Source organism: Neodiprion virginianus, chromosome 7 (assembly GCF_021901495.1).
Source record: "Neodiprion virginianus isolate iyNeoVirg1 chromosome 7, iyNeoVirg1.1, whole genome shotgun sequence".
NCBI classification, from domain to species: domain Eukaryota; kingdom Metazoa; phylum Arthropoda; class Insecta; order Hymenoptera; family Diprionidae; genus Neodiprion; species Neodiprion virginianus.
This window is the reverse complement of record NC_060883.1, coordinates 23951983-24021797: the sequence shown is the minus strand read 5'-3', so window position 1 is coordinate 24021797 and position 69815 is coordinate 23951983. Positions and strand designations below refer to the sequence as shown.

The 69815-nt window shown below is 41.7% G+C and overlaps 6 protein-coding genes across 19 annotated transcripts in view; 4 read left to right on the top strand and 2 right to left on the bottom strand.

Annotated features, from left to right (window-relative positions):
• Positions 1-11526, bottom strand: part of LOC124309045 (protein tipE) — an 18007-nt gene extending 6481 nt beyond the window's left edge. The window contains exons 1-2 of the mRNA XM_046772276.1: positions 9290-11526; positions 7834-8170 (exon numbers count right to left, since the gene is read on the bottom strand). Coding sequence (XP_046628232.1) covers positions 7834-8170; positions 9290-9785 — 833 coding nt within the window. The 5' untranslated portion in view covers positions 9786-11526. The remainder of the gene's footprint in view (positions 1-7833; positions 8171-9289) is intronic.
• Positions 11527-14412: 2886 nt separating this feature from the next.
• LOC124309039 (protein no-on-transient A-like) lies at positions 14413-27404 on the top strand. 3 transcript variants are annotated; one of them, XM_046772255.1, is made up of 14 exons: positions 14413-14779; positions 15562-15699; positions 15985-16203; positions 16419-16720; positions 16810-17105; positions 17312-17502; positions 17627-17759; positions 18163-18182; positions 21046-24605; positions 26189-26237; positions 26456-26543; positions 26722-26796; positions 26993-27040; positions 27269-27404. In XM_046772255.1, exons 1-9 carry the CDS (start codon positions 14549-14551, stop codon positions 21319-21321), a joined length of 1806 nt encoding a protein of 601 aa, XP_046628211.1. In that variant the 5' UTR covers positions 14413-14548; the 3' UTR covers positions 21322-24605; positions 26189-26237; positions 26456-26543; positions 26722-26796; positions 26993-27040; positions 27269-27404. The 3 variants fall into 3 exon arrangements, with proteins under 3 accessions (XP_046628211.1, XP_046628214.1, XP_046628213.1); XM_046772258.1 differs by lacking the exon at positions 21046-24605; XM_046772257.1 differs by lacking the exons at positions 18163-18182; positions 21046-24605.
• An 800-nt stretch (positions 27405-28204) lies between these two features.
• On the bottom strand, positions 28205-68181 carry LOC124309044 (cilia- and flagella-associated protein 298). Of its 7 annotated transcripts, none has more exons than XM_046772275.1 (6): positions 67977-68181; positions 67702-67851; positions 67560-67645; positions 67316-67486; positions 66982-67197; positions 28205-31528 (listed from the first exon to the last, which is right to left on the bottom strand). In XM_046772275.1, the coding sequence occupies exons 1-6, from the start codon at positions 68113-68115 to the stop codon at positions 31418-31420; spliced, it is 873 nt and encodes a 290-aa protein (XP_046628231.1). In that variant the 5' UTR covers positions 68116-68181; the 3' UTR covers positions 28205-31417. The 7 variants fall into 7 exon arrangements, with proteins under 7 accessions (XP_046628231.1, XP_046628224.1, XP_046628230.1 ...); XM_046772268.1 differs by lacking the exons at positions 66982-67197; positions 67316-67486; positions 67560-67645; positions 67702-67851; positions 67977-68181 and adding exons at positions 34810-35129; positions 35222-35415; positions 35518-35808; positions 36918-37266; positions 37375-38199 and having other exon boundaries at positions 28205-31547; XM_046772274.1 differs by lacking the exons at positions 66982-67197; positions 67316-67486; positions 67560-67645; positions 67702-67851; positions 67977-68181 and adding exons at positions 34810-35129; positions 35222-35415; positions 35518-35808; positions 36918-37266; positions 37375-38199.
• LOC124309046 (protein tipE) lies at positions 43347-50565 on the top strand. 4 transcript variants are annotated; one of them, XM_046772278.1, is made up of 5 exons: positions 43347-43584; positions 47477-48005; positions 48535-48793; positions 48877-49044; positions 49634-50565. In XM_046772278.1, exons 2-5 carry the CDS (start codon positions 47717-47719, stop codon positions 49677-49679), a joined length of 762 nt encoding a protein of 253 aa, XP_046628234.1. In that variant the 5' UTR covers positions 43347-43584; positions 47477-47716; the 3' UTR covers positions 49680-50565. The 4 variants fall into 4 exon arrangements, with proteins under 4 accessions (XP_046628234.1, XP_046628233.1, XP_046628235.1 ...); XM_046772277.1 differs by lacking the exon at positions 43347-43584 and having other exon boundaries at positions 46771-48005; XM_046772279.1 differs by lacking the exon at positions 43347-43584 and having other exon boundaries at positions 46771-48005; positions 48877-49055.
• Positions 43593-48663, top strand: LOC124309042 (uncharacterized). 3 transcript variants are annotated; one of them, XM_046772267.1, is made up of 2 exons: positions 43593-46112; positions 48535-48663. In XM_046772267.1, exon 1 carries the CDS (start codon positions 44759-44761, stop codon positions 46100-46102), a length of 1344 nt encoding a protein of 447 aa, XP_046628223.1. In that variant the 5' UTR covers positions 43593-44758; the 3' UTR covers positions 46103-46112; positions 48535-48663. The 3 variants fall into 3 exon arrangements, with proteins under 3 accessions (XP_046628223.1, XP_046628222.1, XP_046628221.1); XM_046772266.1 differs by lacking the exon at positions 48535-48663 and adding an exon at positions 46380-46617 and having other exon boundaries at positions 43593-46108; XM_046772265.1 differs by lacking the exon at positions 48535-48663 and adding an exon at positions 46380-46617.
• LOC124309041 (uncharacterized) lies at positions 53871-63322 on the top strand. Its single transcript, XM_046772264.1, has 5 exons — positions 53871-55322; positions 55951-56161; positions 58815-59269; positions 59433-59730; positions 61914-63322. The coding sequence occupies exons 1-5, from the start codon at positions 55180-55182 to the stop codon at positions 62190-62192; spliced, it is 1386 nt and encodes a 461-aa protein (XP_046628220.1). The 5' UTR covers positions 53871-55179; the 3' UTR covers positions 62193-63322.
• Positions 68182-69815: the final 1634 nt, after the last annotated feature.

Genomic DNA, 69815 nt, shown 5'->3' with positions numbered 1-69815 from the left:
AATTTAAAGCCACGCTACCCTCGTCGTGATGTGTGTGTCTCTGCGAGAGACAAGGTATGCAGGTACATACATTCTACAGCAATTACATTTCCGCCGTGCAGCGCGCTGGGCGAAGCGTTTTAAACCCAACAGACCCAATTATAATTTACACGATGGTCCCTCGTACGTACGCCACTTTACATGCGGGATTTATAGTAGGTCGTATTTGGTATGCAGGGGGGAGAAAAAAAAACAAAAACAAAAAGGAACCACTCATGCTAGTTAGGACAGCTAAAAAGGGGACCGAACCCACTCGTGATCCTAAATCCTTCCACGATCGGACTCTTTCACGTGAATCTTATAATACGTGCGCTGTTATATCGCGTTTAATAAAAATCAGATTATATATTAGGAGAAATGGTAGTTATATTCCTTTCAATGCACACCTTTACGGTCGAACGAAGCAGACCGACGAAAAATATGGCACTCGTTCTCCTCCTTGCAAAATGTTTGCGGGAAGTATCAGTCAGGGTGAATTCCGGATATCGTCTGTGAGGGCTTGCAAATCGTTATCATCTAGTCTAGTACGCGGCCTTTAACGCCTTCGTCCAAATTAAAACCCAATCTTGATCCGGGCGCCCGTGTGTTCGACCGAACGACGGAGTGATCATAGATTCTGAATCTGAAGGCAGCGCCTAAATTGATCGGCAGTTATAATTGATTAGCGGATTCCGAAGCGGCTTGAATTCCCTGAAACCTGGTGGTATTGACACCAGGCACCGTTTACCGTCCTCCGGCTCTGAATCACCCCGAAGATGACCCGCGTCGCGAGCAAGGCTTGACCCTTGACCGAAGTCCGCGGGGTCACGCAACCTCGTTTCGGTCACGCTGCGGGCGAAACGCGTCCGAACCGCGGCATGCGGGGGAACGGCCGAAAGTCACGAAACCGGGGGGGGGGGTGAATTGATCGATACGGAGGGGGTGTCGTGTATTTTCGCCCGCCTGCATAGACGCGTTCATCGATTCCAGCCACCCCCTTCGGTCATCATGCGGAATAATAATTGCATTCGCGAAGCGAGGCGACGCGCATTCAGCAACGCTTCCCGAATTTCCGAACAAAAGCTGATCCGCGTGTCTGGAATATAATATACGCAACGGTGATTGGCTATTCTGCGGGTACGGTAGCTCAGTTTTTCTTTATTTTTCTTTTTTTTTTCCATTTTCTTTCTCCACTTCGCAATAAAGTCGCCGCTTGAAGGAGGCTGAATTAGTCGAACGTACAATGAAAATCCCTAGACAATCATTTTTCGAACAAACGCCAAGGAGAAGGTCTACTTCGGCACGGACGGAGTCTCGACTTGAACGCGACGACAAAGGAAAACTCTGTCAACGACACTCGACGCTTGTGAATACAAATTTTGCCACCCTTGCAGCTAAGGGCGCTCCAGGTGGAATTTTTTTTTCAATCAATTCCTCCCTGTTTTCCTCTCTCGCCTATTTCCATTCCGATTATACAGCTGCAATAGCCGCTTCAAAGCTTCGTGTACGCTGCAAAGCGTCAAAAGCAGTGAAACAAAAGCACCGCACATTGCAGCTGTGAAGTCGGGGGTGTCGGACGGATTGAAGCCGCGTCTATCGCAACGGAAGTGTGGCGAAAGGGCTGCGATTCACAGAAACAAAGGCGCTCGCAAAGTGGAAAATATTCTCACCATTTTCCCCCGTTCAGATGTAATTTTTCCACTTTACCTGCTCAACGCGGCTGGTGGAAATGGAAAGAGAGAGATATACATATATATAAAGATTGAGCGAGAATTACGAAAATTTACGAATGCACTTTCATCTTTCGCTTATTCTCGAGAGCTTGTCTACTTTGCATAACGTTGAAACTTTGATCGGAGGCGCACGTAGGAGAAGGTGGAGCTAACATCGTTAAACTGTACTTTGGAAGACTGCGGACTACGGGCATAACAAGAACTTTTCCGAAACTGGTTTCAGCGGATGGCGCCATGCGCTTGCGGAACGGATTGCGGCACTTGAGGTGGCCGCGCGTAAAGCTAGAGAGGACCGAGTGAAACTTTCAAGGAATTACCATAATTTCGTATCGCTTTTTACATTTATTCTCGCAAACGGCTCTCGCCACTTCATGCAAATTAGCCTACCTTCACCTCGATCGGTGTCGGCCTGTGAGTCACGTGTTCGAGGATCCGGAGGGTCCACGAGAAAATTGACATTTAATCCTCTCTTGTATCAAATAGTATGCGTATATAAATCATATACTTTACGATATACGATATAAAATGATACCGATGACGAAATGTCTTTTCTCTTTGCTCAACGGTTCGAATTCCATTTTCAACCAGATTAGATAGGAAGCGTCGGTAAAGCGTCGGTAAGGGAATCTGTCTTCGGAACCGGCGTTGCCTCTCTTGTGTGGAACTGACGACACTGAGAGCAAATAAAGTGAACAGCGAAAGTACGCCAAAGTCTATTTTCTCTTCTCTCGACAAGCCTAATTTCATTTTAATCGGATCAGATAGAAAGCGTCGGTAAAGCATCGGTAAGGGAATCTGTGTTCAGAACCGGCGTTGCTTATCCGCTAACCACCCCTCACGATTCCGTACCCCTAGGGAGAACTTGCGCATCAAGTACCTTAGATACGTATTAATTCGATTCAATCCAGTTGCGTGGAGCAATGTTGCCGTTTCCGTTTCCGCTTACGCTCACGCTCCTTGAATTTCGTTTCAACGGACCGCAGCCGAGGCGCGAACGGATACAAGGAGCGACTATTAATTACAAGCTCATACAGAAGCGTCGATAATGTCGAGTAAGGAATTCAGGTCACGTATTGATCGGAAACCCTGTATACACCAGACGCATACCCCTCCCGTTATAAGTGCTTCTCTAATCGTCAGATCTGGATCAACAGATAGACCTGCGGGATATAAGAAGGATTTCGCGGCATCGAAGCGAACCTACCGAAGCTCTATGCGGATTACGGCAGACTTGAGCGCGTTTTCCACCGATCCCAGTGTATTTTTGCGGCCCGTTATGCAGCCCGTAATGCACCGGCCCACGATGAAATTGCAGTATTTCTTTCGGTCGGTAAGTGGAAGGGAGGGTGGGAGGGAGGGAGGGAGGGAGGGAGGGAGTGATGGCAAGCCGCCAGCTGAGCTTAGCGAAGCTCTAGCCTTTAGGATGAAGAGCTTTCGACCGATATATCGATTCGCTGCTGACACGCGACACGCGACAGGGCGAGCTTTTCTCTATTTTTATACCTGTTTCTTTCTTTTCTTCGCCGCTCTCACCCCCGTTTCTCTCTCGTCTCACTCGGTGTTGCGGAAGACCTCGGGAACGGTTTGCGAGTTGCCGGGAGCGCAAACAGACACCGGGGTCAAATAACTGTGACAGCTAACAAGTGCGCGCCACCCTTGGTTAATCGGTAATGGAATTACATGGAAGCCGGCGCGTGTCAATCACGTGGTTAATTGAATGGAAAATGTTAAGTCGACGAATCTCGTTACGGGACGTACGATAGTGGCTGCAGCTGTTTCTTCCCTCCCCGCTTCTTCGACATTTTTGTTCCCTTTTTTTTTTTTTTTATCAGCCACTACCACCACGGCGGCGCGGGCACCGCGCTTCGTTATAAACGTCATTCGTTCTCACGTCCGTCGTCTAGCCAAGGGGGATATTCAAATTTTTACCATCCATCGACGCCATTAGCGAACCAGCCCGCGACACCGGCTTCGTGCGACGAAATCGGAGTCGTTAAAAGCTCAACGTTCTTCTGTTTCGTCTCCACTTTTTATCGTTCTCTTTCTTTTTTAATAAAAAAAAATTACAAAAAACAAACCATCGTAACTCCGTGGCTGCAGGCGTCTTCTCGAGAAGCGAACATCCCCCTCCAACCCTATTTTCACCAACGTATCCGCAGTCGTAAATTCGCAGCTATACGTAACGAAGTTGAAGTAACAGATATTATTCGAGTAATAACGAACATAAAATTGAACGACTGAATAATTGAATTCAATTTATTCACTTTTCGCAAAACTTCTTTTTCGTCGAAATTACCCTCGAGACGACGACGACGAATGGATTGGATGGTCGAAAGTTTCCACGCATGCGGTTTTTGGCGACTTTGTAATAATTATACCGATCCGAAGAGAAAGTTTGTAAATTTATTAACGGCTGGATGTGGAGAAACTTTTCATCGTCATCGTCATCGTCGGGTCTTCGTCGTGTTCAATACGGGCAATTCAAAGCGAAGCGAAAGGGTCTCGAGATCTTGAACGAGTACGAAGGGATTGCGTAAGAAGACACGAACCGGGGTGAGTTGTGTGATATAATTGAATTATGCATGTCGAACTTTTTACCGAAGCGAGGCAGCGGCGCTCCCGGTATATGTAATAACAACGGATCGTTACAACGTTAACCGATGTCGAGCCTGCTCGCAGCGTTATGTCACAACGACGCGATGTGTTGCGCGGCTAGAAAAGCCCGGCTTTATGGTAATATCTATGTACGAGGGGGATGGTTTTCACCACATCAGCTGTTCTCGCAGCCGTATTACACCACCTTTCTTCGGCACTTTGCGATATTAATTTCCAACCTCCTCGACCGGCATTCGGCCCCCTTTTCACCCCTATTCCAATACGCTTCGAGTCCTTTCAATATAATATTGACGTACCCAGGTATCCGCTGCAGCACCGTCGAATGCCAAGATATTAAACCGCTCTAAAATACAACGAGAAACGTATCGACGCGGCGACGTGCCAATTTTTGCACACGTGTGCAAATCCGGGCTTTGGAGGTTGTACGGTGAAATGGGTACATCGATATTGCAACCGAGGAAAAGGGTGAAAAACATGTTTACAGAGGAAAGTACGCACGCGGAGGACTCAAATTTCGCATATTTATTTCTTTCCACCGTTCCATCGGTGTTCCGAAAAATCACGTACGAGTAAAAACAGGGTTGTTTTTCCTTTCCCATCCCCTTTGCGTCCAAATATCCTTGATATATTTTTTGTTTGTTATTCGTTTTAGCCCGCAGCCGGAATGATTTCGGTCAACCTTGGTTCTCTGGAACCTCGGTTAACCTTGGCTGACTGAGCGCGGTGCCAATGTTTGTAAAATCGTGCACGATACCACGCACGATTCTAGTGGCTGGCTGGTCGGCTGGCTCCAACAAGTTTCGAGAAGAACGATAACTCATCGAGTTCCCGGGATGGGCGAAGAGCGAGAGAGAAAGGTGAAAACTTTCCGCACTAGCCTTGCCCGCACGTCAGAAGTAATTAAACTACAATCGCGGGGTTTCATAGACGCCCTCTGCAAAGATCTCCGACCACCCCTCGTATCGCTCCGAATCATTCAGTGAAACCCGATTCTCGTCGTGCTGCTGCACGGGAGTGGAAAGAAATTAATGATACGCAAGTACACCGCAGTTTTTTACGAATCGAGTCCGATTTACTTTATTTTATTTCATTCCCCCGCATCGCGAACACGATTTTTTTCACCCTTCCGACGGAATTTAATTCCGTTAATGTTCAACCGACGCGGTGTTGGTCCTTCGTAGATCAAAAGGTGAACCCGATTTCTGGCTGCATTTGAAAATGATCTTAGAAAAGTTGATCTCGATAATGAAAATTACAGTTTTCTTCCGACTTTTCAGCCGACTCGCGTTTCACGTACCAACCTCCCCATCCTCGAGTTCATGTGGCTGCTCCGTTAGGAATTTAGAATTCCAAGATTCCGCGGGTAGATTATAAACGGGGTTGGTTGAAACGGCTCGTGCAATAATTCTTGATTCCGCTCCTGGGTGTGCGCCGTATAAATGCATAATACGCGGACCCGCGCCGGCGTTATATTATCTACCTACGTATTAGGGACATCCGTCTCTTTGTGTATTATTATGCTCTTGCGGTGCAGTAATTATAACCAAAGCACGCCTCGGGTAACCCCTTTCCCATTTAAATCGTGCCAACTTCACCAGCCCCCGCCTATTATTCTCAATGGGACAAATAAAACGCCCGCGATTTATATACGACGCGCGGAAATTAATAAGCGGTCTGTGTGCGCCGCGTAATAATAATAATCGCAACATTTCTCGATCGCGTAAGATGTAGATTTTTTTTTTTCTTTCTCTATACGCGTCAATTTTTCTTACGAAATAACTCTCAACTTACGTATGTATTACGGTGATCCAAAAAAATGGACCGATTGTTTGTTTTTTTTTTCAAAGTCCCTCGTGAAGAATTTTAGGGAGAGGAAACGAGAGGCCTGTTACAATTTGTGAGTTTAATTTTAACATTTAATGGGTTTACTGAACGCAATTTTATACGCGACAATAATTTTGGTTATTTTGGAATTTTGTAGTAATAAAACAATCTACATAAATGTCGGTTATATATTTTTGTGGAGAATTTGACGCTCTACGAGAAAGATCTCTTACAATTTTTTCACAACTCACGTCTTTCAAAAGTTATTCGAGTTTAAAGTTGGAATCACGTTAAAATTCGCTCGTTATTTTTTTTTTTTAAGCAAAAAATATGATTTATAATGCAACGAGGAATTTTCGCCGATGTAAAAGCGCGCTTCTCAACGCTCCTTATCGTATCCCTTATTTCCCTCTGATTCCTAAAATTTAACACTTCGTATATTTCGATCTTGAATAGTTTCGGGGCTTGTTCCACGACTTGTGAAAATCTTGCATAGGCGGTGAGGATATCCGAGCGGAAAGCTTTCCCGTCCGAATTTACGGACAGCGTAGGTATAATCCCACCTTCCAGACACACCGACGTGCACGTACGCGACTCCCACACAATTTGAGGAAATTTACCACGTGCAGAGGAATAAAAGCCCCGAGTTTTGCAGCTTAATACCTGCTGATATACGGCGGTGGTATTTCCGAGCCGAAAGAGAGCTCGTACCTACCTACCTACCTACCTACTCTAATGCCAGACACGGTAAAGATGATAAACTGCCCGGTTCGTGCGGAAAAATAACAACCTCTCCTTATTGAGGGAAATTCCTTATCCCGCGGCATCATGGTCGGCAGGTCGAAGTCATTAAGGGTGTCGAGGAGGGGGCGAAGCGAACCCTTCAAAGTCACCGACGATCTCGGTCGTGCTCGATTTCGTGCGGATAACCTTACTTTGACGTCGGGAATTAGTCGAACCCTGAATTGGGGATAAATTGATTCGATTTCTCGCTACTTTTCCTTTTCCAACCTGTTAAAAAACAGGCGGCGCGCGGTCACTTGGTCGGAATTGCGTATGTGTCGCGTAGGTACTGCAGGGTGGTTCGTTTTTGAATTTTTTCGTGTTTTGTTGTTTTTTTTCTTCCAAGGTGCTACTCGATAAATTTGTGACGAATACTGAAAAAAATATCGTCGTACAATCTGGAGGAAGTAAGAAACTATTTAGAGGTCGCCGGGAATTATTTTTATATTTTTTATTCAATTTTATGTCCGCACCTTACGGACTTGTATATGTATTAATTTATTATTGTCATTAATTAATCATTGTTCATAAAAATCAGTACCGAAAACGAAACAGGGACATCAACGTGACGCTATAGTCCTATTTCGGTGACAAAAACTGTCATCCAAATTTCTCCGAGACTGTTAGTCTTTTGGACGAAAGACGAGAAAAGCCAACTGCGGAATTGTTAGACGCGGTTTGCCGGCGATCGGTGAACGATTGATTGGACCGCGATACGAATAAAAAAAAAAATAATAGAAAATTCAAGTCTGTAAGGTGTACGCAAAAAATATTACAACAATTGGTAGCGACCTCTACTGACAAACAAAAAAGAAAGGTTAAAAAATGAGTCAGGCAATTCGACGCGAGTGTTTCTCACCTGAGATCGTCGATCCTGGGCCTCCGCATGGTTCTCTGAGGGTGTCTCGGAGGAGCGGCACATCTGCAGTCACAATGCATAACACAAAGAGCAACACTGGTGGCCAAAGTCACTACGAATGGTGCGGCAAAGAAGTGCATAATCGTCGCGATTTGGGCCTCACGATTGTAGTCGGCCATCACTATACTCCCGTTAACGCGACTGTAGTGGCAGGGGAACTTGGATCCCTCGAAGCCGAGCTCCTTGGTGAAGTTTTCGCAGTCGACTATCGGCGGGTAGCCGCATCCCTTTATGTTAACCATCAGTATCGCCTCAACCTCGCCGACGAGATCCGTGGCTGAAGAAAATCAATAAGTCATAACTTGGAGGATAGAATTTCTCGCGTTATTAATTTCTTTCGCAAAGCGTCGCAGTGGCGCTGGCTGATTAGAGAGGTCAACGAAACGGAATATTGTTTTTTTTTTTTTTTCATCTTCCATTGGGATAAACAAATGTCCGTTTCGAAGATCGAATAATAGCCAGACGCTTTATTTGTTACTTGTAAGGTTTGCTGGAGAAGGAAAGCGTTTTTACCGAGATGCGACGGACTTTATCGTTATTAACGTTATCAGCGGCCGTATAACGAGAGCACGATGGGAGATTAAGTTTAGGGTTTGATACGAGAAAGTCCGTACGAAAATCGAACAAGTACCGAAAAATATTCGTTTACCAAACTCTGTTCATCGATTCTTTTGCATTTAAAGTATATTATTAATTATTATTTGCGAATAGATGTGATTTAGATGCAAAATCGGAGTTTCTTCGACTGCTATTTACAACAATTGTTTGAGAAAATGGATAATTTTTCTCCAACTACGAAATATCGTTCCGATTTATACAAAAAGAGACTTCATCCGATAAAGCTAAATTTTCTTCCATTGATCAATTAAGATCAATGAAGAAGAGAAAATTTCACTTCTGACCGGTATTGTCGGGACGTACCGGAACCGTAAGGTACGTACAAGGATAGAGTGCGAGAAAGATACTCGTAAGTATAGTCTTAGACTTTCGAACACCATCAGAAGCGTCTTCCGAACTCTATCCTCATACCAGCACGATCCCAACACCGCGAATCTCGGCAACCTTGACTCTCGGTTTCGGACTTGGCTCACATCCAGGATCGGCTGCACAGCCCACTCTCGCTAATTGAATCAGACCGTTTTATAAAGTGTGCGGTGTATGATATTATCCCCCCTCCCTCTTTTTACTCTCGCCAACCGCCAAGCTACGTCCGTTAAACCTCGAGGGAGAAAAACTATCCAACGTTCAGAGACTCGGCCGGCACCTTTCGCCCCTAATTTTTTAATCCTCTCACCCTGCGGCCTTGTTCGGCCAGCCGAGAGACAAATCCCAGGCAATTTTTCTCTCTTTTTCTTCTTTCCCCTCTCTCCCTCTCTCTCTCTCTCTCTCGACTCACCTGGCGTTCCGAGGTCGACCGGGGGCGACGTTCCCGCGTCGATCTCCTCGCCGGAATAATTCCCGGACGACGAATTGTTCCAGGGTGCGTAGGTGACGTAGATGTGGGTGCACCTGTAGACGTCGCTGGTGCATCCCTCGCGGCAAGAGCTCCAGGAACAGTTGAAAAGACCGGCGAGGTCCTCGCGTCGGGAGGTCGTGCAGGTTACAGGATGGGGTGAAAAGTCCGCGGCCAGGGTGCTGATTGCCGGGTCGACGTAGAGGGGCACGAGGAAGAGGAGGGCCGCTCCCCCGGATGTCGCCACGAGGGCCAGAGCCGACGTCGCGTAGAAGTTGAACCGCTGACGGCAGGTTCGCCGAGGCGGTCGGCGCCGCGACGCCCCGAAACCGAGCTCGAACAGCTTGCGACGTCGTAGTTCTTGCTGCTGAATCTCGTACTTTTCACTCTCGCGAGCCGCACTCGAGTCAAGCAAAAGCTCCGAGCTGCTGCCACGCATAACACCGCAGCCTTTCTTTCCCGTCGACGCGTCGTTACGTGGTTTGGCTCGACGCCGATCCTTTCGCCGATGTCGGAGGACTCATTTGAATCAAGGGACTCCGATTTCGGTCGCTTCTCTTTTGGGCGGGAACTCGGTTGTTTTACCTTATTTTTTATCTCTCGCCTTCAAACTCTTATCGCCTTGTAAATTTTCCTACTTCTTCTTCTTCTCGTTTCTTAGGTCGACGTGTTCTTACGATAGTCCGATACCGCAATTAGGTCGTCGGGCATAATTAGGCCTTTCGGTTTCGATTGTTCGTCCCTCGATCAAGGATATCGCGCGTCGTGTTTTGAAAGAAAGCGATCCTTTTCACCCGCTCATTTCGATAAGTTTAACGATGCTTGATCGAGATCCGCGAGGATCGTATACTCGTATACGTGTATACACAGGTACGTTATATTCCGACGGGATGAAAAATTATTATCGAGGGCATGATTCGATATAGCGCCAATCAACGAGGTGGGCGGTTCGGCGATTTGATTTATGATTTTTTAATCAACGTTAAGAGGATTTCAAGATGCTCCAAGATCTTGTATGCATACATACACGTATACGTTGCGTACCTAAGTATTGGCTTGAACGTGAACGGGGGCGGCTTGATTAAAAAATAATTCACACGGATGGCTTCCGCTGCCTCGTCATCCTCTCGATTTTTTCCACCTCCTTTTTTCGCTCCTCGTAACTTCGTACACAACCGCGGCTGTTCGAAAGCGGTTACACAGCTTCGTTAAGGGTTTTTTTCGGCCCTTTCCTTGAATCCTTCTTCTCCATCTCGTTCATCTCGATTGAGAAGGTTAATATTTTCTTTTTCTGAGTAAAAGCTTTCGTTAACTCGTCGGGTATTTGAAATATCGATTCACCGACGGCGGCATGCTTGCGAATTTCTTTAAACCGTCACCCCCTGATTTTCCCTAAACTTCGCTACGGTTGAATTATATCGAAGGAGGTTATTCGACGCAGTTTTTTCTCCTTTCAAATTACGTTTCTCGTTTTGTTTTTTTCCCGTTTCATCTACGTTGCTCAAATTTAAAAAATATATCGTCTATACTTTAAAGCTACGTACAGTTGGCAGGATACGACGTGGATTATTGTTTTATTTTGTTTTATTTTATTTTTTCCGCTCTTCTCAACGTACAGAAGCGTTTTCATCGGTCAGACACGCGATCATCGCACGATATTATAACGCGCGCGGTCGACGTGTAGCGAATAAAAATGAATTTTCTTTTCTATTAAACTTCGACTGCGACGCTGCTGCGGGTTGAAAAAACTACTCGTTGTCAATTATTTCCATTTTTTTTTTTTTTTTTTTTTTTTTTTTTCCTATTTCGCTACAAATTTGACTCTATTCGTTTATCGGAGCAACGGGCCTCCTTTCAATTCATCCTCCTCCTCGAATATCGTCGCGCTGCACTTGTCCATCCGTGACAAACGCCTCGTGCACACATGCGGATCGATTCCGTAATAAACTTGTCACTGATACGAATGACATAAGCGGCGGTATAACTCTGGTTTCAATAATTTATCATCGTTTTACGAGGACTCGGCGTCCCGCGGGTCGCGAGTGCATTCGCGTACTGAGACCAGAGAAACTACAGCCTTCGAAAATTTCTCCCCTCGCGACAGGGCGGGGTCCCCGGGCGCATGCGCCCCCCAAAGGACTCCTCTTGTTTACACTCCTGAGCCTCGCGACCCACTGTCGCTGCCTGTCTGCCTGCCCTCCACTTCCACATTCTCACCTGGCTTCACCCACCCCCGCCCCTCACCACCCTATATCTTAATAAATTTATCATTATACCCGAGCGCGGTCGATCATTGTCATTCCGACTTAATTTTTTCCATTTCTTAGTCAATTCCTCGAGTTATTCATCGCTCGCGGAATCGTCGAATTAATCGCTGTGACATCTCCAAGCGACAATTATTCTACGGCGATTATTCGTTGTGTAACGTGGATTACCGGGGATCACCTGCATGCATCCGGCCCACGACGTCTCCTGTATCGCTGGTATTACACCCACATCTATAACTCGTCGTTCCCGTTTAGAAGAAAAACTGAAAACCGCAGTTACGACCTCGGCGATAAGCCTCGGTGTCGCGAATAAGCATAATTTTATACACGGTGTCTGTACGTGTTTGGATTGCGCGTGCCTGTTTTGGTATTCAAATATGCCAAATTCCAGCCCGCGAAAATCGCATTCCCCTGTGCAGAAACGATCAGGTATACTACGGCGGTGGTCGTCTTGTACAACTTGTATAAACGGAAATTGTTTTGCCCCCTCTTCTTCGTTTAAATAATAATAATAATAATAATAATAATAATAATGATGATAATAATAATAATAACTATGACGATAGATCGTGCAGAAAATTGCTATGGAAAAATGGAGATGATTTTTTTCCCAAAACGAATTTTCACAAATTTGTTTTTTCTTCGCGTATAGCCGTGCGAAGTTATCGCATCTCTTCAAGCTCGCCATTTTTATGAAAAAATTACTGTACGCTTATCTTCCAGTGCGTGGATAAAGATTTTATTTACAGGTGGAAAAATACCCTCTGGGATATTCAATTATACGCAGATATGTGGTTCCCGGGGGTGCGGTGCAGAAACGATATAGGCGTGGCTGTGTCGGGATTATGCCGTATCGTCTTTGTTATACTATACGGGAGTAAAAAATAATTGCCAGGGGTGAAATGAAATTGCTGCTCACCGTCGCAATCCGGTAAGACACTACGCAAAATAAAAACTATTCCGACTACGGAATTCTCCGATTGGATATATACGATCATTTATTGATCGCGACAAATTCAGATTTCATTGCATATCGGGCGTACGATTTAGGGTGGTTCGTTTTATAACTTGTTTTTTTTTTTTTTTTTTTTCTATTTCCACGGTGCTACTCGGAAAATTTGTGACCAATACTGAATAAATAAATTGTTGCAAAATGTGCAGGAGGTAGGCAAATATTTAGAGGTCGCTACCACGGACTTGTATGCATATTAGTTTATTTTTTTCGTATCGTGGTCTAATTAATCATTTCTCATGAAAATCAGTACCGAAATCGAAACTGGGACATTAAGGCGATGCGATACTCCTATTTCGGTAAAAAAAACTGTTATCCAAATGTCTCCGAGACGATTAATCTTTCGGGTGAAAGACGAGAACAGCCAACTGCGGAATTGTTAGGCACGATTTGCTGTTGATTCGCGAACGGCTAATTAGACCTTTTTCGAGTGGCATCTTAAATTATTACGGCAATGCTAAACAATACGGAGAACTACAGTCCAAAACGAGTTTGGCGCATTAATCCTGAGGGGTACCTGCATGTACCTTTCTCGAAGAAAGACTCGTAGGCACTGTTTTCTCTCCTGAGATGTGACCTACTGCAGGGAACAATGCCAGCGGCGAGTTTGGCCAGCAGATATAAGATGCAGACGTAACTCTCTTGAGATTTTTATCCGTACCAGTTCTCCAACGACTGCGCCTACTACGGCAAAATGAACTGCAGCAGCGTCCGTAAAAAACGCCGGGGGATGGAAGTCGTACGTACGTACATACCTATAAGTTGTAACACTTTAGGGGCATATGCTTGATCGCTTCGGATCACAAGTCTGACCTTAATTCACCGCCACTTAAATCACCCGCCCGATCTGCCCGTTCGATAAACGGTCTTGCTAACTGCTTTTACCCCTGCTGCGAGAACCAAGATTATTAACTATTCATACAACATTTTTTTGCATTCCCTCCACGTATTTGCATCTATTGTCAAGAGAATAACAGATTATGCCGATGATTTTTCATGCCGAACTATACTCGCTATTGTAGGAGCTAGCACGCTACTCGGATTACATGCATTATAGATGTCACGATCTGATCGGGTCTCGATATGCAGTTTAGGCCGATAATAAGGTCTGCGAAACATATAGTCGTGGCTATTTCTCCATGCTTCGGATATCTGCTTTTGATACTTCTGTGAAACTAAACGCTTTATGATAAAATTTTTTGTGTTTATTCGATACGGAAATACAGCGAGGGAATATTTTTTGGGCAATCTTAGAAAAAAGGAATAAGTACGCAAGTACTACGAGCGGTGCAACGATGACGGAAGTATTCATTCGTGATTCCATCTACTTGGTTCAACGAATCATATGGAGTAGGAAACTCGTTCCGTAATTAAATATCCTTGCTTTTCTAGTTCGAATTCATCGAGTAGAATGGAATCGAGCCAATCGAGCTGATGTCGGGCTTTAGCGATGATTTGAAAAAATGGCGCCGATCAAGTCGAAGTCCGTGCTGCATGTAATTCAGCTACGACGATCATTCGTCTACTACGATAAAATAAACGCAGCGCAAACACGTCGTCGAACATTTATATTTTGTTCGAAATCCATTCTCGTCGATAATTCCGGGTGAAATACAAGCCGGAATAGATTAACGTAGTTTCCGTAAGAACGTCGGAGCCGTCAGCCAATAAAAAGCGAAAGCCTCGAAGCCGTCAGCTAATAGAAATCGAGAACGGCGCTACCCGTCGTGCCTCGCGGTGCGGTTGTAGAGGGGGGAAAAGCCGGCAGGCTCGTCTCGCGTCGGCGTTGCCATTTCTCTTCGTTGTTACACCTCAGTGTCGACGCGTCGTACGTCGCGAACGTAGTCCAACAACGGAGTTGACTCCGCGCTACGCGAAGCTTTTTTCCCACCATCATCCGGCCGTTGACCTTGCAACGGAATCATGTCGGGCGCTGATGCTCCCAGTGTTAAATCCGAAACCCCGAACAACGTCCCGCCTGAAAACACGAACGATAATCAACGCGGACCTGGCGGCGGTGGACGTGGCGGTGGTGGCGGTGGCGGCAGCGGACCTCGAGGTAGGAAAGGATCCCGATTTTCTGGAGGTCGAGGAGGAGGAGGAGGAGGCGGAGGCGGAGGCGGCGGTGGTCCAGGACCCAGAAATGACGTGCAGGTAAAGCTATTACATTTGTTACGAGGTCGAGGAAAGCGACATTTTCTTTTTTCCCCACCAAACATGAAAGTATATGTTGAGAGTAAATCGATCACGAAGCTTACAGTCTTTCACTATTTATTTTAATTGGGCTTGATTTGATACCATGTACACCAATTTTTCCTACGGCTAAAGATTCGTTAAAGGTTATTGATTTTTTAATCCCCTGAAAACTATCTGCGCGTCGGTCGCACGGAATTGACAAACACAAAATGGCGTCGTAAGGCGGCACGCTCGTGTTCCGCCCAACGCGATTATGCATCTTTGTTTCTTCCGATCTCATTTTTCCGGATTTTCATATCGGTGCGAAAGGTTTATGCGGGTGTAAAAAACCTTTGACTATGATCAGAATGCCGTATTTATTGATAAACCAATCGCCTGTTCCTTATATCGATCACACACTCCACGTTGCTCCGCGCTTGGAGTCCATTTTGTCAATGTTTGGATGTGTTGGATCTCGACCGGCACGTTGCGCTGGTTCAGACCTGCTAGAGTGACTCTACGTTACGTGTCTTACATTCATCCCCAATATAATACTCTGACCCCTAAAATACTTATTTGTAATTTAGAAGAATTCTTACCCACACCGAGATTGTTCTTATATTCTCGAGATATCGGTGTAAATAAGGGTTAATCGAAATGAAAAATAGGAAAGTTAACGACAATTCTTTCCATGCTACATTCATCGCACAATGCAAACAGTTATAGGAAATCGTCCAAACTTTCAGTATTTTTAATATCAGGTGAAAATGAATGACTCAATGGACGGCAGTATGGACATATCCATGTCTGACCTTGGTGGCGGACGAGGAGGGCCAGGCCGTGGAGGTAGAGGCGGTCGTGGCGGAGATCGAGGAATGATGGGTGGCAGGTCACAAGACGTGAGTTTTACCGATCAAAGTTGTGCGCGTGTTGCGAACATGCAAGTTGAAAACCCTGACGCCACGCTACTGCAAATCTTCATGTTTGCCGAGTAGTGCCAAATCATAGATTTATCGTAAGGGAATACTAAAGAAAGTCCGGCTAGGAAACATGGTTTGACTCGTCAATGTCTATCTGTGTGCCGAAAGTATGGACACAATTTGTTAAATAAGTAACAAATTCGGTTGCAATTTTGAGCGCCGTTCTACTTGGTAATAACTTCAACTACGTTGTATTTCATGCAGGATCGCCTAATGGAACGTATAATAAATTTGAGCGGGCCGACGCATGAGCTACAGCCCCAAGATACAACAGAGAAAAAATTCAGCGGCAGAAATCGTTTGTACGTTGGTAACCTTACCAACGACGTTACAGAGGAAGAGCTTCAAACTATGTTCAGCGCGTTTGGAGAAGTTTCAGAAATGTTTGTGAATAACGAGAAGAATTTCGCATTCTTAAGAATGGTGATATATGCTCTACATTTCTTGAAATTTCCAAATATACAACCTATCGCCACATTATGTGATTAAAAAAATTACCGTTTGACTTCACGATGATAATAATCATTTGGCTGCATTATTTTGCTATGACTTGATTCTTTATGAATTTAAACCGATGTTTTCACTAGTTTATAACAATAATAACATTCGGTATTTTTTTTCCCCCCCGTGTTATGTAGGACTTCCGTGCTAATGCGGAAAAAGCAAAGCATGAACTGGATGGCTCGATGCGAAAAGGTCGTGCAATAAAAGTACGCTTTGCCCCGCATTCGTCAGCTATTAAAGTCAAGAATCTTACTCCTTGGGTGTCGAATGAACTCTTGGACAGAGCGTTCAGTGTATTTGGCGAGATTGAACGTGCGACAGTTATTGTAGATGACCGAGGAAAAAGTATGGGCGAGGGAATAGTTGAATATTGTAGAAAACCAGGTGCACAACTGGCGCTTAGGAAATGTAGCGAAGGATGTTACTTCCTTACTGCGTAAGTGTGTCAAAATACATTTGTGAAGGTTGTAGTCTTTCTTTTTTGTGTCTTCATGAAATGCGACAACTTGATTTATTTTACCGCAGTTCTCTCCGACCGGTCGTCGTCGAACCTTTTGAGCAGCAAGATGATATAGACGGTTATCCAGACAAAAATTTACCCCGTAAGAATCAAGAATTTTATAAAGCTCGTGAAGTTGGACCGAGATTTGCACAGATCGGTAGCTTTGAACATGAGTACGGCACTAGGTGGAAGCAGCTCCACGAACTTTACAAACAGAAGGAAGAGGCGTTGAAGAGAGAAATGGCCATGGAGGAAGAAAAGCTTGAAGCACAGATGGAGTTTGCCAGATATGAACACGAGACTGAGCTACTACGCGAACGTGAGTGGATGGGAATAACTTGCTCGAATTTCAACACATGTCCTGACTGTGCGATAATGATGAAAAAAATTACCGTTTGATCAACATGATAAAATTATTTTGGCTGCTTTTTAAGTTCTGAATATTGTCTGAACTGTCTTGATTTGATAACTGTCCTCAAAGTCGAGAATACTTCTTGATCAAATTTTTTCTCCGGTGGACCACAGAGTTGCGAATGCGCGAAGCTGACAGGGAAAGGCAAAAGCGAGAGTGGGAGATGAAGGAGAGACAAGCCGAGGAGCAAAGAACACGTGAGGAAGAACTGCGGAGGAGACAACAGGAAGAAATGGCGATACGTATCAGGCGGCAGGAGGAAGAATTACACAGACGACAGCAAGAGAATAATCTCTTTATGCAGGTAAACAAACTTGTATTCAAAAATTTCCCTTTTACGGTAGATGACTCTTGTTCCCTTGATAAGTTGATACATTGACACAGTGATGCGGTTTATTAATTTTTGAAAAATAATTTTCATCCTACAGGAACAAGCCATACGCGGCGGCGGCGGCGGCGGCGGCGGCGGCGGAGGTGGAGGGGGAGGCCCTGGCAGCATTGGTGGTAAAAATTATGATGCCATCAGTGTGAATGACCGCGACGGATTTGGTCAACCAGACGGTGAGTGTTTTTCAACTTAACATGAATGGTCACGATTGAGCTTGTTGTTTAGTATTTTCGAATTGTGCTACTTGATGAATAAAATGTCACGTGAAAAAAATCCCTGACGCCACGCTTGTTTCTTTGCTGATTGAAGATTCTAAGTGCCAGAAATCATATGAATAAAAACAGGGAATAGCAAAATCATAACCCGGCTAGGAAGCATCCTGAAACCTACTTTATGGTTCTGCGATGTGCCAAAAGTTTGGGCACATGTTATTATTACAGTAAAAGTTGAATAACTTGAACAGTAAAATCATTAAAAATAAGTAAGAACTTGGAGACAAAAACACGAAAGACTCGCGAATGTATCCAAACTTACGAGAACCAAGTAAGCAATGTCAATTTTGTTTTTCTATTTCAGGCGGAAACAACTTGCCAGTGGTAATGTATTAACTCTGTTTACAAAATTTAATCGTAGTTGAATTTTCGAATTCACCTGTCTAGTTTTTTTTTTCTTTTTTTTTCTTTTCCCTTTAAATTTTTCATCTGGTCTCCACTGTAATTTTTTAATTTTTATCGAATATACCTGAAGCATCTGAAAGATTTGTAAGATGAGAATGGATTTCGAGTCCAGTTTATATATGAACTGGATCTTGTCCGAGCATCGAGATATAGCTTCGGCCATTTATTGCGAAGATATTTTTCCTTTTTTTTTTTTCTACTAATTTTCCGCTATTGCGTGTACTCGTGAAAGATAGTATTTCTGCATGACACTTTAAGGAGAAAAGTGAACAAGGCATTATTACTGGCGAATTATCTGATGGCGTAATTTTGCACAGTACTTTTCTATTTCATTAATAAGACGTTTTTGACGTGTAACAGAATTTTATTGTCTGCAACAAGAAAAGAAACCAATTTTTATACACAATCGCTTATCGATCTCAATGAACTGTACTTGATAAATATAATATTACATTAACGACGATTTCACCGAAGTTCAACAACTGAAACATATGGAGGGGTCACCGAGCATTAATTTCTATTACAATGCGAGATCGTCGCTCTCGCTCGAGACTGAACGAGAAAGTCTCACTCAGGCGTGCTCGGCATGAATAAAAATCTTCGGGATGCAATTGAATTGATGATTAATTTTTATACCGCAGAACATCGCACATTTTTTGTCCACGTTGAAAGGTAGCCTAATTGATGGCCGTGAATAATAAGATGAAGGGAAACAAGGCAGTATAAAGTTTGCAGAAATATGTTTAAAAAACTTGTCTTCGGGCATATAAAAAACGTGCATGTGTATAAATACCCCCGAATTAAACAAAAATGACGCGCTAACCTTTTTGTGCCTACACGACACTGGATATGCTTTGATATATATGATATATTATATACATATATATATTTTAATTCCACTTTGCATCCAACGTCATCTTCTAGTGTGCGATTGAGAAGGAAAAAGAAAGTTTTAACCTTAGGGTGGGAAAACATTTGACGTGGTAAAGTAGATGGTATTAATCTACTTATTTCGAAACATTGATTACCATTTCTATTTACCACTGTTATCTCTCCGCTGCTGATTGCTGTGACCTGATGAAAAGTACTCATCAACATATTCGTAAAATTTGAGTGATTTTAAATCTTTTCGTAGATATATGTTGAACCCCAGGCGCATTATTTGAAGGCAAAAAAAAAAAAAAAAAAAATACAAATTTTTTTTTTAACAGAAGAACAAAAAATTAACCGTGTGATGATGCTTAGCCGATTACTTTTGCTCACCCGCGAACACAACCTCGCCTATCATGCTGAAGAAAATTAACATTCTACATAACAGTTTCACGCCAGTTGTGAATACCGCGTTTAAAAAATAAAAAGAAAACATAATCCGTTCGCGACATTCAAAAATAAAGCGCTACACAGAAAAGCAAGTACTATCTGTGACAACGTGTGCAATTTCTATACATGCAATGCTACGTTTGGCCTCTCCATATGGTTGCAGACAGTCAGTTCTGTATCTTGTTTATATCTATTCGGATGGTTATTTAAAACTTGGACGAAAATCATGGAATTACGGGACATTATCTGTCCAATTATTATTATTTTTTTTTTTTGTTAGACAGGTGTGGTTCAAAATATTTTTCTTGCATTCATTAATACATTGAATTTATATTTGTGGCTCAGTAATTCCATGATCAGTCTTACCGTACGTGGACCAAGAAATGCTTAACCACGTCCCAACTGCTGTGAAGAGAGTTTTGACCCTCGTCTCTGCTCTGCTCGATGTGAAAAATTCGTTGGATACTTGATTTTTTTTTTTTTTTTCACGTTGATACTGCTTGTACCTACGCGATCAACACCGTCCACTTATATGTAAAAAAAAAAAACGCCTGTATCGTCGAAGCGTTAGTTGATTTGTGAAAGAGCGAACTTCTCCCCCCCCCCCATCTCTTGTATCTTACTCTTAAGCAACACTTTACATTTTCATACGAAAAAGATGATTTTTTCAGAGCTTGAAATTTGCGAAGAGCTTGCTTAGAAGACCCTGATCAAGTTTCTTTGCTGCTCACATCGCTTTCCAGCTCAAGAAACTATCATTTTTTTTTAATCCACATCTGATATCATTTTACGATTTTTCAGGAAATGTTTTGTAATGTCTGAACAAGTATTATGTATCATCCGTAGATTTTATCTTGTCAATTTCTCGATATCCATATCTTGGTTACTCGTCGAATCGCAGTTGGTATTGTCTGTACGCTTATAGACAGCTATTTGGTTGTGTTAGGCATTTACTTGGTCCTCTGATTCTGTGTGAATTATTTTACACGTGTGATAAAATACTAGTTGTTGATGGAAATTAATTGATAGGAAAATAAATTTAGTGGCACGACTAGTTACAAGTACGTGACACGATCTTAGAGGCACGAATAATTCTGATTCTGTCGAAAGATATTTACATTTCGCATTCGTCGAGAAACAACTCTCTAACATTGTATTTTTTCCCATTTCTTTTCTATGTGAAATTGACCGATGAACCTCTCTGCTGCTGTCAAACACGGATGGTCACTGCCTGTGAATGAACTATGAAATGTGTTTTTAACGGTAAACACAAAAAAAAAAAAAAATACCATTCCATCGTATGCCACGATGTAAATCTATGCTTATCGATTCCGCGATTATGTTTAATCATAACTTCCAAAACCCGTAATTTACATCCACGTCTTTACACGTTATTCTGGTCGATCGCGCTATCGTTCGTCACGAAATAAAATGAAAACAAAATGGCCTTCGTCCATGACAGGATCCAAAGTCTTTCCTAGACGCGTATAATAACATGGACCGCGGGGGTCGCGGCGGCGGTGGAGGCGGCGGTTATAGTGACGACCGTGGTCAAATAATGGATTTGATGGACATGAGGGTCGATATGGGAAGCATGGGTAACATCGGTAACAATCGGGGCGGTAGCGGCGGCGGCGGCGGTGGCGGCGGTGGCGGAGGCGGCGGGGGAAATCCCCGCTGGCAAGGAAACGACCGTGGTCGACCCGACGATTATCCTAACAAGCGAAGGCGATATTGATACGGGAATGACGAATCGCAATCGCCTAAAGTATGAACATTGATACTAACGACAGAGAGAGGAGAGAAAGATGAGATGACGAAGAAGAAGAAGGAGAAGGAGCAAAGGAAGAAGATAATAAGGCCGACAGAGATCCAAGAGTTGACGGAAAGTTTATTATTTCTTTTATTTTTTTTTTTTTTTTTTCCCCCTCGCGATCCCACTTTTAGCTCAGTTTTACACGCAATCGTTTCGTACTGTGGATATATTATAATACGCGATAATCCTTCGATATCCGAACGCGTTGTAATACTTCTATTCTTGTGCAGTGAAATATGCAGTATGGAATTCGAACGATGTTTTAAATTTTATACCCAGAATTTGGACAAGTTGACGAACTGCGGCATATCATAAATCGAAGACTTTCTATACCCAGGAAGGTGTTGACTTGTGATCGAAAATCGAGTCTTCGGACTTGGTGAAGTATCGAAGAAACTGGGTGGGGTGGAGGGGTTGAAATTTTATCGTACATAGCCCGGCGCCGTAAACATTTCAGCGAAGTCCGTGTATCGCTACCTAGGAAATCTTCGTCTCCGTCGACTTTGACGATATTATGAAATGTGAAAATATTTCTCGTACATGTCTACCTACTACTACTATATGGATCTAGGGGCGTGTATTGTGCTACACGAGAACTTTATCAGGTACTAGAAGAAAAGAAAAAAAAAAATTAAATCGACGGAACTCTGTTTGATACTTTTATTAAGTTTATTCTCTCGTATATCGTTATTTGGTCATTCAGCCGCTTCCCGTTTTACACATAATTTTTTTTTTTTTTACATTGTTAACAACACAGCTCGTTACTTTTGTTAAACTATCTTGACAAAAGAACAGAAATATGTAAACCAAACTTATCAATCGTTCACTGCGGTGTCGATGATGACAAGATCATTGCTATCGTCGTTAACTTGCAAGGAAAAAAAGCTACCCTGTTGCTGCTCTTCCAGCAGAGTACGTTTTTTCCCCTCAACGTTTTATTATTAACCAACGATGAAAATTATATTTCGATACTACTTGCGAAAGTTATAAAATGCAGATCTTTTGTCGAATTTACTTCCGAAACGTTTGATTGAAATCAGGGTGTAAAAAACAATCCATTCCACGGATTCCTCAGCTGAAAATTGATCTGGTTTTTAGCTTCAATTTGACGGCTCATTTATCATTACGACCTTAGAATCACGAAGAATATATAGATAATCGACGTGACTTGACTGTATTATTAATAATTACTAAGTTGTACTTTATATATATTATACAAATAATAACTACCATTAGTAGTGTGTAAGTGTGGAGGTATTAATTTTGACTGAAATCAACAATGTGGATATCTAACTTGAATGTTTTGTTACGATACATAATTTGAAGAAAAAAAAGGAATACGAGGCGAAATAGTATTGATATCGATATCCGTCATCGAGTATATCGAAAAGTAAAAAAAAAAAAACAAAAAAATAGTTCGTATATAGTAAATTTGAAAAAAGTCAAATCCTCTGTAATGAATTTTATCAGATGAATGACTGATTCGAATGAAGGTTACTGAATAACCATCCATAGCATAAATTGGAAATAATGTTATTATTCCTTTCTCGATTACATACACGTATATATATATACAAATATATATATATATGTATATATATATAAGTTTGAAAACAACAATTACCGTAATTAAAACTTAGTAATGGAATTAAAACACGTAAATCTCAACCAGCGAGAAAATATTTCGGGTTGATTATCACGAGATTGATATTAAGTCATGGATAATTTCGATCTGTGATACCGAGACCTGTTTTTTTTTCTCACAGAAAAATGAATTTAAAAGTTTATTAATAAAGTTAGAGAACAAAAAAAAAAAAACTGTGCGTCACTAAAAAAATCGGAGTTCATCTATTTCTTGCTCATTACTCATAACGCCAATGTTTGCAAATCAATCTCATCAATTCGATTGATTGATATTGCAAAAATGATGAAAATATTCTAATTACGCTTGTTGCGTATTTCTGTACTATACGTGACTTCAGATGAACTTTTCAATATGGCGTGTGATTTTTGTTATTGCAAAAAAATATTCGTTATCAAGCTGTAAATATTGTACTTTATCTGGAGTCACGTTTTGCGTGTTTGCGAAATCACTGAGAAAAACGACTGGAGCTTGATGAAATTTCTGATTGCAAACGTGCATAAATATTTGCAAATGATGTATCTCAGCGTGACATTTTATCAATGAAATTTAACATTAACACGAAGAGAATTTATTATTTATCACAATCTACGCGGCCGAAGATTTATGGACTCGAAGAAACTTTTAAGAACAAACTTCCGTAACTTCAAAGTTTCTGCTTATGCGTGTAACAAAGAACACGCTTCGCAGCATCGATAATTGGAAATCTTTGCTGTGTGCATGTGTGTTAAATGTTGAAACGATCAAAGAAGAGGAGACACTCAAACATTTCCGTCGATTTTCCTGTTCTCTGGAACTTGAGAATTTTTTATTTTTTTTTTTTTTTTTCTTATTTTACAACTTTGGCTTATAAGGGAATCAACAATCTACAATGTGGAAAAAGCATCGCTGATATAGGGTGGTAATGTTTGTATAACAAAAACAAAAAACATTTAAAAAAAAAAAAAAAACTTCCATTTAATAATTCAATTTTTACAATCAATTTTGCAATCATTCCTTTACTGAAATTTTTCTTTGTAACAACATATTCTTTGTTCACTGTGCTTACATGCATCTTATTGAAGCTAGAAAATTTTTCTGAAATATAACTTTGTACTTCGTTTATAAATCTAACACAATTTTCTCTTGATCGTGTTTATTTTTTTATTTTTTGCTTTCTTTAATACCTTTTTTTCTTCTATTTTCCCATATTCGATAATCTACCAGTTGAACCGTCAGTTTTGAGAAATCATTTAAACTTCAGGATCGCTTGAATTTGTAAACCAATTTTTCTTGATGTGTGAACTTGTCAACTTCTCGACTACGCAGGAAAATTTTTCTGGATTCGAATAGAAGTACTGATGTGTATAACTGACCGAAAGCCCTGAGACGAAAACACTTTGGGTGTTTTTCATGACCCCGTGACTTCTTTGCCCAGATACCTATGTTTACAGTTTCAACATTATTATGTGATCCAAATGGTTGATCGCGGCAGTGTTCTTTAGCGGAGGAGAGACTGCAATCGCAAGATATAGGCTCTTACTATGTTGAATGAACTATTCATTGAACCCCCACTGTTACTGAGGTGAGTAGCATTTGCGAAAATGTTATTAAAGGTATATCTATATAAATTATACTTTATACACTTGGGGTGGGAACATGTGGAACTATTTATGTCCAGTACGGCAAACACTTTGTCACGATCACGTATGTAAAACTTGAAGATGAATCGATATTTTATTTTTAATCTCAAATTGAAATTTATAACAATTTGAATAAGTGTTTGCAGTACTAATGATACGAAGAAGAAAACATCGAACAATTATTCGAGTGGCAATATACTGAATGATAATACGTTCTCTGACTGAGTGTGTGTTCGTTATTCGAAACATGAGTTTTCTCCGATTGCGAATTTTTGTGCTACTGCTGCTGCTAATCGGATAAGTTTATACGTGAAGTAGAAAATTACCGGTTGCAAACGTTGTAAACTGCGATTAATGGTTTATGCTGTTTGTACCAAATGTAAGAAAGAAAAAAAAAGAAAGTAATTCTCTGTACCCAGTTCTGTGAACGATGGCAACTAATTGTCTGTGTCAATTGCGGAACAATCGCGTTCAGCTCTCGTAAACGATTTACCTACGATTTCTATAAACCCGGACCTCCCTGGATTTTGACGATTGCCGAATGTCGGTCCCCCTCCCCCTCTTCCCTTTGTACCTTTGCGTGCTCAGATTTGTTACAAGTCTGATTATTCGACGGATAAAACAGGGTTGTTACAAAAATGGAAAATTAAGTTGAATAAAAAATGTACTTGCGATGCAATTATATTGACAATTTTTGGAGCGCTTTGGCTGAATTTCATACTTTTGAAGATCATTTGATTTTACATCTAGCTGTGACTTGAATTACAGAATTGAGAAAATAATTTTATTCAATCGGTTTTTCATATTATGGTATAAACCATTTTGTGATTTTTTTTTTTTTTTTAACGCTTTGTAAAGCGGCGATTTGTTTTTTGTGGAAAATTTTTTCATAGGATTTCAAAAACTGGGAGAATTTTGCAACAACTCTGTACTGATTGATTATACGTACTTTTATTATCCAGCAAAATCACAGCGACGAATTTATTTGAAACTCTGTGAAATTTTATGCGAAGCGTTGGACTTGTGTGTACGATATTGCCGTAAATTTATAACCTGTTTTTTTTTAATTTTCTAGTCTCTAATTTCTTGAAATATTCCACATGATTTAACGCGCACGAAATGAACGTTTAAGTCAAACTAAACTTACCGCATATGATATTAGAAAATGGCGAGGAAATTATCGAAAAGTGATTCTTTTGCAATTGTCTATTATAGGGAATCTATTGGAAAAAGGTGTTCACATTTCTGTAACCGTCGACTTTGAATAATATTACTGTAGTTATTGTACAACAAACTTGCATTCCAATGTTGATCTATCGCGGAATAACATTACTGTAAGCTTGTACATCTTTTGGTTTGTTTTTTTTTTTCCTTTGTCTAACATTTCAAGGACATTCGGAAAAACGCAGTTGTATATTTGTCTTGTTATATTTAATGTCGTTAGTCATACTTGTAAAAGGGGATTTAATATGTTCTAATTATTTGTTACTGAATCACGTGTTAATTTTCTCTTCTGTCGTTACAGATTATAGCTGTAGGTGGCTGACGAGTCTTCGACGATCTACAAATATAAGGTAATAATGAAACAGAATTAATAAAAATAATTGCTGAAAATTAACAATTTATTATAATCTGTTATAAAATGATGAAAACATCTTTCGGGTCTGAGTACCATTGATGAAACAATTTCCCAACGTATTATTCTGAATCAATAATAGAAGAAAACAATCCTCTCGAAATGCATCGAATCTTATTCGCGATTCTGAAAATTTTGTCGTCTCTTCTGTTACAGGGATTTTAATCTACGACTTGGACACGTGAAAATTCCATGAACCGTTGAACGGAATTCTTTGGAAATTGGAATCTAATTTCCGCACGAGGTGAGAGAAAAGTTGTAAAAGTTTTTACTCGCATGTTTCGTTGTCATTTATTTCTACGGTGATAGCACCTTTCGGCTTTGATTATTTTGATGTCCCAAAATGATATGAAATGTGCACCGACGATATTTTAAAACAACTTTAGCACCGTCTGATCGATTATTTCCTCTTTTTGTTTCAGGTGACTGGGAAAAATGTGTGAACTTCGATGCAGAGTGCCACGGATTTTCCAAGATGAATCTCTTCCTGAGTTTAGGTAAAAGTTTTGCAACCGTCCACTCACATGGTTCGCTATAATTTTCTTCAATGATGATAGCATCTTTCGGGTCTGATTATTTTGATGTCTTAAAATATACCTAACGTGTACTGACGATATTTTAAAACCCCTTTCGCATTTCTAGGATTGATTTTAACACCGTCTGATCGATTATTTGCTTTCTATTTTGTCGCAGGTAACTGAGGAAAATACGTGAACTTTGATGCAAGGCTGCACGAATCTTGTAAGATGACACATTATTTTTTAGTTTTTAATTTTTTGTTTTATCTTCTACCGATATTTTGATGGTAATAGAATTTACGTACGTCAAAATGATGAAAAACTGGCTAGAGTCCTGAATAAGAGAAGATGACAACTTTTCGTTCGTACACTGACACATTCTGTTCGATCAGTCTGAGGATTCGGCTGCAGCTGAACTCTGGCTTACCAAAATTTGTTGATAATTTTACAGGTGAAAAATGGCGTACGATTCATTATTTCGTGGAAGATGTCCTCGAAGCTGGGATGGAGAAGCTCTACAGTACCTGTAATCACGTTTTCGTGAAAACAAAGTGAAATAAAAAGACTCTTCATAGATTAACCGTTAATTGATGTGTTGAAAAGAAATTTTCACGTGTCATTTACTAACCTTTTCTACTTTAATCGTTAATTACCAATCCCCAATTCCCGAACGCCTGAAAAGCTGGAAACTTTGAATTGACGCACAAAAGAGGGGGGAAAAAGAACTTATTAATGCAGACCGAGTGTAGGAAATAATCATTTGGTGAAAGCCTTGACAACATTTTATTATTTAACCGCAGAAAAAGCCAAGTATATTACATTTTCACACACGAAATTTAATCGGTATATATATATGTATATATAATATATGTATGTGTATAATTGATTTTTTAACGGTCGAAATTTTATAATTAATAATTTACATAATAAATTGAGAACGTGTTGTACATAAATATAAATTCGCGATCATGCCGAAATGCATGTTGTTGTTTTACCTTTTCTTTTTCTTTTTGTTCTCAACGCGTAGGTACGTGCCAAATGGTACAAAAATTATTAATGAACGTTTTTTTTTTTTTTTTTTTTTAATTTTATTTTTTAATTTTAACTTTTTTTTTTTTGCATTTTCCGTAACACTCGACAACTCATTTTATTATTACATCGTGACCACAATATGTACGTATGTATGTATTTAGAGTATGAAACAATACCGTTTCCACTTGTAAACAATTATAATACATTTTCTGTTATTCTTTATTCATGTATAATTGCATTTGAGGTGCGTATAGATGAGATATAATAGTCGATTTGATTTATACAATATACATGTGAAATTCAATTCGTGTGTAATTAAAAATTATCCTTGTAATTAGAAAATCAATCAAAAACACGGCCGGAGCGGGTGGAAGGAACGATTTTGGTGTTTGCGCTTTTTTATAAATCTTAGTTTTTATTACAATTTTTTTTTTTTGTTTTTTTTCTTAAATTTTTCTCTCCGTTTGTATATTTATTGTTACTTTTTTTCTCAATTCTGTCTTGTAGCCGCGCTGGTTAATAATGTTATATTTATGCCACTGTGAGAATAATTTGCTCGTAATCATTCGTGTGGTGTATGTGTGTGTGTTCGTGCGCGTGCGCATTTGTAATTATCGCTGTTTATATTATTATTACTATTTACTATTATTATTATTATTTCTCTCCATTTTATTACCTATAATGTATATTAATATTCCTTATCTATTATGATATTAACGTTTGAAGGTAGCGCCCATTTTAGTTAAATTGTTAGATTTTTTTTTAAAGCATTTCTGTGTTCGTATTTTTTTTTTTTTTTATATTTATTTATTCATTTATTTTATTTTATTTTTTTTTTAATTTTCTGGCGAAATTATTACCTTGCAAAGTAGCACAGATTATTAACAACAGCAACTATACAATGTTAGACTTTTTTTTTATCTACCTTTTTTTTCTTTAGCCCTTTGTGTCCTCAATTTTTTATGATCGTAATGTGTATTCTTATTTATATATAATTCCTTGCAGTGATTCAAAAATGCGATTATCTTCCTTATCTTTTTCTTAATGCTTTTCTTTCCCCCCTAATTTCGTTTTTCGCGTAGATATACATTTCGTTAATAATATAATATATTGCTCCCGTCTGAAATCCCTCATACAATTATTATTTTTAAACGATCCGCATTACCAACTTCGGCATATATGACGTGTTGGTTAATTTATTTTTTTCAATTTTTTTATTCTCTTCATTACTTTTACGTTTAAATTGTAATACTTATACAATATTCTCTTCTTTTTTTTTTTTTTTTCATTCGCCCCGTCTTTAAGTATTTATTATTGTAGATCACAGACAACTTGTTCTTAATTCATAAAAACAATTCACTTATTTCCCGTAGGTTAATAATAACGTATAATTATATATTATTTATTGTATGGCTTACACAAGATTACTTTTATTGAAAATGCAACATCTTACGCGCGTATGTTTATCTTAGAAGATTATTTTTAATTTTTTTTTTTTTTTTCTTTTTTAGTTTTACTTTTACAAACTATCGATTATTAGTAGCGGGTGCTGGGTGGTATCGGTATGTTTTTGTGTGCAAGTCGTGTTTTGAGCTGTGTTAAAAAAAAATATATATGTATTTCGACAATTCACATCTTGATAAGTTTTTGTATAACTTTATCGATTAGCACAGAAAGCAGAATTGCGTTGATTCCTTTTGCGTACAAATTCGTTTCTTGAAATAAAAAATAAAAAAGTGACCTGCTTTTTAATAAATCGAAAAACAGAACCAAAATATATCATAATGTAATTACAAAACTGAAAACTGTCACTTTTATAAACTAATCCTCGTGTCGTAGTCGTGTCTATATGTAGGTATAATTTAATAATTGGTGTTGTACGTTTGTTTTCCGGTGGCCAGAATTTGTGTAACGATGCACAGTGAGTGGTGCGGATATCATAACGCGTTCACACAGCAAGCGAAGTATACTTTTTTTTTTTTTTGTTTAAAATTTATCAATTATAGTACGTAGTAATTTTTCTTTTTCTTTGCTCAACTAATTATGCGTACTTTAAATTATGTTCTCGATACTTAATTAATTATATGCGACGTTATCCGTTTTACTTATTCATGCAAATGCGTTATTTAGTATACAGTATTATCATAACTATATAATACAATGCGTAATGTGGTGGTGTTGAAGATCATCAAGTTTCTTTACTTACATAATCGTTAATTGAATATTTTGATCAAACGGGGTAAATCAAAGCACGATGACTTTTTTTCCTTGTATATTTTTTTCTTCGTATTATCACCACCACCACCACCAACACGTGTGTAGTAATGCTTGTTTAATTTCATAATCTATGCGTGTACCGATGGTTATTCGTGAAGAAACGTATGAAAAAAAAAACCATCGGCAATACAAAGAATAATTATCCTGCACGTGTTTTTTTCATTGAATACAATATTTATATGGTTTTAATTAACGCGCGGTATATGGCAGATGATTATTGGTTAATCAGTTAATTTAATTATTTTAAAAGGCGGCGATCAGCAGAACGGGAAATGTACGTCAACGCTTTAGCGTTGAGTGTGACGGATATTTATACATATTAAAATAGTTACACAACAGTCGTACAGACGCGTTTGATCGAAAAAGTTTCATCCTTGTTTCGTTTTTTGTTGTGATTTTTTTTCTTCTTTTTCTTCAGTGTCAATCAAAACAGGCAGTGATAAGAGAGAAAGAGAAGTTAATCGTCTGTTACAGGCGTGCAATCAGTTGATGAATATTTCTGCGAGATTTTGGTTTAGCCATGGTGTGTGGTAGGATTTCTGTTCTCAAATATTAATAGATATAATCAAGTAAAATATAATTGCATACCACAGCTCCGTTTTCTCGTTTAGCATTATTATACGGCAAACTTATGTAGCACCACAGTCTCAGTTTAGAATTATGTAATAATCTTCAATCAACCAATCAATTCATCATAATCATAATCATTATTATTATTATTATTACTATTATTATTATTATTATTATACATCAAGGTAATAAAATTCCCTAATTTTTATTTATACGCGTATATATTTTGTTATCGTTATTATTTGTATGTTCGTATGAATATCGTCGATTTTATTACGTCAGTTATGTGCTGGCATATTTTGCGCAAAAATAAAATTGTAGCAACAAGAATCACACTCTGCGGTGTTGCTTAGTCTTTTCTTTTTTCTTTTTTTTAGTATTTCGACAAGTGTGGTCGGTTGGATTACGTGTTCGGGTGATCGATACTCGAGGCGGTCGCGGCTAGTACGTATAATGATTTATTTTCCGGCCAATTCCTTAGCTCCGTGTGAAATGCATATAATAATATAATTTATTTTCGTTATTCGTATTGCTCCGTTTGCCGTTCTATACGCGCACGTCAATTATGCTGATAGTTATTAATTTTTTCTTTTTTTCTCTTCTGAATCATCTTATTATTTAGATAGAATTTGTATAAATTAATTCATTCACTTCTCCGCATATGCAATTTAATATTATCATGTTTCTTCTCTTAAGGATACTCAACCGCGTATCTTTGGGCTTAGTGGGGCTTCCACGAAATGTTATTCAGACCTTGGAAATGACGTTTCAAACTGCCGCCATCGGCCCAGGTGGAGTTGAGATACTCGTCGTCATCGTCTTGCTCAAGTTTCTGAAAATAAACGAAATCACTTCATCAGGGAGTTAGAAGGCGCCGTTGAATCGGTCAGTCACAAATAATATAACTTTATTTTTCCACACGGTATGCAAAATGTATTCTATATCGACACTGTCGCATTTTGGGTAACTACGCCTACACGGTATGTGTTTCGTATGCACAGGCACGCCGCAACCGCAAATATCCGGTTGCGCGCAGCCGCGTTTCGTTGGCTCGCATTTGCTGGCGCCTCGCGGTCTGGCCATAACCGTGCCTGCACTACTAGTTTTGTCGTAACGAAGGCGAGGGGTCTTCTCGTGGCGTCTCGCTGCCTACGGAAGGCCCCTGAACCTCTCGCACGGATTTACCCTCGACGTCGAAATCTACGGAATATTATTATTCCCGGTGGAATTGTAACCGGCAGACCCGACGGTAAATTTCACTAATTGTAAATGAGCGTGTGACGTACTTTCGACTTTCTTAATTCACGATGATCGATTACCTCTATTTATGTCTATAATCGAGAAACCTCGAGTATACCTCCAGAAACGGGGTACTTGCGAATGTATGACAAAATTATAGGTATGTCTGAATACCTGGCCTCACGATATTTTGCCGTCGGCAATTCGCATTGCCGATTTATCAAGCTACTAACCGCTGTTATTTGCTTTTGCACGTGTGCGTGTATAGCCGAATTATCATGAGACAGCTAATCGACGTCGTGCGTACATGTATAATCGAGATTCTAACGGGCAGCTAAATCCAGCGACTGAATTATCGAAAACCACCCACCTACCCTATCAATTAACTCTTCGGAGCCAAGCCATAAACAAATTTGGTTTTAATTAGTTTTTACGTTGTTAACAAGCGTCCAATTACTAGCAATGAATACAATCAGGAAAATAGGTACGCAGAATGACCGAGTATCTGTTTTCCCCGTTTGCGTCAACGTTGTTCCGCACATCCACCGCTGCTCATTAATCGCTGACAATTTGCAAAATTCATTTACCCGCGTCATTGGAGTGACCGACTGTTCCGCAACGGTTGTCGGGTATAAGTTACTGCAAGGTACAGTCACTCCGGGTTTCAGGGCGGCTGCTAGTCGGGGGGATGAATCGATGCCTGCGTCCTTTCCTCGCCGCGGAAGCTTTTCTCACGCATATCGCGGCACTTTCAACCTTCGACGTCGCACGCAACCTAGAGTACCTTATTGCACCGTGCGTATGTAATCTTTACGCGCGTATACCCTCGGTCTTCCACCCTGCACTCAGTTCTGCGTCCACGAGTTATCGTGGTGGAAATGTGCTTTTATATAACGCGAGAATATTCTACGCGTTTCTTCATGCGTGATTTTCGTGCACAAGGTATACGTTTCTATGACTGTATAGTGAGTCTGCGAGTGCGCATGTGCGGAGTACCGAAAATACCACTTTCAAGTCCTGCGCGCATGCGCTGTCGCGAACAAATATGACTTTACGCGATCCTAACCTCAATCTCCTGCTTCTTGAAAAAACGCGTACCATACTCTCGTATAAAGAATCGTGTGCAGCGAGGAGGCAACGGTCTTTTCGCCTCGCGTATTCGCAATATTCGCAGTAGTAATACAAGACCGGTTCTGAACACAGATTCTTTTACCGACATTGGGAGTGTCGGTGAGATGTCGTTACAGGATCTGTATCCAAAACCGGTTTTGTATTTCTATTCACAAGCATGCTCTCGCCTTCGACTCTTATTTGCAAATTTAAACACGGCGCGAAAAGACCGTGTTTGCCTCCTCGTTGCACAATGTAGCACTTCCGTCGTTCTCGACACGTACATCGAGGCCGGATGACTCGCTGGTTCTTTATTTCTGCCTCTCCAGCTCCTCGGAGAGGGGTAGGGGGATGTCCGCTCGACTTCTCCCGATACCCCGACCAAAGCGAATGTTGTTTTTCTTCCGGCAGCGAATACAGCCCTAGCTGTCTCTTCGCGGATAGCTATACACTATTCTCTCCATACAAAGCGACTACGAGCTCGTGAACGATACGGATGGGGTGGATGACGGCGGTTTATATGATCTAGCGGAACGGATAGAGTCAGACTAGAGACGAATTTCTGCAGACTGTGCGGCGCCGTACCGCCAGAGGCAAACAACGATCGGGGGTGGAGAGCTTGCGGGCTACTTCGGATAACCCGAATTTACTAACGACATCTGGAGCCGGACCAATTCGTTCTTCGTCAACTAATCACCCTGCACTCTGCGCAGCATTTCAAGTCTTCCGTTTATGATCTCTCGATGATGCACGTAGCGGGTTCAGTTTTTATTGTTACGCACACCAGTTTCTGACTGGAAATAAATTTTCTCCATTTCTGCACTGTCTACGTTCGTATGCAAATCCCGGGAAATATGTATTATGCGCGTATTTATATTCGAAATTTATACCGGCGTATTGGAAAGCCGCAATTTTCTGAAAGTAGGTACACCGCGCGATACGCTTTGTGTAATAGCTTTCGATTCGAACGGCCCTTTGCACGAGAGAGAAAGAGCGACGGGACGACCTCGAAGAGAAATAGATTTTCAACCCGTGCATCTGCACCGTTCTGTCTATACCTTCTATATTTAGAAAATGTCGATTCCATTAACCAATTCAATAAATGTCACCTGCCTCGCTTATGCAACGTACACGCTTCTAAATAGCTGCTGGAGGGCTTCGTGATGTATAGACTTTGAAAAAATACGAATTTCATTCTTCTGGAGATTTTATTTCCACTCGATAATACAAGCTGATTTTTATTCGTACCGTCTTGTAGATATAGAGCGAAAGCTCGCTTTGTCTCTCAGTTAACGGCGGCCGGGCTTGAGAAGAAGCCTTTGAAATTACGACGAGTTGAAACATCGAAGCTCGCGCTAGGAAACCCCCGAAGTGTTTTGCTTTCACGAAACATTGTCAACGTAGAGCTTACCAGGCAAGCTCGTACCTAATCTCACGGTGCGGTATGTTTTTTACTCGTCCCCGTCCCGCACCTCTGTCTGTCTACCTATACGACATTAATCTTACGTATCCCTAGGAAACGATCAATCACCCTTATTCTCCGACCCACTCGAACGGAGAGTTCGCCACAGTTATTTATAGCCCAAAGACAAGTGATGGAAAAGCAGAAAAACCTGACTGAATTTAATAAGAAGATGATCAGAGAAAATAGTTGGTACGATTTTTCATTGTTACATTGGCAGTTGGTCGACGTTTGGGATCGATAAGCATCCTGACTGCTTCGGTCGGCTACTACGAGGGAAATAGCATTTGGTCTTCGCTTACCCCTGGACGGAAAGTGAATTTGGTATTCCATCAAGACTTTCCCTACTGATGTCGTCGGCCATCGCGACCTTCAACTGATGCCCAAAGCTAGCCAAGTCTTCTCTGAAGGCCTCGCTACCGGGCGTCAACGCTCCGCTGGTCGGCGGCAAGGGGGTCGCGTTGCTTCCGTCGACGTCGATGCCCTCGTCGACCTCCTCGCGGTCGACCAGGACCTCCTCCTCTTCGTTGTAAATTTTGAAGTAGGCGATGGTGAGATAAATCACCGACACAATGAAGGATGGAATCGGAATGGCCATCGCGTAGACGAGGTTCATGCGGACCTGGTGCATCGTTATCGTGTGGTTAGGAGGCGTTCGAAGAAGACCCCCAAGGGGTAGGTGGGGAGCGTAATAATCGTGTCTCGTATAGTGACCTGCCACATGTCCAAGTCGCTGATGACGATGCCGGGGTCGACCTTCGAGTAGTAACAGCTAAAATTGTGCCCTATGATCGTGTATTGCTTGTAGAAAACGCTGCAGTTGAGCATCGGCGGATAGCCGCATCCCTTGACGTTCGGGAATAGCTTCGCCCCGGTGAAGTACCACTCCGAGTCGTTGCCCATCAGACCTACGGAGCCGAAGACGGTGTTCGTCAGTGACCGGTACCGAACCGGAAGCCGGTCGCGCGATTAGCACAGATCGTACCGTTTCACCTGCATCAACGATATACCTGTCGGGTAGGGCTTGGCCAACTCAAAATCATCCTCCTCTCCGAAATCCTCGTTCACCTCTTCGGCGTAGTCGTACTCCCTCAAGGCCCGTGAACGTCGCGAACGAGCAACGTTCGCCTCTTCGTCGCCCTCGACACCCCCTCCCGCCCTGCCCTCCTCGACTAGTCGCGAATCCTCAAGTTCCGACGTACCGTTCACCGGGAGCTTGTAGTTGACCCGTATTTGCGTACAATCGTACAACTCTTTGGTACAACCTTCTCTGCACGATGTCCACGAGCAGTTACGAGTACCTGAAGCGTGCGTGAGAGGATGATAGCGACGACCTTCCTACTTTCATGCGGTTTATCATCGGACACACAGAACACATAGACAACCATCAGGCAATTTACAAGGGACAGCGAGGAACCCTGTAGTGATGGATCAACTTTTATGCGGCCATTGAGAAAAGACACGGACAATTAACAGTGGTTCCCGGTTCTACGAGGCTAACGCCGGATGCACGCTTGCCAAACTAACGAAATCCTTCGGGACACTTGCCAGGATAAAATCACGGAGATAGGCTAATAAACTAAAAACTACTTCTGATCTCCCGAGGGAGAATAAAAACAAACCGGGAGAAGAAGTAGATGGAAAATAAGATTAATAAAAAAAGCGTCGCACGAAACTCGGTCACACGGAATTACCGACCATTCGCGAGGGAAATTGGATCCAAGTGTTATTGCGCGTGTTACAAAAGCTTGTGTGAAAAATTCTCTGACTTATTCCTGTTGGCTACTGTTTACCAGTTCTTAGTGTTTCCTTTCCCGCGTCGTCCTGTAAAACGCGCGATTACTCGACCGTGGAAAAATAACGGACGACGTTGAAATTCCGACTAAAGAACGACAGGCGAATTAACGCTTGTACGCGAAGGGCATTTACCAGCACATACCGGACAGGGACGATAAGAAAAAAATTTACATCCGTACCGTGGTGACTATCTACGCAGTATTTTCGCTTTCGGATTTACAGTTGGCCACGACATTAGCTGCGGTACAAGAGTTATGGCTGTCTAGGCATGCAGGTACGTAACGGATACCAAGCAATGCGACAAACGTGCTGGGAATTTTGTAGTTTGGATAGCGAATAACAAGGAGATTGAGGGAAGGCGGAGGCAATTATGTATACAGAACGACGGAGCGGTGCAGTAAAGCGTCCGGGAGTTGGGTATAGTGTTTCGTTGCGCAGTTGTTAACAAAGACAAACTTCCGTTCAATTACGAGGACGAGAACGACAATGACAACGATCCTATGATAGCGCGAGAAGGCCGGCGTGGCAATGTGGGAGTGAGTGGGTATGTGCGATACGTGGAGTACGTGAAAGACGAAACGTGGAAACATCGCTGCGACGGCTTAGCCTTCACCTCTTCGTGACTCCACGTCGATGGTGACACACTCGGCGGGCTGTGTTTCGAACTGCATGAAGATGGTCGTGAAGGCAGGGTCGATCACGAATGGGACCAAGAAGAGGAAGGCGAAGAGGCTGAAGGTGCCGAGGAGAATGAAGAACGCGGTCGTGTAGAACAGTAGCTTTTGGAGGAACGTTTGGTTCTCCTTGTCATCCGCCATTTTGGAGAACCGATCGCGTTCGCGATGTGTTGTTTTTTACAATCAATTCTTTCTCCTGACTTTCTTCGATCCTTATAAGCTGTTGCCGGCTGCTTTCAAACGACGGAATGTAGATCTTGAGGTAGACGAGTCTAAAAATTTATTCTACACACATCGGTTAGCCTCGCTTCAGAGGGTCAAAGTTACCAGAGCCTGCATATTATCTCGTTTGTCAAAAAAAAAAAAAAGAAAGTTTTTTAACAATACAATTACCTCTCGATCAATTGAAAAATCCAATTCTACAACGGCGATTTGTTTCATTACCGAAATGAATTGTTACGGATGTACGGATTCATCGAGCATTTACTCCGGCTTAGTCTCATGGCTGGAGGGATCTCTTATGCTTGTTTTACGAAAAGTAACCCAAGTAAAAATAAAATAAAACCCGAAGGAAAAGAAAAAAAAAAGGAAAGAAAAATATATCTAGCGTTGGGGATTCATTCGGTGCTGGCGGATTGACCAGGGCTCGATTTAAAAAACAAAAAAAAAAAAAAAAAACGAATCAACGGTGACGCGGTGGTAACTAAACCCCCTACAGCGAGGTACCGTCGGGGCTGCACGGTGCCCCCTTTTTAAGCCCTCTCATCCTCTGGTCAAGGCCTTCGTATCCCGGACACTTCTTCCTTGACTCCTTGTTATTTTCTCCTCCTCTCCCCTTTTCCGAGCGCTTTCGGAAGCGGTGAACAGGCGGGAGTCGAGGGGCACTATTTTACCACATCGGCAATCACTGTCCACATTATTTGATACGTTCGATTGATTTCGATTAAAAATACTAGTCCGTTCGACGGGTCGAGTCAACGCCGGTGTGCAGCAGCCCGATCGCTGTGCAGGTCGATTATCTCACGACATGTGTATTGTATGAAAAATATAACAACAATGGTAACAAGAACGATTTCTGCTCGGCGGAGAGTTGCGTGTCAGTCAAGGATTACGTGTGTACGTATGGTTTATTTTTCTAATGAGGGGGTAACCTCGAGTGGAGGATAGCACCCTGCTACGTAATCCTTGGTGCGGCGGCTGACGCCGGGCTACTGCAGGCTTCGGGCTTCGGGCTTTGGGGCGAGCTTACTTTCAACCCGACCCCAGCGCCGCGACGGCATCTGGTGGCATCGACCGCCGCGTCCAGGGCGTCCCCCGTGCAAGCTCAAAACCACCCTTGCTCGCACCCCCTCCTATCGCTATTTATTATTCATTCAAAACGAGTTGCCCGTCTCAGGATACGTAACTCACGTTCCACCCCTTTTCCTAACTTTTTCGGTATATGTCTCTGGAAAAAAAAGGGGGAAAAATACCCCTGTCCTTATTAGTTATTAAAAGAACGAGAAGACAAAATGCAACGGCGTAAAGATCCCTTTGCTGTAACGGTAAACAGATATCGTGCCAAGGGCTTGACGATTTTCATCGTTCAACAGCCCATCGCGGACGAGGAGAAGCGCCTCTTGGCCAATCTCCGATTTATCGATAAGTGAAAAGCTTTTGCCGCGGGGTTCCCGGGTCTCTGTGAAGAGGAGCACACGGAGGCAATGAGTAGATTATAACTTTGACGTATACACGCCCACTCAGTCGCGGGGGGGGTGTAACGGAATGTTCTCGAATCAGAAGGGGTTTCGTGCTTTGGAACAAAGAGCACTTTACAATCTTGAGTCTCAACTCAGTCGGCGAAAGAGAGAGGCTCGAGAGAAATTGGCGTCAACAATGATACTGCGCCTTCTACCGCTAACCAACCCTCGACTCGCTCTCTTCAGTTTCAGTCTCCCTGCAACCGGAAGACAATGACTTTGATCAGACGTAACGAAAGCTCAACACGGATCGTCGCGTTTAGTCGGCTCGTCGTTGTTTCAACGAGCTTACAGCGAGAAATCTGACGAGACAAACGAAAGGGAAGATGATCCATGTCGGGTGTCTTCTACCGTTACCCTACCGGGGTGAATTTCCTCCTAACTAATTGGATGAATTTACAGATGCGAAACCAGAGGCCAGGCCGGAGGATCCTCTTGCAGTCTTCGTCTAATAGGCGAATAACAAATTCTCGACATTCCGTAAAGCTCGGAGCTTTTTCCCTGCGGCGATGGTCGGCTTTGTATACTCTCAGGCGAGGAACGGAAGCTGAGTGTTGACTCGGAAGTAAAGAATGCAGAATTATCCCCAAAGCCAAAGATACTCCACTCCATTCGGACATCGTTGAAGCTTCTTTCATGGCTCTGGTTGGTTATTGCCTTCGCTCTTTCCGCAATCAGCAACGACGAGATATTAAAATTTTTGCCCTGTCCGCAGATGTCAAGCGAAGCTTCTCGACTCAAATTCCGGAATCCTGACACCCGTAAAGGACGTTAGTTCAAGCTTTGCCTCCTTGCTCAAATGAACCCTAATGAAAGCTCTGATTTCCCGACGTCTGGTTCGCTATTATAATCGAATTTGCCAGGCGCAGGGTGAGTTTCTCCTCCCTGTATAACAACCTTGTTCCTGTCCGACGGAATATAATTCACTGTTCGACGTATCGCTAGCGACTACCTTTCATCTTGCTTATACTTTGGGCGAAATCTCCACTTATAAATTCGAACACGTAATTCACAGTGGCCGACGGTGAGAGGTTGACCTTAAGCAATTTCTGGTGTTGTTCCAAGAAGAGATATGCGAGTGAATCGGCGTTGGCTTTAAGCCAGTCAACCAAAATGTGGGCCAAATGCTTTTCCACCCCAACCGACCGATCCCAACGCCTTTTCCCCTCTCGTTGTTAACCGGCTTAATTGCAAGTACCAAGCCGGAGCAAACGGAAAAATTAGTTTACGCTTAGATGATTATCGAGTCGTTTAACCTCCATCGAATTGTTTTTTCTTCTTCGCTCGTTCTATCCTTTTCTTTATACATATACCGAACGATCTGCGGATCAATCGTCGTTGTGTACGAATTATTTGGGTCAAATATGTATACAGTGATGCGGATAATTTAAACGAATACCTATGTTCGTCCGCAGTCGGAAAGTGACAGGTTCTGATAAGGTCTTCGTTAATAATTTACCGAGTCCTTACGTGGTAGTTTCCGTCAAAAATTGGGTCAAACTTTTATCTTCTCATTGCGAACAACCTATCTGTCTATTATTATTTGGCAAAAACATATCGCAGGGTTATGTTTCGATTCGTCAGGACTCTGGCGATGAAATGAGAATTCTCTTCTCATTGGTCAGAGGTAAGCTTTAATTTCACCAAAAGCAAAGATCACATCCCGTCCCCTCGGTCGCGAGCATTGAAAGGGAGCAAGTTTTTCCCGTCAGAAATTCTTCTCTTCTCGTTTATCCGCGGTATCGCCGATATTGGAAATATCCGTCTGATATTTATGACTCACACACCGATACCTGCAGCCCTGCCTCTTCTTTATTCGGCCGGGAATTTATTCCAAGTATATACCGTCGATAGCGTGTCGAGCCAGACAACCAGGTTCGAGAAACAAGCGCCAAAGATGCGGCATGATTTACGCTTAATCGTCGCAACTTTCCAACTTTTCGCTTTCGCGTACGCGTTACTTGACATCATAAATCGGCTAATTACGAGGCTTATTAAACTTATATCAACCCGTGGATCGGTTTATTAAAAGTCTCGAGTTGCCCGCGGGAAGTGATTGGATTTCCCTATCTCCCGATGAGGCACAAAGTGCACGGGGATGGAGAACAATGCCGATGAAAGGCACGAAGCGTGCAGGGCAGAATGTCGGATTACGTAACAATAGCGGAGGTGCTGCCGGGTTTAATAGCACCAGGAAATCCCATTTCCCGATTCCCATTCACCACCAGAATCCGACAATGTGTATATTTTTTTTTCTCATCCTCTTCCGCCAACTTCCCAGCGGATCCTGTGTCGGGACACATCGCGCATCGCCCGTCGACGTGTGTAAAGTAGGAGGCGTGCACGTACACACATCGGAAACCCCGAACCCGGGGGTCGGGATTAGGCAGGTATTGGAGTCGGGGAAACATTGGCACTGCATTTGTCGTAGTGACAGGTGTATTGATTTTATACTGCAATACGGCAACCCCCAGCTGGCGCTTCGGTTGCTCCAGGTTACCGCCATATTTGTTTCTCTTACGGGAGCTTTTCGCTACTGTGTGTGCAAACGCGAGCTTTTTCCAGGACTAAAACCTGCCCTCGGTGTCTGGCGCCTTGACGTGAGTAAAACAATTGATAATACGATTACACGTTGTTGCTACGTCGTTTTTCACACTTTTTTACACATTGCCAATTCATTTTACTCCCTATTTCTCTGACTGGTGCCACAAGATGATTTCACCACTAAAAACTCATACACGGATCATTCGTCCGTGATCTCGGACGCTGTGCAATTTTCGTGTGTACGAATATGTCAGAATTTTGACAGGTGGTCGCTGTCATTGATACGTGAACGTGTTTAACCAACTTTATTTTTTTCACAAAATTCTTCGTCTGTCATGAAGAAAATTTACTTTCAACGTTTCGACGATAGTTTCGTAACGAGCTTACTCGAAAGAAAATCTCACGTGGTTTGTAATCTTCGTCATCTCCCGGCTGATTAATATTCCCATGCTCAAATTTTCTACCCGAAGAAGTTCCTCGGTGAAAACTATAAAAAAATTTTGGGTATTTTTAGAGCCTTCTTTATTTGCCTAGAATTTTTTAACTCGCGAATAATAATAGTAATTTTTATATTTCATTATTTCGATGTCAGTGACACTTGCCAAAATATTGCACATCAGTCTTCAATTATTCAAGGGAAGGAATACACCCTGAATTCCTTAACTCTCCAGTCCTACGGCTGTTTACGCGTGTGTGCGTGGGTGAATACTAGCTCGATTTTATTCATTGCGGGTTAGAACGGTATACGCATAAAGTTACGTAGGTCACGAGACCGATCGATCGTCCCTTAACCCGCTCGAATCGCACGGAAGAAAGTTTATTCCTTGCACAATAAGGTGCTCGAAATTTTGAATGAAACTTACATTTTTCCGCGACAAAGCTATTCCCGTACGGTGATAATAATGTGCTATAAATTGATTAGCGAATATTAAAATCGGGCTTAACAGCACATGTGTGATTATTGAAAATTACGCAATGAAGAATTCACACCTTTTACACGTGTGATAAAATTCTCCCAATGAATTCGATATCTCTCTCTCTCTCTCTCTTTCTCAGTCAAACAATATGAATTTTCCAAGTTAATACGCCGGTGGAGAGAATTAATTTTCCCTAATTGGTCCCGTTCATAATTAACAAATGACAGGAGTAACACCGGCCGTCACGCAATAACGACACCTAATGACGATACCTCATGTTATACTTATTATTATAGAAAACCGCACCGGGCCAGGTTGCTTATATTTTATTCATTTAACACGTTTCGTTTCATCAGGTAGTTCGCCGTTATTTTTTTCGCTCGCTTTTTTCGTTTTTCACCACGTCGTTTTCATCACGATTTCAACTTTTGTCGCGATCATCGGCTGATGAACGATACGCGACATGTAAAGTCACTATTCTACTTCGTCTTTTACCAACATTTTTTTCAAATCATTTTTCCAACATTTCTTTTCCTAATCCTAAGGTGACATCTTCTTTTGATATTCTCAGTAGGTGGTCGTTTTTATCCCGCGGGAAGTTGTGCTGTGCTAGTTAGTTCGCGACCCTGATCGATAGGAAATGAGAGAACTGCGTCGCTAAATTCTTTCGTACCTTTTCCGTTTTCATATCGTATATATTTTATTTATTTTTTGTCTCTTATCTTCTTTCTCGTAAATCAGTCCCGTTTCTTCAGCGATTGCAATTCCATTTTGTAAATCATCGCGAACATAAAAGCGTATATTATATTATAACCCTTGAAAATTTTGTCGCTGTTATCGTCCACCTAATTTTTTGTCTCCTTGTCGTGGGCGTTAATCATTTTTCAACGGACAATCCACGTTCCGCGAAGAAGGCGGACTGATATCGCGGTAACAACAAGTTAATAAGTGTATATCACGTTCATGAGAGGGCATAAAGTGGCTCAGACTTTGCCCGAGTCAAAACCATTTAGTAATTTGGCTAATAGGAATCGAGTTGCCGTGTGGTAGCAAGGCTGGAATTTAAGTGGAAGATCCTGTCGCCGCGTGTTTCGTTATAACCAGTGTAATATAATAATTACTAAATTGCGAGCAATAGGACTCAATTCTGGAGCGGAAAATTTAGCGATCGTCTCATTCTCCGTCAGACGTCAGATCCGTCTGGACGCGTCAGTTTCGCGATACTTTTGCCTCGATTGAACTTTTCTTTTTTGTTTTCATAACTTTTCAAGGTTGGATGTAATCTTACCGCGGCTCCGTTCACATCGTTCGCGAATTTTTGACACAGGTATTCAATCGGTTTATTTTTCAAAATCGAATCGTGCTCATCTCAAGAAAAATACGCTTGTTTGTGGTGTAGTTGTGTAAGTGACGTTTTAATATTAATTAGCGAGTAAGCTTATACCTTAGTGCATCGATACGAAGTACGTTTGACGCATTGTTTTAACAAACCTCAATTTTTACGGTATTTTTTCGATCGAATGTAATTACCAACAATCCGTATTTTTTCCATGCGCCAAAGTAAATTCGTACCGATCCCGCATTAAACATATAGAACATATTTCCTCTGTTCGTGTTTGATGTTCGATTTGCACAAAAGAGAAGAAGAAAAAAAAATAAAAAATAACCTAGCGTCGGCGTTTGTTAGTATAAAAATATTTGACCCGCTTACTGTATTTAACGAGATATATACATAAATATCTAATATATACCCTCGGTAACAACTTTTCTCTACGTACTGGAAAGTGCGGAATTACTTTCGTATCGATCCACGAGTTTTATATACCGTGTGTGGAGGTAGTCAAGTTTTACCTGGCATGAATCGATACCGTAATAATCCAGAGCGTACCCGAGAAGGAGGTTACCACAGTTCGATGCGGTGCCACACGCGATAAAGAGAAAAAAAAATTTTAAATAAGAAAAAAAAAACCAATAATGAAAAAACAAATAAAAATAATCGACAATTTTCGAAACGCGGGAACGTAGAAACATTACTACGTGAGATACTTGCGGATCGTACGGAATATCCAAAGGTGGAAAAAGAAGTCCTGACCAATTAAGCCCACCTCGTATCTCGAAAGGCTGAAGACTTTCCGGAAACGGGTCAACTTTTTGGATTTAAAATTGGAAACATCGTTAATCGATGATCGGGCTTCGACTCGCCTAGGGGGTGTGAAACTCCCGTGGTTTCTAGGTGAAAGAGGTAGGGTGGGTGTGACGTCACTGCAGTATGCCACAACACTGCGCAGGTAATATTGATTCGTGCGCGGAGTTTTGTTCGCGCAGCGGGCGTGAGGACGAGGGGTGTGCGTGATCCGCGATCGGGTTGGAAGTACACCGAGTGCGGAATCGGGGTTTCGCCTGGAGGATATCTGCGAGAGGGAGCGAGGGAGCGGGGCAGTTTCGACCTAACCATCCGAGGGTGAGCGGGTTCGATGGATCGCGAGAGTGCCGAGGCGTGAGTCGCTCCCGCCCCGAATAAGCCCGATATCGTCACACCGTACGAATTGGATAAGCGCGCCGAGTCCTGACTCCAGGATGCCGAAGCCGGTGCCCGTCGAGGATCTCGTAATACCGCCGCAGGACGGCCGGATATGCGGCACGATATGCATCTGCCAGATGACGGCGGTTCTCTCCTCGGTCGCCCTGGTCTACCTGACCGTCGCCATATACATGCCGAGCACGAGGGCGTTCCAGTCGGGCATCAGCGAGGTGCCGGTTATGTGCACGACTACAAGGGCCGTCAACAAGGACGGCTGCGATTGGGGAAGCTGCGGCGAGTGGTGCCTCTCCAAGACCTCGGGTGCCTGCATCCAGATATACGTGAACCTCAGGAGGAACGGGTCGAGCATCGTCCTGGCCAACTGCACCAACACCGCGAACAAGACGTGCTACGGCATCGATCAGGAGAACGCCAAGAAGTCGCGGTGCATAGCCGACGAGTGCAGGAACCTGACGGGCACCTTCAACTGCACCATGGGGATGTGCATCAACATCACCGACGCCTTCGAGTGCATGTTCCACGACACCGATCCGGCACTGAAGTGCTCCGGACGCCGGGGGAAGATCACGTGCATCGACATCGACGGACTCTTCAGCTGCAACCGGGGAACCTGCGAGCGGATAAGGACGCCGTACAACTGCGACAGACGTTGCGTCGACATTCCGACGAGGAACAAGAACATGATACTCCTCAGCGGCGACAAGGTTTACCTCAGTCAGTGCGAACGGGCGATCGACGCCGACACGGGGAGGGAGATTTGGAACGAGGAACGGGGCGACGTTATGATGGCCTCGTGCTACGGGATATACAACACCAGCACCGGCGTCGAGGCGGTCGACTGCATAAACGGGTCCGTACTCGAGAAGAGCATGCTCACCGACCTGACAAACTTCACCTACCTGTCCTACCTCAACGTGTTCGCGACGAAGCCGCTCGACGAAACTCGGCAGGTGGCGCCACCGGAGCAGGACCTCCTCATCGCCAACGAGAGCAGACTCCTGATAAACCTGGAGGGGTGCGTGAACACTTTGAGGGACGAGTGCAAGGAGTTCCTCAGGGAGTACGGGAAGGACGGCACCGACCACAACGCCAGGGCTCGGTTTCCCTGCTTCTACGCCGAGGGGAATACCGGGATCGTTGTGTCCAGGTTCAACCTCGAACGGACCTACAAGGAGTTCCTCGTCGCCTTCATCCTCCCGAGTGTTCTCTTCATCGTCAGCTGCCTCACCCTGATACTCTGTCAGCGAACGGTCGTCGTTGGCGACGATGCGAAAATGCGGTTCAAGGGAAAACCCGGAGCCGCTCTCGCTTCCCTCGAGAAGAGCGCTTCGGGAAATTTGGGCGATGCCGGGGGAGGGGATTCCGTTATGGCGCTCTGAGATCCGGCACGTAAGAATTTCTTTATTTATTTTTTTTCTCTATTTTATATCCGTTCGTTCGTCCCATCTTTCGTTTCGCTTTATCGCGGATGAATTCGATCGATCGTCGCGGGGGGATTCGGGAAAAACTTGCCGAATGCGGTACGACGTAACTGTTTTTATACCTAATCACCGGAGGGCACCGGTCAGGGAAATTTCCTGTTCAAGTCGTTGTGTTTCACTTGTATTCTCGCTATTTCTACTAATTGCATTCGTATTTGGTCTTTTTTTGTTCCAGGCATTCCCCTCCTGGAGGAGAGCCCGGCCCGTCAGTCGGTTTTCTCACTGCGTGGGCACTATTAAGGTGTGGATATGGAGGGGAACGCGTGATTGAAATTCTGATCGTTGTACGAAAACGACAATGTTCTATCTCTGTGAACGGAAAGATTCGAGATGTTCAAATAACGAGTTAAATCGAAAGAATTAAACCGAAAAAAAAGAATGCAAAATTAAATTTTCAAAAAAAAAAAAAAAAACAAAAAAAAAACACAAAAAAAAAAAAATAAACACAAAAAAATCACAGTTGAGAAACGAAAACAGGAAATTATATATTCGTTGAAAGAAGAAAGGAAGAAAATTTTCAATCTCTGAACTGGCTCTATTCAGGTTGCGATATTACCACGAATTTGAAGTTGAGAGACAAGAAAAAACTAAGACAAGAAAAAAAAAAAAAAGAACAGAAAACAAACAAACACGATAATATTTTGAAGAAACAGAGGATTTAAAAGAGAAAAAAAAAAAAAAAATGGCACTGATATCCGCACATTTCGAAAGCACGCAATTTTTCTCAAATCCAATATTGTAATAATTATAATATTATAATCGAGATTATAATGCATTGCATACGCGATAATACGACGAAGCATATAAGGCACGGCCGCACGTCCTATAGATGATCGGTTTTTTCATAAAAACAAAATATAAAAACAATTTTAATAGGTTAATTGTTAAGTAAAATAAGCGAAGAAAACTTTTGCTGTACAGACGCGCGACGCAAGAATAATTAAATTAAACACGTCTCACGCAAAAAGTATATTAAATTCAATAAACACACGCATACATACCTATAGGATACATAGCATATGAAAAGAAGATTCTATTCTAATAATTGTTGCTATTGTTATCATCATCGTTGTTACCGCTATAACTATATTATTATTGTTGTTGTTGTTATAATTAATATTATTATTATTATTATTATTATTATTATTAAAGTTTACCAACATGATTGCAATTCTCTACACCGTATATTACGTATGAAAACCGCGCAACGCGACGCGAGGGGAAGCGGTTTCGTATATCTATTTTTTATTTCCCCGCCGTTTCTACTGCCAGATGATTGAACGGGCGTTTGGAAAAATCTATCTTCCCGCGGTGCCAATATCAGTAATCCTGTTTCCACCTAAAAGAGAAGATCGGCAAAGGTAAAAAAAACGGAGAATCGAACCGTCCGAAATAGAGCGAACGAGCCCTCTTTGCGGGGGTGAAGCTACGAGGATAATATCCAACGATCTCGAGGGGTCCTCGGGGCCCGAAAACGGCACGATCATTGAATCCGACGAGGCGACGGTGATCATGGGGAGCCAGGAGGGGGAGGCCAAGTCGACGGCGAGCCTGACGGGCGTTCTGCCGATGGTCGAGGTCGCCAGTCTGATGGAGAAGGCCAAGTTCTACACTTCCCTCTGCCTCGGGACGACCGCGATTCTCGCGGTGTTCGCCTTCCTTTTCCTCATACCGTTCGTCGTCGAGCCCGCGATATCGACGATACTCGCCGACTTCTCGCCACACGCCGTCGCCTGCGTCGCGACGGACCACGTCTACGCCGAGGGCCTGAGGAACTGCTCCTGGGCCAGCTGCAGGGAGGGTGCGTATCCGGGTTCGATTAAATTTGACGACGAAGGGATCGAGACTTTTTTTTATTATTTTATCGCTGGATGGTTGGGCGTTGAGTGTTTGATAAGGGGGGGGGGGGGGGGGGGGTTGAAGTTCCGAAAGCTTCAAATTCCGAATTATTTGATGACGAAACTTGGAGTAAGGAAATAAAACTTTGAAGAAAACGAAACTTTGACTCGTCGGATTTCGGACAGTTCGAAACTTCTGTGTTTCATTAAAGTTTGATTTTTTTACTTTAAGTTTAGTGGTAACCTAATTAGTCAAAGTGACATTCAAAGGGCTAGTATGTGTCATAACCGAATATCTGATCAACTCAGTTTTATTAGTACAGATTACTATGGTTTTACGGTAAAATGTTTCAAAGGGTCAAGAGATTTGACTGTAAAACACTATTAATCGGTCTAACAAAATTGAGTTTACCAAACGTTTCGTCACGAAACTCTTTCCTCCCCCAAACTTGCAAAATATCCTGAAACAACCCTCTCCGATTTCCCGAGCAGGTTGCACCAGCGCCGCTCTCCGCTGCCACCAGATCAGGGTGAATTACTCGAGGGTGCCGTACGAGGAATTCCTCGCTAAACCGGCCGGCCTGATCCCCTGGGACGTGGCCAACACGAAGTTCTTCGTCAACACCGAGGGGTGCGGATACCCGCCGAGGGTTAACTGCTCGGAGTTCGCGAGGAAGTTCGGATACGGAAACATGGGAAAGATCTTCCCGTGCTTCTACAGTCGGACGCATCCGGAAACCGTCGTCGCCAGGTGAGAAAGCCCACGGGAATTTTCTCGCCGATAATTTATCCGCGAATCGCAACTTCCTCATCCCTCCGTATTTTGCTGTTCAGGTACTCGTGGGACGAGAATCTGAGGCATCTCGTTATGGCCCTCGTAGCTCCGATCGTCCTCTTCGCCGTCTCCCTCGGCGTGCTTTGCTACTGGTACTGCCCGCCGATCGGACGAAGATGCGGAAGCCCGGGACGACCGTTGATCGACAAGTATGCGAGGAAGGAAGAGTAAGTAGCGTGTATGTATGCAGTGCCTCGGTGGCTATAGACGTTCTAATATCTGTCCTTTCGTCGGGGCGGGGTTTCAAGTTGCGAATTTTAAAAGCACCGAAAGCCCCGGATTCCGAATTATTTGGCGGAGAAACTTGAAGGGAGGAAATCAAACTTTGACGAAACGACCAAGTTACGAAAGCCAGGATATAAAGAAAGATCAAAGTCGTGAAATTTTACCGAGCCAGAAATTGACGGAACTGAAAATCTTCGATCAGATTTCACAATTTTCTCACATTCGAAACTTTGGGCGTCGGGTTTCGAACTGTCCAAACTTTGGTGTTTCGTAAAACCTTTGTTTCGTTACTTCAAGTTTCTAGACAAAAAAAATTCGGAATTAGTCGCTTTCGGAACTTCTCGAATTCGGAACTTGAATCCCGCCCCGTCCTTTCGTCTACTTCTCGATCGATTTCTTCGGGCGATCCGAAGCGATCGATCCGCATGTCGACTTTACTTTCCTGTTTTTCTTTTTCTTTTTTTTTCTTTTCCTTTCTCTTTCGTTTTCGTAACGTCTCAACGGCAACGTCAAGTTTTTGCCAATATACAGCATCCTCGCTGAGGACGAATTCGAGGAAGACGAAGAGGAGTACTGACTGCTGCCAAGGGCTCATCCCCCAGCGAGGGAATGACGCCGATCACGTCGAACAGAGGGAAGATTTTATTCTACGAACAGTATACTTCGCTTCCGATCCAATGTCAAGTCCCGCATATCTTTACGACGATTTTGCTCAGGTATATAACGATCGTCAAGAATTGTCTGCAACGCGTAGGAAAAAATATTCTTCTCGCTTGCTAATTTTCGAATTATACAATCTACGAAAATAATTACTTGGTAATAATCCACTCTCTAAAATCTCTCAAGCCTCATCTTTTTTGATAATTCTGCGTAGACCAGGTGCTTTTTTTCTATATGATAAATTGTGCGAGCGAAATCCGCGAACGATTAGAAATCGTTCGACACAGCTTTGGATTTTGATAATAGAGCAAGTTTGACCGCGGGCAGTGTACGATGTAAATCTATAGTAAATTCGGACTCAATCATCTACCAGTATTCCAATTAATTCTTAAATGTAAATTACTTAGAATCGTAAAACCCGATTTAGATTGACCTTCGTCTGAGGAAAGAAGCAAACAAATGAAAATAATTATTTCAATTAGTGTTTGTATGAAAACTATAATAATATACTGGACTGCACTTACTCACGCCATTTTTATTCTGTTAAATATTAATATCAATACCTAATACGATATTATAACGTATTGAATGAAACTGACGCTCACAGAGTTTATCGAATTACACAGGAATTATAATACTTCGAGTCTTGTTGTAGTTATAAAAAATAAAAAAAATAAAATATAGCGCACGATTTTCAACTGACATTGCATAGTATGGGAGGCTTAGAGTGAACATAGCTGCACAGTATCGCGAATTTTGCTAGATAAATTTGAAGCATGAAGGACATATACAATGATATTAAGCCAAGTAAAGACGCTGTGAGCAAAATGAACGAATCGCGCGATTGTTGCATTGTGATTTCTTTCTTTTTTTTTTCTTTACTTTCACGCACGAAAAAACGTATTTAAAACACATTTTTTACGGACGTATCAAATTTCGCAAGGTAAACCGTGAATCAGGTCTCCGAAATATAAGTCAACAAAGATTCTTATATATATATTAATAAATATATAGAAATGAACATAAGTTCATCGCCTGTGAATAATAATACTAGTAGTAATAATAATAATAATAATAATAGTAATAATAACAACAACAAAATTAATAACGATAATGATAATTCTATTATTAATAAATTTAAGTATAAAATTGTTGAGAAAAAAAGCAAATTTTTTTACACGGGCGTTGAAATGTATGCCATGATTGTCGATGTTATGAATGGTGGTATAAAATCACGTACTACGAACGTAAATATCCATATATAGATGTAGGAATATTGTTTAGTTAATAATTTTTGTCAGCGGGACTCGCGAAATATTCTATGCGCGCTTCGAGCCGGATGGCTATGATAATATTATACGTTGTCTATCATTTTAATATATACAGTTACGGAGGTTAGATAATAATAAATATGTTGAGATTTTATTTTGAAAAAGAAAAAAGTGTTATGTATAATATATATATCTAAATTAATTGTATATATTTATTGCGTCAGTTCGAAGCATGCGAAGAACGTATCTTGCCCCATTCATCTAGAATGGTTGTGAAATATTGAACCTCCTCGCTATGTATGCAGTAAGAGTATTTTTCAAACGCATAATTCTCTCCTCTCGATTTCGGACTTACTTGTTAGAGAAACGAATCGAGGGAGAAGAGAATATTGTTTTTTCCTTGTAAAACGATTACTCACGCATTTCGCACTAAATTTGTCATTCCTCTTATACACGTACATATATATATATATACATATATATAAAAGGCTTGCTGATATAATAATTTTTGATCACTTTCCCCGTTCACGGTAACGTAATTATTATAATACTACGTATTATCATAAACTAATAATCTTCAAAATTCTTATTCCTCGTTGTATTCGAAGTACTGGCACAGTTGACCGAATACGCATTACGTTATAGAAACAAGTCGATTATTGATTAATCAATTGATTGACAAAACGTTTGCTCAATCACGCAGATACAATCAAATCGCAGCGTAAAGGGAAATCAATAAATTAATATCGCGCGTTATCGTTTTGGAATTTTGAATCATCAAAAGTACCAAAAAATTACAATTACACTATCGTTGACAGTTTAATACGTACTTTCTTCTTGCAAGGTGTGAAAACAAACGGAGAAAGTTTTCGGGTTTCGCAAAACAAGAGAAAAAGTAATCAGTAATCGGAAATTGAGAATTTTCAAAACACCAACGCACTTACGGAAACCCCGACAATCTGAGTTTTAATTCCGGAATCGTAAAATAATTTTGTCAGATACTCATCGTAGATTAATCACATATTGTTATATCGCAGTTTAGTGCCAATAAAATTACAGGTTATCGAAATATATAACACTTAATTAATTAATTCTCTGTCTTCGGTACACGGGTGATATAATACTCGGTGGAGAATAGTGTAAAAAAAAATATAGCAAGGAGAATTTGTGGAACAAAAAAAAAGAAAAAAAAAACGGAAAAAAAATGCATGCGCTCTCTAACAATAGTAGCATATTACTATTATATACGCAATCACGTTGCTAACGCGAGGTGTGAATCCGAAATAATATATTATCATATGCATTCAATAATATAACGTATTCTCATAATAGCTCAAATTTTGACACCGTATAATATACATAATAATAGCGAACTGCGTTCGTAGCGAGAATTTTTCTTTTCTTTTTTTGTTTTACGCACACCGTACGTAATCGTTACAGGAGAACGATAAATTTAAAAACATGTACTCATATAACTTCTATGGTAATTCAACACGCTATAAAAATTGGGTGAGGGAAAATCTGATGAGCTGCCTTTAGGCGAAGAGTTAGGTGAAAATTACCGAAATGAGCGTATTTTAGCTGTGCGAATTTGGCTCTTTACTTCTTCGATCTATTATTCGGATTTATAATAATAGTAATAATTGCGTTTTACCTATCGATAATATTTCACCGAAAAAATGTTCACCGCTTCGTGAGGAAATTTTTAAAGCTAACGAAACCAGAAAAGATTTGTACATACGACACATCTATACTAATACGTTAATACGTTACAATATTATATATATACATATATATATGATATGATGTAAAAAAAAAAAAAAATAAAAAATTAAAATATGCGATCAATTCAGTTAATATGCGCGACTTATAGTGTAAATATACCATAATAATAATGAATCTTATTGTAAGACTTGTCAAACACGGAATACAGATGTATATATACAATATGTAAAGATTGGAAAAGAAATTATTACGATGATATAAAAATAAAAGAAAAATCTTCTTTCCGTTTTCCGCAAATAAATATTCACCGTTGAGTTTCAATTCCTTCAATAATCACCCTCCGATTTTACCGCAGTAACAAATTGATTTGAAAAATATGGCTGTTTAAATATGTTAGAAAAGTAAAAATAAATAAATGCGAAAAATGTGAATAGAACGAAGCAGTTATTTATTCAAAATGGCAACTCCGACGGTTGACTTTTATTGCATATTTCATACCGTGGACCGATCAATGATTTCTCTCTACTCGACTGTCGAAACAGTCTGTAGTAAATCTACGAGGGAATTTGACCCTCGACAAAAATTTAAGAATATAAAAACCCCTTTCGCAACCGAATTATTGCCGAATAAATCCTCGGGAATAATTTAGGCCTGAAATTTTCAGAATTTCGGCTTGCATGTAATATATAATTCTTCAGTCAAAATAGGTCTGAATTAAAAATATTCGGGATATGGCTGCATTTTCGTTTTCCGAGATTTTCGACCCTCATGTACTCAAATCTGAGGTCATTTTTGAACCGCATAGCCGGCGTTTCGAGAAAACCGCTATCGATAGGTGAAAAATGACTCGACCGTCGCGTAGAGCGGAAAATTCTGTATCGAATTATCTCCGTTTATCTCGGAAACGGAGTCGGGCCAAGAAAATAATCGAAAAGAAATCCTACTTACCGACGGCATAATAATTTCTTAAATACAGTCGGACGCATCGGCGAGTCTTACTACTCGTCCGCCGTCGGATGTCGCGCCCCTCGGCGGGGGCGGCCACCCTCTTTGCGCAAGCTCGCTTTCGTGGCAGAGCTTTTCCACCCGCGTAGCTGGACGGCGGCTCGGCTTGTTTTCAAACAGTCCGCAGAGTCGCGAGGGCGCGAACAGGTTCGGATCACTCGCATTTCTCCTTCGGCTTAGAGCGCGCGCGGTTCGTACAAGTCGGATCCGACATGCGTTCCTACGATTTTCGTTAAAATGGACGGGAATGAGGGAGGCAACGGTTGTCTGTGAATCGACGATTTCTTTCTCATCATGTCGACGTGCACCGTAATTTCGGCCACATCGCCGATGACGAATCGCACTTATATCCGATCGTGGGAGCGTGAATCTTAACATACCTCGATAGTAAAAGTAACGTAATACATAATATTAAACGAAACCAAAACGAACAACAACTGCCAAATCGTACTTAATAGATTTTTAACCATATTTAATCCGGTTTGATCATGTAACGATTGTAAAACCCCGCGCACAAAATTGAATTATTAAGAAATCAAAGTGTCAACCTGATGGGTACGAATATTTCTGTACGTGATAGAAGAAAAAAATAAAAATAAACTAAAATAGAATAAAAAAATTCCGAATTAGATAATACGTACGGTTTGTACATTCGTGAAATTTTAATAAGACTACGCGTTTTCTAAAACATATACAATTAAGGTGAAAATTGAATCCTCCCTTTGGGGTATATCCCTAATAAAATTGTCTCCGCTAAAATACAAAAAAAAATTTTTTTTAAATTCCACATACCTCTATACAAATAAAATCGCATAAGTTCTGAAAATAAATTCCCACGATTAGTTGGTTCACCCGCGAAGAATTAATCTTCGAGTAATTGCATCAATGATGACAGAGGGTGAAACAAGGGTGCGGTTGTTTGTGTTTTTGTAAAACACTGTGCGAGGGAGTGGTTTCGGTATGCTTGCGACGTAAAATAATAACCGCAGGTGAAGAAGAAGAAGAAGAAGAGAAGAAAAAAAGTATGAAATAAACTCAACACGTGGTTTCGAAACTCCACCCAAGCGACGAGAAGCGTCTTAATTTCTTTCCAGTTCCTGCAACTCGACCAAGAATTTAATAATCCCCTCGTTTCGATGATCGCGCGGTATTTTCCATACTCCTCCAAATAAAGCGCAGAAATTCCACCCCGACTAACGCCTAATCGTTTTATTGGCTGGAATATTAAACGTCCAAGAAACAAAAAAAAAAAAAAATTGAAATTGTGGTCAAGTTTTTTTATTATTTTGGTTTTTGACGTAATTATTTCTTGGAAGAAACTACGATATTTTGAATTATTTCAATTTGAACCATCGCAGCGAGTCCGAGTGTAAATCGAGAAGTTTTTTCGCCTGTAAAATTCTGAAATCTTCAATAATGGGTCGCAAGTACAAACCGCGATTAATTCCCGAACAGGATCGTCGTATCTGCGGAAGTATCTGCCTCTGTCAATTTACTATCGTCATAAGCTGTGTCGCTCTGGTTTACCTCAGCGTTGCGATCTACATGCCATCGCACAGGTTGGTGCGCTACAACATTGATCCATAATACGCCGATCACCCTTTTGCGCGTGTGTGTGTTTCGTTTGTTTTGTCCTATTTCCCTTCCATATTCGAAATTGGAATTCAAAATAAACAACCACGATGCCGTCCACCGTGTATGCATTGCATGATCATTATCGACCCACCATACCTGACACACTTTTATTCTCTCGCATTATCGCAACGTCGCTTGTTATACCTGCTTCGCGAATGAATTCACCCCACAGGGCTTAATTTAATTAAAGATTCAACATTAAAGGAAGGAAAAAAAAAGATGAAATTTCTTCCCTGAAGTGGAAATGAACCAAATTATTATCCAGATTCTAAGAAACGGTGAAATCGCTGTTTCTGTAAACCTAGTAACCAAATTTCTCAAATACAATCCTCGATTTGGATTTAAAAAAAAAATCATTGGAAATGTAAAATTCCTCGCTCAGCAAAACTTTGAACTTTGGCTTCTGTTGCATCCCTCGCAGACCGGATGAAAATTAATCGCGCAAAGTTGTATCCGGCTTTATTCGAATCCTGAGAGAAAACAGGTAGCCTTCATCCCGGGAGCGCGTGTTAAGCTCGTGCCGGTCTGTGATGTTCGTAATTCCTGTTCCAGGGCTTTTAACGCGGGTATAGAACCGGATCCGGTGATGTGTCAGACTGTGAATACAACTCTGGTGAATTATTGTGCCTGGGCAAGCTGCGGCGAATGGTGTCTGACAAAGACGACCGGTTTTTGTCCCCAAATTCACGCGACCGTAAGGAGGAACGGGACCAACGCTGTTTTCCAAAACTGTACCAGAACCTCCAGCATCTCTTGTCCGCAGGTGAGATTTAACGATTAAGCGCGTGGATTTCCTCGAATTCCTGGCACAATAATGTGTGACTCAAAGGTTTGACCCAGGCGATTGGTTCTGGTGAATTTATGTACCGAGGGAGGACAAAAGAATGAAAAACAAAAATTAGAAAAAAGAGAATGTGCGAAACAAACTAATCTTCCCGCGGAGAGTGGAACGCGAAGATTTTCTCCGAGCTCTTCTCCAGCTCAATTACGGAGCTTAATCCACTTCTGGACTACAGTGCTATTAATTTCCCGACCTTTTCGATCCGGTTCATTTACTCGCTTATGTGTATCTGACTCGGGGATATCCGGAAATAAGGAGATTCGTTATCCATTTAAAATTTTCGCACGTCGTAACTTGTTTATTCGTTGATCGCAATATCGCATGCAGGGATTTCGGAGTTACCTTCGACGAATTTACCTTGGTTGGAACTATTTTATTCATCGCCAGATGTGTGTTTAGGTATCTTGCGTGCGATTCGAGGCTCGCGGTGACGGAGGAATGACGTGTTTGCCAACCGAGTTCGTCATCCCTTTTTAGACGGATTTTATACCGCGAAAGACGAAACCTCGCGTCACACCGTAAAGAGATAAAATCGACCCCTCTGGAAAAAAATTACAGCCTCGAATTCTTGATACCTGCTTTATTCGAAGTACGCCAGTCGTTGAAGCAATTTTGCAGTTTAACGGCGGGGACTTTTCGAACGAGGCTTTTAGTGTCGTCACCTTACGTCAGAAGCGCTTTTAAACCTAAAAGGGCAAGCCGTAGTCACTCTCGTTTCGCATGATAATAAAAATATTTCAGTTCTGTGGCAAGAGCTTTAGAAAAGAAAAGAAAAGGAAAAAAAAAACATTTCGATACGACAATTTTTTTTCTCACAGTAAATTTATTCAACAGCCGTAAGTTTGGAATTTGGAAAATTTCCCGTCGCGTTAAAATTCAGGACGAAAATCTCCCATTGAAACTCGTCATGGTGTTTATACGTGGTCCCGTGGCAAACGCCGCGAGTAGGAAAAGTTGGCAATAAACGGGATTTGTGAAAAGTGGGATGTCACGGGACAGGGGTGGACTATTTTACGTGACGCGGAAGTTAATAAGCGGCATTTTTTCCGCAGTCGGAGACCTTGACACGTGGTAAACTGCCGCCATACAACGTAGCGACGTATTTCACGTACGTGTACGTATACATATATACGCGGAAGTAGAAAAGTTCGTTTCGGAGTAGAAAAACACAGGCCGTTACGCTTTTCCCCAGCGATTCACCCGCGAGGTAAACCTGAGTTTTCGACTCCGAGTTTTCCCTTGGCCGGTGGTAATTTCACCCTGCAATATATTAATGTTTCAACCGGCTTGTACGAGTCGGCGCGTGTGTTGGTTTATTAGCTAATGACAGCGGCATTCGGGTAATTAAATTCCATATCGGATCGATACGCGTACGCGCGATGCAAAAACGGCGTTTTTAATTTTTCGAAACTTGCCAGCGGCGATGTAAACTTCGCTGTTTCATCCACCCGGCTACTTCCGCCCTCCAATCTGCGTGCATATCACGTACCCTCGTACCGGGAAGCCGTAGGCGAGGAGTGAATAATTTTCACCTTTAATTAGAGAAACGCCGTGCCGAGTTAAGCCGCGACGCCTGTGCCTGAAATTCCTCTCTCGCTCTCGGCGAATTGATTTCACCTCACGGGCTGAGCTACTTCTGAGAAGACGACGCGACGTCTGCCTGTGACGTCGCTTTGCCGGATCATGGTTAAGCTCTTTCGCCCTTTCGCTTTTTCCCTTAACTGTTTACACGCCTCGATCCCTGTCATCTCGATTGTGTCCAAAGTAAATCGACCCGATTTTTTCGTTCGATTTCTTATCTCTTTGAGGTAGGCGGGGTTGTGATTCCGAATTTGAAAAGTTGCGGAAACGCCAAATTTCGAATTCTTTGCTGGTGAAACGTAAAGCGAAGAAATTATACTTTGACGAAACATCAAAGTTCCGAAAGGGTAACTTTCCGACAGCACCAAATGCCGGAAGGGTATAGATCCGAAAAGTTTGGAAAGTGCGGAAATGAGAAAATTCAAAAATCTGAAACACCGAAATTCCAAATAATCCAAGATTTTCAGCATCTTGAATTTCTGACTTTGTGAAATTTCGATATTTTTACGTTCAGGATCCTGGTAATTCTGATTTTCGGTTTTTCCGATTTTTCACATCCACTACTTTTTGGAACTTTGCTCTATCTTGAGTTGAATTTCCAGAATCTTGCGTTTCGGGACTTTGTTGTTTCTTCAAAGTTTGATTTCTTTATTTCAAGCTTCGCCACCAAATAATTCAGAACCAAGCGCTCCCGGAACCTTTCAAATTCGGAACATCAACCCCGCCCCGTCCTCAACGTTCGAACAACGCCAGGAACAGCTTAATTTCCAATGGGAAAATTTTCGCCCCCATAAATCCACATACAGCCAATTAACCGTAGCCGCAGGAGAGAGTACCTAAAATTTCCGTGTAATTTGATCAGACGAAGCGATTTATCGCTGAATCGCAACTGTATCGGAAAATGCAATTAGCCTTCGCCTCGGGGACTCGAATAATCGAATTAGCAATCGTTCGCCGCGTGAATTTTTCCTGCATTTCGCTTTTCGCCTTCCAGGTAAACACGGCGAATCTCAAGCGTTACAACTGCAACAACGGTAGCGAGTGCGGCTCGCTTTCCGGTGTGTTCAACTGCAGTTTGGGCCATTGTGCGAACATGAGCGAGCTCATGCTCTGCCACCACAAGGCGGACGGGATCATGGTGGACAGCGAGAAGGACAACATGAAGCTGAACGGTTTCTTCAGCTGCCAACACTCCCGGTGTACCAAAATCAAGAAGCCCTTCTCCTGCGACAGATACTGCCCGAAAATAACCACCGTCGGTGTCAACGTCTTCCTCATGCAGGACGACAACATTTTCACCGCCCGCTGCTCTAGCGCCAAAGCCCTGAATCGAGCCAACGGCAATTTGCCCGGAACCGTGCTCGAGGAATCCGTAAAATTCTGGGACGAGGAGAGCGGTTCGATTATCGCCAGTTGCCTGACCGTCGCGAAGCAAGGGGACGCTATCAGGTTAGCCATTTTTCACCCTCGTTCCTTTTCCTTCTTTCGAGATCCTCCTCTGAAATATCTATCAGCTCGAAGCGGGGTTTCGGTTGTTTTGCATAGTTTGAATAGTTTAGACTCTTCGTACATCGTCGATTCGACGACCAATCACCGAAACTCCGTGTTTCAGGACGGAGGACTGCGTGAACGGGTCTCTTATCGACGAGGAGAAGGTCCCTCATCCCTACGTGAACTTCACCACCTTCCTTGACATCTACGAGGCGAACTTGGGTCGCCAGGTCGATCCTGAGGACTCTTACGTTCCGTCCCAGAGATCGCTGACCATCTATAACAGCTCGAGGCTCTACATCAATTTGGAAGGGTGTGTAAACACGCTGAGGGGAGAGTGTCGGGATTTTTTACTAACCAATGGGAGGGACGGTGACAACAAAACTGCGCAGAGCAGATACCCCTGCTATTATAACAAGGTCAGTTGAAACACGAACGTCTGTAAGACGGATAATTGCGTTTTTCGTTTAGATCACTTTTTTACTTGAAAAGTTCGTCAAAGAATTTCTTTGCTTTTCTGCAAGAAACTTTGCGTCTCCACTTTTTTCTCCGCTCGACGGTTACGGACAAGGGAAAAGTAATCATCTCTCAATATCGGCGGCTGTGAGTTATCCGGAGAAATCGATCGCGGATGCATATTCGAGCAGTGAATGTCGTTTATTATATCGAAACAAGCTTCGGCTGGGACAATATTTTTACCCCCCTTTCTTTGTTGGATTAAAAATTCACTCACCCGTCTGGAACTCGTCTCCTCGAATCAACATATCGCTGGCTTACCTGAAAGGTAGAAGAAATAAGTGTTAGATGTATTGCATCGAGTAGAGGGTGGAGAGCGTGGATTCTGTTTATCGAGGTTATTCAATGACAGGATTGGATTTTCTTCCGCGGGGAAATTCGCGTGACGTAATCTGCGGAGGATATAAAAGGGAGAGCGAATGGCCGCGGGAAGATTTCGCTACTTTGAAGAATGGGGGATGAAAGGAAGCTTCGATTTTACGGAGAGTCGGCGTCGGTGACTCACAAACGTCGTCGGTTTTTCGACGTTTTCCGTTCCCTGTTTCCGGGTTGATTGACCTTGGACTTGGCCGGTTGCAGCGAGATAAAAGCAAAAATGATCGATTGTGTCGTCTCTCTGTTTTTATATCCCAAGCTCCATACTCTTCGTTATTCGCAACGGAATTTGCGTAATTCCCCTTGAACGAAACGAAGGTATAAAAATGCGAGTGGAAAAAGGAATAAAATTTCGCCTCCCCCTTTCGCTCTCCCGGGCGACCTCTTTCAATTTTACAAATTCAATTTGCGAGTAACTTATACCGCGTGATACAATTTCTGCGTTAGCTCAACCAGATCAAACTCCTCAAACTCCTGAATTGCGGTATTCAATTTAAGGCGAGAGTATCTCGGAGAGTTTCAGCCTCAGAATTCAACAGCTCGAGTTATTACAGTCGAGTGTCTGTTGCTTTTACCAATAATCCTTTCTTCCGTATTTACGATCATATTTTCTTGAACAAAATAGACCGTTTTCGGAATCGCAGAAACGTCAAAAGCCTCGTAAAATCCGGCGTACCTTGCTTCTGTATTTGACAGGATTTATGACCGCCGTCCCCCAATCATGTCGTTTCTTTTATCGGCTTGTACTAATATTGCGTGGCAAAACGAGACGGAGACGACTCGTGTATTATATACTCGTTTGCTTCGCGTTCGCAAAAAACATGCGGGAATTAGAGCTGATCTAAGAATTATTGATTGGCAGAAAGCCGCTGTATCTCCTTTCCTTCATCCCTTTATCCTGAATAAGCTCAGGTCCTCTTAATTGTTAAAATACTCTCCCGCGCAACATGGCGGTAAAAGGGTTTCGGAGTGCGGGAATTCCAGGCGACCCTTAACGTTGGATCGATTCTCGTTCGTCATACAGTTTCACGTAGTTGGTGGTATTTCAGTTACGCGACGCACAAACGTCACTTATTTGGCGTCCCGCGATTTTGACCCGTTATCGAGTTGAAATCGAAGAAATAGAGAGAAACAAGCGGGCTTGGAACTTCCCGTTCTCACACTGCAGGTTCCAAGTTCATAGAGAAAAAAAAAAAATAATAATCAATTCGAATTTCGTACTAAAAATTCAGATTCGTGTTTAACGATTTTAAGGCCCTCGGACACCATATTAAATGAAAATGTGACGATTTGTTTTTATTTTGAACCACTGTAATGGATCCACCATTACAAATTTTGGAAGTCTAACCTTCGATTCATCATCAAAATGGATCATCAGTGATCCAAAAAACCTCGCAGTATTAACTTTCATTGAAATCCATTCATCCATTCTCAAGATGTCATCACTTTAATTTGTTTTTTTACAATTTCGTTATTCAAGTAATTGAAAAAGTAGTAAACTGATCAAAGCCAAAATCTAATCGGTTCTAAGTTTGGAAAAGACTGAAAATGACTTGAGATGATTGTCTAAACTTCGAAACGTAGAAATCTAGTAAAAACTCAACTTTGGATTTTCCGTATGATTACAATAACTTCCTTGCTTCTCTGAGAACAGAGAAACGGGAGGTTGAAAAAGAGGAGAAAAGATGACCGACTCTCGTGTGAATTTCAGAACGACTCGTTCTTCGTGGTGGCGCGTTTCGACCTGGAAAAAACTCGGACGGAGCTTCTTATCGCGATAATAGTGCCCTCGATATTCTTCGTCGTCAGCCTGACCACCTTGGTGATAATAACGAGGTCGGTCAGGGTCGGCGATGACGCCAAGATGCGGTGCAGGTACTGCACGGAGGCCCAGGACAAGGAAAGCGAGGACGAGGGTCTGGTCGAGGGGACGCCAGGATCACCGGAGGGAATCGCAAACGAGAACGAAATCAGGGCCCTGGCCCTTTAGCAGACCAAATCGAGTCCCCAGGGCCTTCCGGCTGTTTACGAACGGCTGCCGCTCGTCGACCTCGAGACCGAAGACTCCTTTTGAGCGTCGCCTTTGGTCTAATCTGCCCGATTAACGTCGAATCATCGTCGTTCAGGGAACCGTCGAGACTGGGCCTTGTGGGACTCGACCCGCCTTCCTCAATTTCACTGCGATCGACCTACCAGGACAGCTGCTTCGATCAGGATCGGAAGAATTTTTCTCTTCGAAGTGAACGAATGACTGGAAGCGTCGAGTCGACGCAGACGCGGATTGCGAACTCGGTGGAATTTTCACCGGACATACATGTCGGTAATATGCTAAGATGAGTAATGCACCGATAAGACGCCCAACTATTGTCGGTTATTGGACACGCCTAGTGAATCGTCACGTATGATTATAGTCGTCGTGGGGTTGAAGGTAGATCGAAATTGGGTGAGTAAGGGAATTTCATTGCGAATTTAACGCGTGACGCGACCGTTTCTATAACGCAAAAAGAAGCTTACCATTAGCCTACGATACCCATGAAGGGGCCAAGATGATTGAGATTTTTCTTTTTTCAATCTACATTGCCTTCACTGTACTGCTGAACATAACAAAAAAAACAAAGTATTCACACATATACATGTGACTCTATGTATAATATACATTATATATAAATTTATATATACACATACATTTTTGTAACGACTCACTTCATTGTTTTTTTTTTCTATTTTTTTTAAACCGTTCGTCCGATCAAGAAACAAACATACGAACACTGTTTACAGCGAATTATTTTTTTTAATACATCGTGCAGATTACAATTTGCACAGTTAACGGAAACAGAAATGAATCTAAACGAATGAAACGATATCTAAAACCCTTGCAGTACAACAATTATTCAACAGAATATTAAATTGCCTTGATAAAAAGAATTAATGAGTAGAAGAAATAAACTAATAAAAGAATAAGAGTTCACGGAGAAATTGTTTCTTTTTGTTGTATTAACGTATGCGAAAGTTTGTCGAAAATAATTAGTCGTAGAATCTAATTTACCGGTCTGTACCGTCTCAAGATAAAAAAAAAAAAACATCTCAACACAAGATTTTATAGACCGTATAAAATTTCCTCCATACAAATATAAGTGTATAAATACGTATAATGGTGTTTATTTTATAATATAACTGCCTCTATGTAGTGTGGCTTGTTTTTGAAAAGTACCAGCACATTGTTAAGTATTTTTGAAACTAGTATGTCAGTTTGTAAATTTGTTGCTTCGTAAAAATGTCTCGTTTGAGAATGGATTTGTTTTCAAACATATTTTATTTGCCATACATCGCAACCTGATGAAACTGATTGTAAGTCGGAAGGCTGATCGACATGTGCAAAGTATTGTACAACTCCGTTCCATATGCAAACTGTACCTATATACACTATATACATACATATACATATGTAACGAAAACGAATAATACATATATAAAAGAATGAATCTTATTATTATATCATAATAATAATAATATATAACTAACCTGTCGCCGCATATTCGTTTCACATCTAATATATTACGCTAATAACGTATAAAGCATATTTCAGAAAGATATATAATATATAACACATATATTTATATATATATATACGATATGATATATGATGTATTGCAATCACTGGCGCAAATTGATGTACAGCACGTTGTAGAAGAAACAAGCAAAAGAATATTGTTGATCATCCATGTTTTTCATCGAATGTGTATGTATACATACATTTAGATACCATATTATTAAATATATTTCGCGGATGTAGCAATTCCAGTTAGTTATTAAAAAATGAAAATGTGAAAGTAGAGAGAAATAAAAGAGGATGGAGAAGAAGCTGATTGGAAAGCGTGTCGAATATAACGATGCATTGATTTCCATTTCCTAGAAAATCAAGCCTGGCAAAATTAGTCACGAACAAGTTACGTTTCACTGCGTCTAATATATTATCAGCTTAATAGTATCTGTTAGAAAATAATTTATAAATTTAATTCATATGCAAACCATTGAAAGTTTCGAACAAGATCGCCACACGTGATGGTGAATTGTTTAATTACCTTGATAAGTACTAAAAATCGTAACGCTTTATACTCTATACTATATGTGCCTTCTCGTTTGTTCATGCTGAGCTCTGCGTCTGTCTATACAACGCTGATTATTATTAACGATAATTCGATGTTATATTTACTGTCTATACACCCACACACAAATATACATATATATATATATATACATATATATATATATATATATATATGTATATACATACATACATGAATCTGAGCATTTCCATCTCTATATATACAATAGCTTTACATACCCTGACCATGTAATACGTGTATGTACTGCAACACTGTGTTTTATATAACTGTATATCGTATGAATTTTATGTACTCCGCATATATATATATGCCGGGGATGCGTAATTCCCGCGTCCATATGAATGAAAATAAATTTACTGAAATTTACTTGCGTCAGATATTCGCTTACATAAATAAAATTTTATCGTACACTCCTCTGGGGATAAAGAGAGCTTCGCATTTTCGTCGGTCTAGCGGTAATCCCGTAATAATATTATATGCATGATGCCATAAAATACGCGTTTGAATCGCGTGACAAGGAGCATTACTACGTACGTGCGTTACGAACGCGCAGATATCCCCGAAAGGTACCGATAAACTTCTACCCCTGTCTTCTTATGAGATAATATTATTTTACATATTATTGAGGCATTCGCGAAATATTTCCACTTTGCCCAGAGATAGAGCTAGGCGATCTATCATTCACACCCGCGTAAATAATTCAGGTGAATGCCTAAAAATTTACAGTGCGGTTTGGCTACACGTTCGCTAAAATCGCGGCATGCTTCAGGATCTCGCATTTCGCCGACGCGATGAGTAGCTATCGGATTTCGAAAAGCCGTGGCATTTTGTAACACGATCTGCAAACCCGCTCTCCTTGAGTGAAGAGTTTTCCGACAAAGTGGAAAGAAACGAAGCGGCGTTGGATGGAAGCCTCGCGAAGCTTTTACCGTAATGCACCCCTTGCATAAATTATGAGGAAAGGTCAACCCCGGTATGTACAGACGAATATCAGTCGGTTGGCATCTTTGAAATACCGAGAAGCTATTTGGAACGAGTCGCGTGGTTTGCGATAAGCGCAACAGTGCGAAACAGCTGGCTCTGGAATCTACGTATCGCACAAGTTCTTTATCGACCTTGCAGCAGAATAGACGCTAAATTGAATTGAGATTCATTCGAACGTGTGATGAATACGATTATCCGCATAAAAAGTACCAGATCTCCGCCTCTGTGTCGTTCAATTTATTCTCCACTTTGAGGTTGCGGATCACCAAATTGTGAAAACAATTTTGCACTGATAGCACAGGGCTGTTGTTCTGGTTTAACTCGAGAGACGATGTTCCGCAGGGTCTAGGGGTAATTATTCGGCATCACGAAGCACGAAACTATAAAACTTGGTTTGAACCGTCGATAAGACTCCTCGGACTATTCTTCTTGTTCCTAGCAAACGCCCTCGAATCACGCGAAACCACGTCGTACCAGGTAAATCAGTGAACCCGAGTTACAATGCGTGCTAAACAGAGCATCGCTAATCACCAATTAGGAGCCAACGGATTAGAAAAGTCATCGGATTCGTGGCGGGAAATTTTGTCCGAAACCAGGTAGATTGAGCCAAGTCCGACAAATTGGACCCGAGGGATGGAGGTTCCAGTATTTTTCTGGAAAGAAATTCTCTCCGGATAGCACAAAGCGGTATCATGAAAAAAATTACCGGCGTGACGGAAAGTAAAAAAGATGAAAGAAGTTATATAAATGGGGTGGATTTTTCCCCGACAGGTCTACTTTTTTCACCCCATCGTTGTGACCGTTGTAATCCTGTTTGAGTTTCGATGGGCTTTCGCGAATGGAACAAACCTAAGGGTGATCGATCTCTCCTGTTTGTTTACGGGATCATGGATAAGAATCGTCGATTTGTATTGTCGACTCTAGATTACCTTGTTGTCTAGTTTTCTTCGCGTTAGAAGTCACACTCTGCGAATGCCAGGACGGCTTTTTCATACGGTTACGGTTTTTTTTTCTTAATATTTGTTAGAGGGATTCTGGGGCGCGCAGCTATACTCACAACCCTTCGCCTTTCAGACTATACCGCATCCATATGTAAGTATTGATTGCAAGGCTCAACAGACGCAGAAGGGCGGAAGGTCACCGTAAGGTCAGCCGGGTGCAATGTTCACCTGGACTCCACCTCGGCTATGATTGCAACCTTCCGTTGACCGATAGAATTCAAATTTTGGCAATTACTGGCTGTCCGATTTTTCTACGGAGTTTAAAACTGATTAAAAACAATCTTTTGCTGCTTAGCTCAGCCCGAGAATGATCCCGTGCATTCTCTTGCTGGGCACCATAAGCGGCGTTCAATATGACAGTGATCACTGTTCTTGCTTCCTCGCTAAAGATAAAGTCAAAACGAATAGAAAGTTCACGTCGGTCACCAATAGGTATGAAGTATGCAGTGATCGATGAAGTGACACACGGACTCATCGGCGATCGATCACCACTTCCATGAAGGTGAGCCATAAAACAACCGTTGTTACGTATAACCAAACGTGTTACCGTATGGTAGAATTCGCGTTTACCCCTACATGCTGCGTTATCAACCCCTACAATTTGGTCGCTTCACCCGCGGTTGGTACGTACGAAACCATCGCTATATATACATACAAAAGTGAATACCTTGAATTGTTCCTGGCGTTTATAAGCGTGCAGCATAAGCATCTTCCGTTCATCTTCAGACATGATTGGTTCCCTTCCCGGCTTCCCGGAGCCTCTTTTGTGTAGCTTAACGATAACCTTAGTCTTCTCGTTCCGGCCAAGATAGTCCTTGACCTTCTTACCCCGCAGCATCTCTTTGCCGGAGAACCAGAGTTGGGCCATATTCACGTCCATGACCTTGTGGAGCAGAAGAAATGTGCTTGGATTAAATGGGCTAAATAACCGTGTCGTTATCCTGAAACCCAGTGAAATTACATCCAGCCACACCTGCAATTTATCGGTTTTTAGGGCTTACCTCGAGGGAGGCTTGAGTACCACTAAGATCCTCGGTGTTTTCAAATTCCTGGCGAATTACGTCGTGCGGTGGCAGTCCCATTGGGTAAACGATCGTGACGGCACCTCGCAGATTGTCCAGAGCTGTCTGGACCGTCTTTTGAGTGACTAATATATTCTGCTGCACTAGTTTCTGCCGGTGATGGTGAAGGACGTGTTAATTGTGCATTAACAAACCTTTATACTTAGATCAGTTACAAACGAACCTTTGAAGTCATCGCTCGAGCTTCGTCGATCGTCTTCTTCAAGACTTCTCGCATTTTCTCGTTTGGCTGTTTGCCGTTTCTACGACCTACGGAAGAGGATTTTGAGTATTTCGGAGGTAAAAGGGGGATTCTCGATACTTACCCACGATATCCTTGTTCATGGTCCAGCCACCCATAGGGCAGCACTTCTCTCCCCACTCATCTCTCAGCCTGAGTTCCTCGACTTGCTCGTCAGTCAGGCCCATCATATCGTGTGGCAGCATCGTGCCATGCTTGATCAATTCTTCAATTTCTGTTTCAACGATTGATTAAGGATTGTGTAATATATTTTCTGTTGACTCTACATATTTTCATATTGAACCGTTATTATAGAATTCATGATATTTATATATTAGCATTCTTGTAACGCATTTTTACCATAGCAAATTCTCGAGACTTTTAAACGACCGTTGTAAATGGTCGTTACGTCGCTAATCACCTCATCGACACTAGTCTCGACGCTGGTGTCAAACAGAAATTGAGTTTCATCTCCTTTCTTTACTTGCAGCCGAACCATTGCACAGATATAAAAGAAACGAGTAAGCAAAGTGTATATTCAATTTAACGTGTTCCTTCGAGAGCAAGATGAAATACGAATAATCTTAACAACGAACACTTTATTGGTTAAATCACAGGCCCCTTGGCGTCAAGCTGATGTCAATTTCATGTGCAGAAAGAATTGAAGTAAACAACTGAGTGAACGCCAGTATGCAGTGTAACGTGTGTACGGATGATATACGTAACTATAGCGACCGTGGAGCATTGATCTAACAAGCTAGATTTCTGAACAGTGAGATGCCTCAGTGCAACATGTGTGGTAAAATGATGAACGAAAGTCAAACAAGCGCGATACTTTGAAATGCGAAATAAAAGGTGATATTCATATCTAAAAAGAGGTTCAAGACCGTTTATAGATTGCGAACTCACAAGGTATAATGAATGAAGTATTTGAGGAAGAATGGATAATGCAGAATAAGTTTGCAATTTTGAAAAGTGCTGGAATAAATTCTTTCATGCACTATTCCGACGTAATTTTGCGAGAGAAATCGATTGGGCGCAGTCCCAATACGCTGAGATCAACGCATCAAAAGTTACAGCCAAAAAACGAGAACCTGTGTTTTCGACATTTTTCAGCAGGTGCTTTTTCGCTCGCCGTTTCTCTCCTGTTGGTCCTACGCTCTTCTCGCTGCGTTTTCTGAGTTCCTGAGGGTCCAATTGGTCAGGAAAAGGTCAAATAAATCGAATCGGAGACCCAAAATTTTTGGTCGAAAAATAAAGAAAAAGTAAGGCTAACCCCTTTGCATTTTTGGCGAAAATTTTCGCGATTTTGAAAAGTGCTGGAATAAATTCTTTCATGCACTATTCCGACGTAATTTTGCGAGTGAAATCGATTGGGCGCAGTCTCAATAAGCTGCGATCAACGCATCAAAAGTTACAGCCAAAAAACGAGAACTTGTGTTTTCGACATTTTTCAGCAGGTGCTTTTTCGCTCGCCGTTTCTCTCCTGTTGGTCCTACGCTCTTTTCGCTGCGTTTTCTGAGTTCCTGGGTGTCCCATTGATCAGAAAACGGTCGTTCGAATCAAATCTAGGACCTAAAATTTTTCGGCCAAAAAAAAAGCAAGGCTAACCCCTTCGCATTTTTGGCGAAAATTTTCGCGATTTTGAAAAGTGCTGGAATGAATTCTTTCATGCACTATTCCGACGTAATTTAGCGAGAGAAATCGATTGGGCGCAGTTCCAATACGCTGCGATCAACGCATCGAAAGTTACAGCCAAAAAACGAGAACCTGTGTTTTCGACATTTTTCAGCAGGTGCTTTTTCGCTCGCCGTTTCTCTCCTGTTGGTCCTACGCTCTTCTCGCTGCGTTTTCTGAGTTCCTGAGGGTCCAATTGGTCAGGGAAAGGTCAAATAAATCGAATCGGAGACCCAAAATTTTTGGTCGAAAAATAAAGAAAAAGTAAGGCTAACCCCTTTGCATTTTTGGCGAAAATTTTCGCGATTTTGAAAAGTGCTGGAATAAATTCTTTCATGCACTATTCCGACGTAATTTTGCGAGTGAAATCGATTGGGCGCAGTCTCAATAAGCTGCGATCAACGCATCAAAAGTTACAGCCAAAAAACGAGAACTTGTGTTTTCGACATTTTTCAGCAGGTGCTTTTTCGCTCGCCGTTTCTCTCCTGTTGGTCCTACGCTCTTTTCGCTGCGTTTTCTGAG

What these genes read in the sequence shown, in the direction of transcription:
- LOC124309042 (XM_046772267.1), top strand. Translation starts at nt 44,759, where the DNA reads ATGCCGAAGCCGGTGCCCGTCGAGGATCTCGTAATACCGCCGCAGGAC.
- LOC124309041 (XM_046772264.1), top strand. Translation starts at nt 55,180, where the DNA reads ATGGGTCGCAAGTACAAACCGCGATTAATTCCCGAACAGGATCGTCGT. An exon ending in CCAGCATCTCTTGTCCGCAG is followed by an intron (nt 56,162 to 58,814) that starts GTGAGATTTAAC and finishes TTCGCCTTCCAG; the next exon opens with GTAAACACGGCGAATCTCAA. An exon ending in ACCCCTGCTATTATAACAAG is followed by an intron (nt 59,731 to 61,913) that starts GTCAGTTGAAAC and finishes TGTGAATTTCAG; the next exon opens with AACGACTCGTTCTTCGTGGT.
- LOC124309044 (XM_046772268.1), bottom strand. Translation starts at nt 37,122, where the DNA reads ATGGCGGATGACAAGGAGAACCAAACGTTCCTCCAAAAGCTACTGTTC. An exon ending in CGACGTGGAGTCACGAAGAG is followed by an intron (nt 35,809 to 36,917) that starts GTGAAGGCTAAG and finishes CGCACGCTTCAG; the next exon opens with GTACTCGTAACTGCTCGTGG. An exon ending in GCGACTTGGACATGTGGCAG is followed by an intron (nt 35,130 to 35,221) that starts GTCACTATACGA and finishes ACGATGCACCAG; the next exon opens with GTCCGCATGAACCTCGTCTA.
- LOC124309039 (XM_046772255.1), top strand. Translation starts at nt 14,549, where the DNA reads ATGTCGGGCGCTGATGCTCCCAGTGTTAAATCCGAAACCCCGAACAAC. An exon ending in ATTTCGCATTCTTAAGAATG is followed by an intron (nt 16,204 to 16,418) that starts GTGATATATGCT and finishes CGTGTTATGTAG; the next exon opens with GACTTCCGTGCTAATGCGGA. An exon ending in GCGGAAACAACTTGCCAGTG is followed by an intron (nt 18,183 to 21,045) that starts GTAATGTATTAA and finishes CGTCCATGACAG; the next exon opens with GATCCAAAGTCTTTCCTAGA.
- LOC124309046 (XM_046772278.1), top strand. Translation starts at nt 47,717, where the DNA reads ATGGGGAGCCAGGAGGGGGAGGCCAAGTCGACGGCGAGCCTGACGGGC. An exon ending in CCGGAAACCGTCGTCGCCAG is followed by an intron (nt 48,794 to 48,876) that starts GTGAGAAAGCCC and finishes TTTGCTGTTCAG; the next exon opens with GTACTCGTGGGACGAGAATC. An exon ending in AAGTATGCGAGGAAGGAAGA is followed by an intron (nt 49,045 to 49,633) that starts GTAAGTAGCGTG and finishes GCCAATATACAG; the next exon opens with CATCCTCGCTGAGGACGAAT.